Source organism: Nicotiana tabacum, chromosome 4 (assembly GCF_000715075.1).
Source record: "Nicotiana tabacum cultivar K326 chromosome 4, ASM71507v2, whole genome shotgun sequence".
NCBI lineage: Eukaryota > Viridiplantae > Streptophyta > Magnoliopsida > Solanales > Solanaceae > Nicotiana > Nicotiana tabacum.
The window spans coordinates 44,057,684-44,129,772 of record NC_134083.1 but is presented as its reverse complement, the minus strand read 5'-3'; the positions used below and the strand labels follow the sequence as shown (position 1 = coordinate 44,129,772).

Genomic DNA, 72,089 nt, shown 5'->3' with positions numbered 1-72,089 from the left:
CTTAAGGACTGGGTACGGGCCCTGGCTTCGACTTCTACGTACGCAGAGCGCTTATGGCGCGATTTATCAAAGGGCCGATGGGAGGCCAAAAATCATGGTAATCTCCTTTCTCGCATCATCGATAGTTCGAATTGTTTTCCATACACTTAAATCAATTTTCTTGTGTATATTTCTGGGCAAGGATGATGTTTTGAGACCCCTACCTCGCGAGGAGGAAACGGCCCCGGTTTCTAAACCGGCGAAGGACAATAAGAGAAAAAAGGCCTCTACTTCCGAAAATCCAAAACTGAAGGCTCGTAAGTCGAGGAAGAATACCATCCATGTAACCTTAGAATCAGTTCGTCGTCTAAGGGATAAAGACGAAGAAGAAGAAGAAGAAAAAGACGATGGGTCTGTACTGGTGGCCCGAGTGAAGAAAACTATCGATGCCCCACAAACAGCCGGATCGATGGTGGTTTACAAGGCTCCGCCTCGAACTGAGGGTATATCGAAGAAAGATTCGGGCAAAGTCCCCGAGCCGTTGGAGATCGAGGATATCTCCCATCAAAGTCAACGTATGGTGGATATTAGGGTGGGCATAATACCGGCCGAATCGTGAATTTCGGTTATTCGGTTTTGGTTTAATCGGTTATTCGGTCGGTACACGTTTTTTAAATTATTAAATTTCAGTTTTTCAGTACGGTTTACGGTTTTGGTGTTTCGATTTTCGGTTAAACCGAAAAATCGAATTTTTGGGTATTAGTTGAAAAAAATAGGTTTGAACATATGGGTTCATTTGAGAGTCCAAAACTTATTACCCATCTAAAGGCTGAAGCCCAATAGTCCAATACCCATTTAAAGCCCACCCAATTTACCCAAACCTAAGACTTAGTCTTACTGATACGTTCCCAAACTTAAATCAAAAATTAGATTTAGGGTTCCTCTAGTCCTCTCATCTCTGTGCGACTGCTGCCTTCCTCTTCAACTCGACTGTGACATCTTCTTCCTCAGCTGGTCGCTCATCCTTCTTCCTTAGGTTAGTGCGACTTCTTCTGAGTTCTGAGTTCCTTTTCAGTTTTCTTCCTCTGTTCCTCAGCTCATTCGTTAAAGTCAGCATATAACTTTCTTCTATTGATCCCTTTCTATGCTACGTTATTTTGTTAAATAGGAACATGGACTTGACGGGTTTTATTAATCTCTGAGCAATTTTCTGTTTCTTTTCTGGAGTGTTAATGCAATGAGTCCAGTTGTGTTAAACTGTTTTGGACTATTTTACCAGTTGCCACTGTTGAACTGTGCGGTATTTTGCTACTTCGGTAGCTGCTGTGTTCTGTTTGAACTTGAAAGGTTAGCTTGTTTGTGAAATCGAGTGATTCGTATATTGCTAGCTTGTTTGGACTTGAAAGGTTAATTGTTATATTGTGAAATCCTGCTAGTGGATACTACCATAAGTTAATTGTTATTTTGTTCATGTTGCTAGTGGACTTAAAAGGTCAATAGTTATTTTGTTCATGTTTGGATGCTACAACGTTATGCCCACTGACCACTGACTAGTGGCTCAAGATGCAAAAACCACTGGAAGATTATGTCAATGTTATGCCCACTGCCCACTACCCAAATTTTATATTATGCAAAAATCACTAGAAGTTTATAACCACTGCCCAGTTTTTATATTATGCAAAAAATACTGAAAGTTTATGACTATTGGAAGTAAATCCAAGATATAAAAATCTTGAACCGTTAATAACCGAAAAACTAAACCAGAAATAACTGAACCGAACTTTGAAAAAACTGCACCGAACCGTAAATACTTTGGTTTGATTTGGTTATTAATATTACAAAAACAAAAATCGATAAACCGAACCGTACTTTCATAATATTCCGACCGACGCCCACCCCTAGTGGATATGTCTGAAGGGGTCATCCCTAAATCTCGTCGAACCAAAGAGAACGCCCCAAGCGACTCACTTGGGGTAGTAGTAATCAAAGACTCACCCATTTTTCCTGCTTTTTCCGAAGGGGCGATTCGGGAAGCCCAAGCTTTGGGGGCCCTCGAGGTAGATGGATCTCATGAGGGAGATGACCCTTTTTGTGATTTGTTCACCGATGTTGAGGACGTTGCCGACACTAGTGATGCATCGTATCTTTTCCTCGGAGTGCAACAGGCTTTGAATCGGGTAAGCCTTAACTTACTTCGTTGGTATTGCCTTTATGCTTGTTTTTCTTTTCTAACTTCATTTCTTCTTTCTTTGTAAGCCGCAACAGTCAATCGAGAAGTATGTTCTCGGTCTCGAACTGAGCTGCGTCGATACGAGGCCGACCTTCAACGGGTCACGGAGGAGAGGAACACCCTTAAACTCCTCTTAGGGTAAAGGGGAGAGGAAATCAAAGACCTCCGAGCTGAGTTGGCCAAGGCTCACCAAGATCATATCGATCTGTCCGAGTAGGTAATGATACTATTAAAAGCCTATGGGCTCGATACCGGAACGATGGCTAATTTTTCGGTCTCACAGCTGCAGTAGAAACTTGAGATGATTAAGAAACTTCGTGAGGAGGTCGATGTGATAAAGGCGGAGTCCTTGAAGTGGAAAGAAAGTATGGACCGCCGCTATGCTGCAGAGAAAGAGGCTGCTCGAGCCCAATTATCATCGGCTGAAAACCAATTTCAAAGTATGAAGGAGAAAAGCTTGGTTCAGGCAAGAAGAATAGAGGAGCTCGAGGCTAGGTTGGCCTCTGAACTTGCCAAGTCAGAATCTGACGCCGAAAAGGCAAAGTCCGATGCGGATGTATTCGTGGCCGTCTATCGGGCTGATGCTGAAGCTGCTCAGGTACAAGCAAGAGAGGTAGCCGAGACTGCCAACACTTGAGTGAGTACTTGCTCGAACTAAAAATAAGGTATCATGTAGGCTTTAGCAGTCGAGTGAGTGATTGCTCGAAGTACTGTAGCCCGTAGGCTTAATGGTCTAGTGAGCATTTGCTCGAACTCGAAACTGTAGCTCGTAGGCTTAGTAGTCGAGTGAGTGCTTGCTCGAACTCGAAGTGATTTAGCCCGTAAGCTTTATTAATCGAGTGAATGATTCGAACTCGAAGTAATATATCATGTAGGCTTTAATGATTGAATGAGTGATTTCTCGAACTCAAAATATGAGTAGCCCGTAGGCTTAGTAGTCGAGTGAGTGTTTGCTCGAACTCGAAGTAAGAGTAGCCCATAGGCTTAGTAGTCGAGTGCGTGTTTGCTCGAACTCGAAGTAAAAGTAGCCCGTAGGCTTAGTAGTCGAGTGAGTGATTGCTCGAACTCGAAGTAAGAGTAGCCCGTAGGCGTAGTAGTCGAGTGAGTGATTGCTCGAACTCGAAATAAGAGTAGCACGTAGGTTTAGTAGTCGAGTGAGTGATTGCTCGAACTCAAAATAAGAGTAGCCCGTAGGCTTAGTAGTCGAGTGAGTGCTTGCTCAAACTCGACATAAGAGTAGCCCGTAGGCTTAGTAGTCGAGTGGGTGTTTGCTCGAACTTGAAGTAAGAGTAGCTCGTAGGCTTAGTAGTCGAGTGAGTGATTGCTCGAACTCGAAGTATCATAGCCCGTAGGCTTAATGGTTTGCTCGAACTAGAAGTAAGAGTAGCATGTAGGCTTAGTAGTCGAGTGAGTGATTGCTCGAACTCGAAATAAGAGTAGCACGTAGGCGTAGTAGTCGAGTGAGTGATTGCTTGAACTCGAAATAAGAGTAGCCCGTAGGCTTAGTAGTCGAGTGAGTGCTTGCTCGAACTCGAAATAAGAGTAGTCTGTAGATTTAGTAGTCGAGTGAGTGCTTGCTCGAACTCGAAATAAGAGTAGCCCATAGGCTTAATGGTTGAGTGAGTGATTTCTCGAACTCAAAATAAGAGTAGCCCGTAGGCTTAGTAGTCAAGTGAGTGCTTGCTCGAAGTCGAAATAAGAGTAGCCCGTAGGCTTGGTGGTTGAGTGAGTGATTTCTTGAACTCAAAATAAGAGTAGCATGTAGGCTTAGTAGTAGAGTGAGTGTTTGCTCGAACTTGAAGTAAGAGTAGCCCTTGGGCTTCGTAGATAGTCCCTGAGTGAGAATGATTGCTTGAACTCAAGTCGGTGTAGCCCTCAGGCTTTATAGTCGAGTGAGTGTTGTTCGAACTCGTTGATTTTTCGGTTGGCAGTCCCCGATTCATGGGGTAATGGTCGGCCCTTAAGCTTGTTTGCATAATAGATCTCGAAATAGAGGAATTTTTCTAAGACATTGGTAAAGAAGAAATTTTTCTTTGTAAGTCATTATACATGTGTTCATGTTTTGTGTTAGGGCTCGGCCCAATTACATGGGTATGGCTCGTTTGACCATTTGGCCCTTACAATTTTTCATGTCGAGACCCTGTTGCCATGAAATGACATAGTGACTTCCTTTGCACCATTATTGATAATCATCGTTGATATATTCAATGACAATGGTATGCCCCCCAATATTTGAGGTTGATTGTAAGGAGGCCTCGAATACTGTTGAATTGTTCATAGTTAGCACGATCAATGGTTACCTCATTAAAAAACCTTGCCGAAAAACCCATTCAGGACAAAACCGGTCTAAGGAAAAAAGAGTGCAACACGTGCTTTCAGACCTAAGGCTTCGTGTTGAATAATCAATCTTTTCTCCTGATCGAATTCATTAATCCTTGTCTTTGGTCGAACGCCTGCAAGGGTTAGTTTCGGAATATAATTGAACATGAGGGTCGTACCTTAGCAGTAGTATCGTTTTAGCCATTTATCACACCGAGCTTGTAGGATTTCCATTATACGGTTGGTATCGGTCTTTGATCGACCTCTGTTCTCGGTTGGCAGCTCGATTATGCACATCGTCCCAAATAATAGTTGGGTATTCGATCAGGTTATGCTTCAGCCGCCGTGAAGCCATCAAGCTTTGTTCGTTTAGACCTTGAGTGAAAGCTTGAACATCTCAATCGTCGGTGATTGGTGGTAGATCCATTCGTTCCATTTGGAAACGAGATACGAATTCCCTTAGCATCTCGTTATTCTTTTGTCTTACCTTGAATAGGTCTGACTTCCTGGTCTCGATCTTTATGGCCCCAACATGTGCTTTTACGAAAGAATCTGCAAGCAAAGCAAAAGAATCGATAGAGTTAGACGGTAAATTATGGTACCATATCATTGCTCCCTTTGTCAGGGTTTCTCCGAATGTTTTCAATAATACAGATTTGATCTCATCGTCCTCTAGATCGTTCTCTTTGATGGCACATGTGTAAGAGGTGACATGTTCGTTGGGACCGATCGTTCCATTATAATTAGGAATCTCGGGCATGCGGAATTTCTTTGGGATCGGTTTAGGAGCCGCACTCCAGGGGAAAGGCTTTTGTGTAATTTTTTTGGAATCTAAGCCCTTCAATATAGGCGGTGCCCCTGAGATATGTTCAACCCTTGAGTTATATATTTCCACCTTTTTGTCGTTTGCTTCGATCCTTCTTTCTTCTGATTCTATTCGTTTGGTCAGTTCTTCGAACATCTTAGCAATTTCGGGACTAGTCCCTGACTCTTACTCATTTGACCTTACTATAGCTGGTGTCGTTCTGTGGGCGACTTCTTGGGGTGGATTGGGCTCCATCCTGTTCGGTACCTGGGTTTGAATCTGTACCTGAGCTATCGCTACCTGTTGAGTTTGCAACATTTCGAAAATCATACGCAAGCTGATTCTGTTTTCCTCAACGTTATGGGTTTCTCGAGCTGCAGATCGAGTACCACACTGAAAGTTATTTTCAGGTTTAGAACGTTGGTTTGTCCCAATGGCCATATGCGAATTGACGTATAATGGTACTTCCACTCGAGCCCCAATGGCGTCGATAAGCGACCTTTCGGTCCTGAGCGTTAAGTTGTTGTTCTCACCTTGAAAGCCAACTTCGTTGTCGATATGTAAGGGCATTTAATTGAAAAACTCGTCGTTGTTAATCCAAAATTAAAGATACTTCCAAAAACAAGCGCAAATCAGTGTGTTTTTGCAGATTCGTATCAAATAATCACTATTATCCTTAGACCCACGGTGGGCGCCAAGCTGTTTACCCGAAAAACGGATAGAGTTGAATTTGTACGTAGTTCTAAGGATATGTGATATAATCTTGACACAAATCGTAAGAATAAATAGAAATATCGAGTGGTGACTGTAGAGAATGAAAAATAAACAAGGCTAGAAAGAAGATGATTTAAGGATTGAGCAAGATCAGTCAATCTATAAAGCTAAAAAGGATAATTCTTCAATATGAGAGTATATGATATTTGAGTTAACATGTAAGAAAAACTTGGTCTTTACAGAAATAATAACTAACCACTTTATAGTTGAGGGTTCCTACTTTAGATACAATTAAAAATACATAATGGGAGACCCATGATAAATCATCGTTTCCATAATTCCTGCCAAGATTCTCTCTCCTAGTGCGGTTGCAACGACTCTTGTCTATGAGCTCGATATTGTCCCGAGCTCGATATCGACTCGAGCTTTCGATCTTGACTTGAGTTCGATTCTGATTCGGAGCCTTGTATTGATTCGGGGGCAGTGTTGGTCGGTCTCTGCCTCGTAAGCTCGATAACTTCATCATAGTTCGATTTGGATTTGAGCTCGATAATCATATCGAGCTCGACATTGATCGGTGCATAGGGCTCGAAGCTTGATGACCTGACTTCGGACCTCAACCTGATCTTCGATCCAATGCATTACCATTTCAACTAGTTCGTACGAAAGATTAACCGGTTTTTACCGTATACAAAATATATACTTGTTTTTTATTAGAATGTTTTATCATTTAAAGTTAAAAGAGTATATGCTTGTCTTAAATGAAAATTTGATTTTTTTAAAACTTTTTTTCCCCACAAAACAACAAGAGCTATAACCTAAAAACACTAATATTAGGGTAGAAACGGCAGGAATTGTTATAAATATATTATATTATGGATATTCATTTAGTACTGCGTTATAAATAAGCTTCCTGAAGAAGCTTATCCATATGAGACTCCGCTGTAAATATGTTTATATATTTAGTACTCTATTGGAAATAAACCTCATGAAGAAGCTTATCCTTTCGGTACTCCGTTATGGATAAATATTACCTCTGGTGTAAGATTATCTATATCTGGTACAGTAGCAGCTTACACAACAACTTGCGGTAGTAGCTTACACAACAGCTTGCAGTAGCCGCTTACACAGCAGCTTGCAGTAGCAGCTTACAAGCAGCTTGCGGTAGCAGCTTGCACAACAGCTTGCAGTAGCAGCTTGCACAGCAGCTTGCAGTAGCAGCTTGCACAACAGCTTGCAGTAGCAGCTTCCTTTCTTCTATAAATAGAGGAGAATTGAGTTTATTATGTACATAAGTTTGAAATTGAATAATATATCAGTTTCTCTCTATACTTGACTTTACTTTATAGTCTTTATTTCATAACACGTTATCAACACGAGGCTTTGCCATCTCGAGCAAATACTTTGAAAGTATCAGAGTGTTCATCTCCGATGTAAGGCGACGCTTTTACGTCCGTGGTTAGATCTTGTTCATTCTGAGCATCATAAGGCAGATTATATCCTTGAGGTGGTGAGTTTTTTTTCTTAACAATAGTGATGTAGATATCATTTACGTCTTAAGTAGCCAAATTTGTGTAAAGTAATTTGAGTCTTATGCTTATATTCGGTTTAATATCTTTATAATCAATTACTTGGTTATGTGCTACGTATACAATACCTATTTTGGTTTTTGTTTTCATCCTAATTATCTTAATAAATGATTATAAAGTGGATAACATTGTTAGATTCACTTAAATTCCAGCAGAGTTTGCAAGAAATATACAACCATCAGAAGTAGTTGTGTTTCGTATATCTCATTTTAACTAAATTTTATTAACCACAAAAAGTGGTATATGCCTATGTCCACCAGAAGTAATGATTTAGGCTTGATGTGGTTACAATAAAGATAAGTTAGAGAAGATTTCTCTATATTACATACATACCTCGATTTGCTCTTGAAGTAGTAAATATATTAAAAGAGGTCAGACAACATCACAATTTAATATGGTTATTGCACGTTCAGATAATTATGTTACATCTCCCGAAAGAATAAAACTTTTGATAATATTAATCTATTCTTTGAAGTGAATGTGACAATATTAATAAAGCTTGTAATTATGAACGCGCTTTTAATGTAAATATAATACGATTCACCTCCAGAAGAGGTAATATGATTAATAGAATATATACTCAATATTTCGTATTTTAAATTTGCTCATGAAGTAGTAAAACAATTAAATCTTTTTCCTAAAGCAGAAAAATATTATGAAATTGTGTCTTTCTGTGCTTAAACAAAATAATGAGCTATTCAAAGTTATTTTTAAGCACATTTTCATTCCCTTGAGTGAATAAAGAAATAACAAAAGAGTTAGAATAACATAGGATATAAATATTATTTCTGTGGCATAAAGATCATTGCCGCACGTGCTTGTTGTACGTAAAACATCTTGGATAATTTTATTAAGTATCATTCTAATGTAAAAGTATTCTTGTAGACTGCTTTCTATTACAACCACATTAATATATTATGGTTGGTTATTGAGTTTCCCGAAGGAAATAACAACTTGTGTATCTTTCCTTAAATGATGCTATGACTATGTGGTTGTCACATTGATATAAAATATTCAGATATTAATGGTATTTCTCCTTGAAAGAGATATTTGTCAAAAAGTTAGTGGTAGAAATATTAAAATTCTTAATTTTCGTCATTTATAAATTTAGAATTGGCTTTATATTATTCATTTGATTATGATTTTTTCTCGTGACACTATAAGTGTCTGAGCAATATTTGGTAGTACAAAATTTATCAAAAGCTCCTGAAGAGCTAACTGTTTATCTAGAAGATACATGACACAAGAAGTGTCTGAATAATATTTGATTGTGGACAATAAATTGAAGGCTACCAGAGAGCTTATTTATCATTATTATGGTCAAAACATATATTATGATAAACCCGAAGTTTACTAATACAAATGACAAACATACTGAGACTACAAATGATTGAAAGATTAAAAATCTTTATGTTTCCACAATCATAGGGGGTAAATATGTATGTGAGAAGTTACCCGCCTTATTCTTCAATTTGTACTACATCACGTAGCAGTCACAGTAAACCAAAAATTTTTACTGATGCAAAAGTAGCTACAGTAAATTAGAAATTTACTGATACAAAAGTAGCCACAATAAATTAGAAGTTTACTGATATAAAAATTTATGCCATAGTAAACCAAAAGTTTACTAAAAGATAGCACATGCCATAATAAACTAATTTTTTTTGTTTGCCATCTGGTTTAAATACGATGAGCTAATTGAAAACTCTGATAAGCATATATTGAAGAACTAGAAGATTCTTCAAGAATTCTCTTGTGTTGCTTGTTCTTATAATAATATAATTATAATAGCTAAAGTTAGGACTAAGACCCCTAATTCTGAAATATATAAAAGGTGAATATGGGCTCATTCACCTATCATGTAAACCACTTATAGATGCATATATGAGATGGTTACATGTGCAATTATTGTCAACCTGCAATATGGCATTTGAAATTGATTTTCTCAATTAAGAGCATAATTTTCAGATTATGAAATCAAGACAGTTCATCTTGATAACACTAATTTATATCCAAATTGGTTTAACTTTGAATACCTCATATTAATGGCTAAACTATTGCTTATGATAACAAAGCTTCATGTGTTGGTCTAAGATTTTCTAAATTGCACACATCATCACTTGTATGTATCAGACCAATAATATATGATAAGTCCTCCCCTCACAATTGGTTTGGGATCAGAAACCAAATATTTTTACTATCTAATAGCTTTTGATGTGTGGTATGTGATTAATTTCTCTACCACAAAGCACATAGATAAGTTTCCCAAAGAAGATTTGTGATATATGTTAGTTTTTCTAACATTGGGGGGGGGGGTGGAATAAGCAGCTGAAAAATATGTTATATGAATCGAATTATCATCAGTATGATCCTCACTCAGAAGATAATTCAAGTCAAATGCAAGAAGCATTTGTTGATCCAAAATAAAATACCATATTGCAGTTGCAAATGCTCCTATTAAAATTAAAGTCCACGAAGGATACAATTTACTGTACGCATGAAGCGTGGTAGACCAATCGGTTCCAAAGGTAACAATCCTTGAAAATGATAGGAGCAAATGATCATAATAATGAGGAAATAAGCTCTAGAAGAGCCCGCAACATAACATTTTATGAAACTCCAGAATAATGAAACTCCCTGAAAAAAAAGAAAGTTATGAGATCTCAACAAGTTATATCGCTTGCGAACCGATACGAAATGATAGTCGACGATATATTTGATACAATATAGTGCACAATATTACAAAAGATTGTGAGGATCGGACATGCAGTCCAGACACCTTAAGATGTCATGCCATTTAAATGTAAGTCACAACCTATATGACTCATTTGATTAAATATCTATAAAGATCCCTAAAGGATTTAAATTGCATTAAGCATATAGTTCAAAGTCTCTAGACATGTACTCGATCAAGTTACAAAGGTATTTGTACGGTTTAAATCAATCTGGGCGTATGTGATATAATCGCCTCACTGAATTGATGAATGAATGTTATGTAAATGATGGCATTTGTCCATGTATTTTTACAAAGAAAACAACATCACAATTTGTTATACTTGTTGTTTATGTTAATGACATAAATCTCATAGGAACTCCAGAAGAGCTCTAAAGGAAAAAACTATGTCTTAGTCTGCAAATTGAATATTTAGCAGACGAGGTCTTTATCCATTAATCTGTCTATACAGAAAATGTTTTAAAACGCTATACATGGACAAAGCACACCCATTAAGTACACCAAATAGGTGTTCGATCACGTGAAGTAAATAAGGATCCGTTCCGACCTCTAGAATAGTATGAGGAACTCTTTGGCCCTGAAATACTCTATCTCATTGCAATTGGTGCACTTATGTATCTTGCTAATGCTAGCAAAGATGATGCAGATTATATTGGTTGTGCAGATGTAGGTTATTTATCCGATCCCCATAAAGTACGTTCTCAGATCGGGTATGTGTTTACAAGTGGAGGTACCGTCATATCATGGCGCTTTACAAAACAATCTATTGCTGCTACTTCTTCAAATCATGCTGAGATAATAGTTATTCATGAAGCAAGTAGGGAATGCGTATGATTGAGATATGTGATTCATTTTATTCGAGAAAAATATGGGTTGGAATATGATAAAAAAAACACAATATTATACGAAGACAATGCTATATGCATAGCCCAATTAAAACGAAGATTTATAAAAGGAGATAGAACGGAGCACATTTTACTAAAATTATTCTACACACATGATCTTCGGAAAAATGGTGACATCGATGTGCCAACAAATCCGTTCAAGTGACAATCCAGCAGATTTGTTCACTTTGTCAACTTCAACTTTTGAGAATATGGTATACAAGATTGGAATGCGGAGACTCAAATATTTGGAACAAGATTTTCATTAGGGGGAGTGAAATACGCGTTGTACTTTTTTTTTTTCTTACTAAGGTTTTTCCCATGGGGTTTTCTTATAAGGTTTTTAATAAGGCAGCTAGAATTGCGTATTACTAAATATCTGTACTTTTTTTCCTTCACTAGTATTTTTTTCACTAGATTTTTCCTAGTAAGGTTTTAACGAGACACAATATCTTTTAATGAACATCCAAGGGAGGAGTGTTATAAATATATTATATTATGGATATTCATTTAGTACTCCGTTGTAAATAAATTTTCCGATGAAGCTTATCCATATGGGACTCCGCCATAAATATATTTATCTATTTAGTACTCTGTTAAAAATAAGCCTCCTGAAGAAGCTTATCCTTTCGGTACTCCGTTATGGATAAATATTATCTCTGGTAGAAGATTATCTATATCTGGTACAGTAGCAGTTTACAAGCAACTTACACAACAACTTACAGTAGCAACTTACACAACAACTTACATAGCAGCTTACAAAGCAACTTGGAGTAGCAACTTACACAACAGCTTTCTTTCTTCAGAATTCAGTTGATCATGTACGTAAGTTTGAAATTGAATAATATATCAGTTTCTCTCTATACTTTTATTTACTTTACGGTCTTTATTTAATAACAAGAACATAAATTTCTTACACTGATTTAATTTATTATAACAAATTATTTATTATTTATTATAAGTTAATAATTAATAATATCAAATAAAGTTACATGTAATTATTTTTTTACACGACCTGATTGTGTTAAGAAAAATAAGACTCTGACTATATAAAACTAAACTCATTTTTACTTTAAGTAGTTTTCCAAAATCATGGCCAGAACAGGCGCTATAAAAAGCTCAATTTCAACAACGGTGCGAAGAGTGAGCCGCCGGAACTGAGAGCAGTAGGAGAAAATGGGAAAGAAAACGAAGAAACCAGGGAAAGGCAAGGAGAAAACAGAGAGGAAAACAGCAAAAGCAGAAGAGAAAAAAGCCCGCAGAGAAACCAAAAAACTCTCCCCTGAAGACGACATAGATGCTATTCTGGTACAGTATCTCCTTCTTATCCTCACTCCTCACAAATAAACGCTTTTTTATACTAATTTAGAGTATTGGAAAATACACAGCTGAGCATACAAAAAGAGGAAGCTAAGAAGAAGGAAATTCACGTTGAAGAGAACGTTCCTGCACCTTCTCCTCGATCCAACTGTTCGGTAAAATACAAGATTGTCACTTTTGGTTATTTATGCGTTTAACGTAGTTCTACAATATCATTGATGTTAGTGTATTAGTGAACTTTCTGTATAACTCTGTTTTTGTTTAATTGGTTTTTGCAGTTGAGTATTAATCCATTGAAGGAGACTGAATTAGTTCTCTACGGTGGTGAATTCTACAATGGCAGCAAGGTAAGGCGTTGGTAGTTACTATTTGATACGTTTCATATGTGTTTGTCTACTTAATGCTGCAAGTTTAAGAATCACTATACTTTCCAGATAGCTTTGTAGTGATCAATAATAATTTTGATGATGAGCCACTTATTCATAAAAATGTGGCGCCACTAAATAGACTCTCTGTGTGTTAGTTTTTTTTTGGCCCATTCGCTCTTTCAAGGGTCCGTTTAACTGCTTTTTGGAGCTGAATTGGATATAATAATTCCTAAAGGGGAAAAAAGTTCGGCCATTTGCAAAATTAAATGAAAAGTACTATAGGGTTGTAGGTTGTCAATGTTAAATGATGAAAGAATAAACTTCTTTGTCAAATATCACTTTGTTTGACTCTCGCAAATCCAAAAGGGAAAACTAGTTTAGGGAAAAGGGAGTAATTTATTAACGGTTAGCATTAAGTTCCCTTTTGTTTTATGTGTTATATTTTTTAACTGAGGAATTAGAATTTATGGAATTGGCTAAATGCAGACATTTGTATATGGCGATCTTTACCGGTATGATGTGGAAAAGCAAGAGTGGAAGTTGATTTCAAGTCCTAACAGTCCGCCTCCTCGCAGTGCACACCAAACAGTTGCTTGGAAGAATTATCTTTATATTTTTGGTAAAAGATCCAAAGTCTGTGTAATGAGCATGCAATTTAGCATACACAATTTTGTGCATCTTAATATATGCATTTGAGTTCATATCCTTTTCCACTTCCCTGGTGATTATTGTGATAATTGCTGTTATCTTATTAGGTGGTGAATTTACGTCTCCCAATCAAGAGCGTTTCCATCATTACAAGGTATAATCCATTATTTATCCTTGTAATGTCATGCTTGTCTTTTAGTCCAAAATTTACGATGTAAGTATATCCTTTTATATCATTTGTGATGCAGGACTTTTGGGTGTTGGACTTGAAAACAAACCAATGGGAGCAACTGAATTATAAAGGTTGTCCTAGTCCACGTTCAGGTCATCGCATGGTACATTCAGCTTTCTTTGAAATAATTTAATTCTTCAGCTTTCTTTGAAATAACTTTAATTCTTTAGCTTTCTTTGAAATAACTTAATTCTTGATGAGCAGCTCACTTTTGCTTATAGTGTGAAAAGAAAATAAGAGGATGTATTTTATCAAAAACCATTATTTTGATATGTAGAACAATGATCAATTAGATTCAATACTTGATTTTGGTTTCCTTTTGGAATTTATTTGGCCTTGCAAAGGTCCTTATGATTCAAACTTGGCTTATTTGCAGATTTTGTACAAGCACAAGATTATAGTTTTTGGAGGCTTCTATGACACTCTTAGAGAAGTGAGGTGGTTATTTTTGCTATTTATTGAAGAGTTGCAAGATACTGAAATTAATACGAGAAGCTTCTAATGATCTGTAAACCAATATTTCTTTTTAGATTTATTGTGCTTAGGAATTAGTGATTATTATCAGTCCTCCTAGTTGCTTTGTGAATGACTTGCGGTCCTCCTCATACTTAAATCAGCTTACTGAAGTTGTGAAGTTTACTTGTATATTGTTTGCAAAAAGAGTTCTTTCTACCTATTATTAGTGCTATGTATTCATGTCAACATGCTCCCCTGATAAGTACTGCCAAATTCTTCTGCAGCCACCGAACCTCCACTTACTTGAGGTATGGTGGCACCTGGACCTCCATGCCTTGCGGAGAATGGAGAGGCAAAGCCCAATTAGTGGCCGCTTATGTAGGGCAGAACTTGTTGAAAGTTTCAGACAAGGTTTCACATGTGTCCTGTGGATTCATGTATCCCCAAACATCACAGAATATTCTCCAGTGATTCATTTATTTTTTATTTTTTTCAAGCTCTAGTGGTTCATTTATCACTTAGTTCTTTCTTTCTTTTCGCAACTAGCTCATTTGCATATGTCCTGCTAAATCATAATAAATGCATCTCAATGAGGCTCTAACCTAGTCGGACATAAAGTGATCGTTTGGCTTGATTTCTAAAATTTACAAAACCTTTACTTGTTGCAGGTATTACAATGATCTGCATGTATTTGATCTTGATCAGTATAAGGTGCAGTACATGATAAACATTTCTGCATTTTTTCTGGTTTATTTGTTCAACAAGTTCTAAATTCTAATTGCTAATCGCTTCGATATTCGCGCTGCAGTGGCAAGAGATAAAACCTACACCTGGATGCATGTGGCCCAGTGCTCGAAGTGGCTTCCAGTTTTTTGTTTATCAAGATGAGGTGAATGATCAGTAACAGCTTGAGTAATCCTTGCTCCACCACAAGTTGCTCTACCTATCTTCTTTATTTGAGGTGTTTGGGATGAATGTATAATATGCTGCCACTCTGACTACTAACTAGTGGGGATTATTATCTGTCCTATTCTGCTGTCTGTTGAACTCCTGCCTGCTGCCACTTCCCCAGTCCCCTGGTGCAAAACTTAGATATTGGCTCTGAACAAGTATTACTGACTGTTATTCAAGATTGTAGGTTCCACTGTAAAACTTCCCACTTGGTATGGGTAAACGTGATTCTTTATAAGTCCTCAAATTTCTTGCTGTTTATAGTAGTTTCTTTTCTTGGTAACTAGTTTATATTATGTTCTTCTTTGTTAGTGGTTAATGTACTTCTATGCAGCCCAAAGATATTTTTGGTCTACTTGCCATAACTCATCCGAATTCAATCAGATAAGATCTTCAGGAGTGAGTAAATATGTTGAAAATGTTATGCCTTGGCCCTTCTTAATGTTGTTTGAAGAAGGAAGGATAAGAGGAAGGTTGGCAAAATTATTTGCTTTTGCTTGTGGCACAAAAGCTACAAAATGAATGAGAAGTTTGTTTATGTGATCAAGATATATGTATACGTCTCAAGTTTGTTAAGAGATATTTTTTCTCTTCTATTCCTTTTTGGTTCCTTCTATTAGACAAGGTAAGTGCTTCAGGTGGAAAATTAAGTCGCATTTTCCATTCTTTCAGCTTGCCGTCCTCTCTGTTCAGCAAGTTAGTTCCTTTCTTTCTTTTTCTATACCCTTGAGGTGGAGCTATTTACACTCTTGGCCCGATGTAGGCCATTAAATAAATCTGGTAAATCTCATGTATCTTTGAAGTTCTACTTAAGAATAACCGTTGGCTTCTCTATTTTCTTGAATTCATTAATTGGTTACAAGTCCATCCGGTTTTGCAATGATACTCTTTTAGTTGCATGACTTATATTTTGCATTGTATGATCTATTTCCTTTTGGCATTCTATGGAAACTTTTCAGTGCTTCAGTTTGTGTCTCATATTATATGCTTCTGTGGGGAAAATCACATTAATTGGTTCCTAAGTCCATCTTTTACAAATTCCAGATTTATCTATATGGCGGTTATTCAAAAGAAGTTTCATCTGATAAAAGTGGCTCAGAGAAGGGAATCGTTCACTCAGACATGTGGTCCCTTGATCCTAAGACTTGGGAATGGAACAAGGTTTATATCTTACTGTTCTCTCCTCCTCCTCCTCTCCCTGGTATTCACAGACTTTATTGGTGGAAAGATAGAAGTAATGTACTTTCACCTCTCTCCCACTTTCTCTTCCCCTTCAAATTAGTTAGTGCAGCTCTCTATGTAGCAGATGGGTTTGAACCATTTGACTGGATAATTATGTTTGACAACAATAATCATAATTATGCTAAAGATGTCCTCAACCCTCTAGTATATTAAACTAAATATTAGAAACACACCTCAGTTCTAAATACTGTCAGACCATGGAATTAAATCACATATAAGATTTTAATGTTATCGCCTTTTCAACAATCAAAAAACTTTTGTGGCCTTTCTCGAAAAAGATTATAACACTATCGAGCTTGGATAGGCATGTGCTGTTCTGAATGTACTTCCTAGCCAAATGACTGCAATGATTGCAGATGTCCAGACTTCAAAGTTTGTTGCCGTTGCGACGAGAAATGAAATCAGTTTATTTTCTGAGAAAGATACCAAATATTTCTTTAATTATCTTTGGAGCAGGAAACTTGTGAGAATGCACGGGAAAAAAATCTCAAAAGAAAAACAAAATAGAAAAAAGGAAAAAAGAAAAAGATGAGCATTGTTGCTGCACGGGAACACTGAAATGGCTGTTGCATTTATATCTCCATCTAAATATGGATGGGAGTGGGATAATACCTTGCTTCTTTTACAAACTAGAGCACAAGTGTAGAAGCATAATCTGAAAGATAATCTCTGAAATTCTGAGTTTAGTTTATGTTTGTTACTGTTTTCTTAGTTACATACTGACAAGTTGAAAGAGTTTTCGTATTGTATTTTGCGAATATTTTCCCATCTTAAGAACTTGTCTTTTTCTTAAATTTGTCTTGTTGCATGTAAGGTCAAAAAAGGCGGCATGCCTCCTGGTCCTCGTGCTGGTTTCTCTATGTGCATCCATAAAAAGCGGGCTATACTATTTGGAGGTGTCGTGGATATGGAAATGGAAGGTTGTTTTCCTTTGTATAAGCATATCTTGTAGCCTTTTGTTTTCACATTCATTTACTCTTTTAACTTTTAAAAGGACAACTTTTGGAAATAAAGGAAAAAATGCAATATAGATGTCAAAGAAATGCAAACAAACATCTGACTCGATGTTCTATCCAGGTGATGTTATGATGAGCTTGTTTCTGAATGAACTCTATGGCTTCCAATTAGACACTCATCGATGGTAAATGCCTATTCCACTCTCCTCTGTTTTTTTCTTGAGATGAATGCTCTGTTTACTTTGGTTTTAGCCACCTCAAGTGACAGTTAGAAATATCTTCTTAACAGAAGTTCCTTCAAGTCAGCGTGTTGCACATAGCTTTGTCTTTCACATTCTTTCTGTATCATCTTTCCTCCTTGGCCAGTAAAGTGCGATGTTATTTTCTTTTGGAGGTTAATATTTATTCTGCTTACAGGTATCCATTGGAGCTGCGGAAGGAGAAATCTACAAAACATAAGGTACTAGCAGTATTAGCTTTTTGAATCGTCTTTCTCTACCTGCTTAAACTACTGTTCAGGGTCACCATACTCCTCATGCACACCCTCTTGAAGCTTTGTTATACATGTGGTTTGCAACTTTTTAGTTCATTTACAATTTGTTATAAAGTTACTGTTCGCCTGCCAGAAATTTCATTTCCTTTTGTTCTTTTGGGTCTAATAATTTCGTCATCACCAACGAAATTAGGGAGGACAGCCGGAGGTGCTGATAAAAACTACAATGCAAGTAACTCTTACACAGAACCTATCTTAAAAACTTGTGCCCTTACATCACAAAGAGGGTTGTAAAGCTCCTCTATCTTGAAGAGCAATGTAAAAAACAAAGTAGTGCCTTGTACTGTGAAGATGTTCTAAATGAAGAATACTGAGCCAAAATGAAGCCCGGAGTCCAAAGGTATATGCATGACAGATGACACTTAATCAGCCCTGTTCCTGTATGGGGCGTAGGTTTGGTCTTGGCTGTTGTATGCGAATATTTTAGTAACTAGATACTTAATCACAATTTCGTTGACGCCCTTGTCAAGATAAAATCTGTGGATAATGAAGGGGCATGCCTTAGCATCTTAGTGCCTGTACCGAAGCTGTGGAAGCATCCAGCTTCTGCTGCACGCACCAAGCACTGACCAATTTTTGGATTTTGTTTGTTCCCTTGTCTTAGGTTGACACTGTCTAGCTTTCTTTTATTTATGCATCTCAACTTTTGTATCTATGCATCTTTTTGATGCTTTTGGTAATATAACGCCTTACTTCATCGAAAAAAGGGTTTAACCGACTGATCCGATAAACCAAAGCATCCTGGCCAACCAACTAACCATTGAGAATGGAACAAATAGGGGAGATTAAATTCTTCTCTCTTGTCTTTCAACCCTTGCTCTTGCCTCGGCTTCGCCTTCCACCTTATTAAGCTTTGGACTTCTACCTTCACTAACCCATGGGACGGGACTGACCTTGAATGAGTCTTTAACAACACTAAATCACATCATATTGCATGAGTAATTTCAGAATAAATCATATTGCATAAATCCTCATCTTATTTTGGGTCCAACCTAGATTCGAACTAAGGAAAAAAGCGGCCATATTATAATTCGGTAAGTTTGGGTTTTGGGGCGGACCAAGTTACTCTAGTTCTATGAGGTTCTCTGCTGCTATTGTTCAGCCGGCAAATCTGTTGAGTAACATCTCCCCATGTCGAACATGCTCCACCTGCTAAGAGCTGACCTTTGGTTTGCACTAGAGGTGTAACTGAGCTGGGCTATCACGCAAGCCACTCATGCCTGGCTCTACACTTTCAAGTCTAAGTGAAGCAACTAGCAAATTGGCCTGAGCCTGAGCCTGTTGATGTCTGACTTGTTAGGCTTGCTAGCCTAACTGAGCCTGTCCAAATTTCTTTCCCTATTCAAACTTAAGTACAGCCTCTCTGTACTTTTTGTCCTTTTGTCCTTATGTTTTTTTTTGAGCCGAGGGTCTTTCGGAAACAGCCTCTCTACTCCTTCGGGGTAGGGGTAAGGCCTGCGTACACACTACCCTCCCCAAACCCCATTAGTGAGATTTTACTGGGTTGTTGTTGTTGTTGTTGTTGTTGTTGTTGTTGTTATTCAAACTTAAGTACAATGTAACCCTTGGCACAAAATACGAAGAGCCACCTCCACTTTCGCCCTTTTCTTCTCCCCCATTAGCCAAAGTTACATACTCATGCCTCTTTCCTTGAGGTGAGTCTCTGACTGCCTCTGCCCTCCAGGTATTCATTCTTTTTCATCTTGGACTGTCATTAAAATATCTTCCTTTTACAAATCGATGCAGCAGCATCTGTTTCAATTTGTCAAAGCCACTTCTCAGCACATGCTAAGTTTTGCATTTGCAAGTGCTGGGTCAAAGTATCTTTTATTTGAAGACAAAGAAGAAAATTTTACAAGGTCAATTTATTTTTATTTTTTAGAGTGAATTTAAATGGGGAAACATGGCCAGTGAGGATTCATGTAGCCGAACCCAACTTGTTTGGCATTGAGGCATAGCTGTTGTGGTAGAGTGACTAAGCATCTAATGGTGATTTTTCAAGTTCTAACTAAAAGAACAGTTATTTTATGTTAGGGAACACAAGAAGCAATTTGTGATTTTTATAATAATTTTGTATTATAGCTGTTCTGTCTCATTGGGGTTTCGGTGTGCTTATGTTTTTGGTTTTCGTTTTGTCTTCCGTTACTCTGCTTCTCAAAATCTACACCCTAGAAAATAGACTCCATTTTAGTTCATTGACATTGTTTGGCTTCTGTTTCTTTCATTCTTATAAATACCGATGCTCTGATTCGAGTTTGCTTGACATTATGGAGCATACTGTTGTGCTTGTCGTTTCGAGCATACCGAGCAAACCTGAGTCCTATAGGATGAGGTTCCAGCTGAGCCCAGGCTCCTGAATTTGAAGCCAGTTGAGCTCAAGCTGGTCTTCAGTTGCCCGCTAAATGTATTGAACGGAGCCGAGTTAACCTAGTAGCGCCGCTCAGCTTATTTACATTCCTAGTGAGAATAAATGAGTTTCACTAAGCCGCCAGGTGGCTAATATTTTCTGGAGAGGGGCTTTAGTTGGTTGCATGTGAGTAAGACATGTTTAGTTTTAATCTTACTGTAGCTAATTCACATACAATTTTTTTTTACCTTTAGAGGCGTTCTCATCTCTTGTCCCTCTGAAATAAATGTGCTTCTCTCTTTTTGTGTATTCTGAAGCATGTACGTTATTGTATCTCCTAAAAATTGAATTTGATTGATAAAGACAGTGTTTTGTTGGATCTGCTTGCAGAAAAAGGAAATTTTAGATGAGCAAGCTGACAGCATGGATCTTGATAGTAAGACAAGTGCAATGGAAGTTGATGCGAATGATGAAGATGAGAACCTGGATTATGACGAAGATGCCAGCACAGAAGGCAATATCAATAAAATGTCTTCGAACATGAAAAGGAATGTGATTATTGATGATGGCAATGTAGCTGCTAGATCTGAGGATAAGCCGGTCATTTCTAGCTCTAAATCTTCAGCCGTGCAACATTCAGCTTCATCAGATGTCAGTTGTGCTGAATAACATAATATCTCAATCATGTATATGCATTTGCAAGTTGCCGTATGATGAACGTTCATCTTTCAGGTGGTAAAGCCCTGTGGACGTATCAATTCATGCATGGCTGTGGCAAAAGATACCTTATATATCTACGGGGGCATGATGGAAATTAGAGATCAAGAACTTACTCTTGATGACTTGTATATTCTTAATCTCAGTAAACTTGATGAATGGAAATGCCTTATTCCGGTTAGTTAATATTTTTCAGTTGTTGTTTACTGTCTCTTTCTGTTTAGCTTATCTATGAGTCTATCTTGCTTCCCTCTCCCCTCTCCCCTCTCCCTAGTTGATCCATAATTATTTGGTTTCTTAGGATGTAAAATCTTCACAGTTGATTAATTTTTCTATTATCATCCTCAAAAGGACAGATTATCTCTTATATGTTGTTTTGAAAAGTTCAAGCGGCTGATCATCTTCACATATCATGATGCATCATCCTTATATATTTAGACTTGCTTTGCCTTTTGAAAATGATTCCTCTTTGGCTATCCAATATGACGCACTTCAGTAAGACATTAGCTTACTCAAGATAAGAGCATGGTTCATCAACCAGGTTCTGCTGGAGCTCGTAAACATTATGTTGCACCTTACCCCATTAAATAATAGACAACTACTTGTGTGTAAACAAAGTGGAACAACTACTTTTGTGAAGATAATATTCCACTGAACTATTTCATTGATTCCTATAGCCCTCGTGCAGCAAATTATATTGCCGATCCTTTGATGGTATTTTTTTCTAAATTATTTTAATTGGAAGTAAAATAGTCACTTTAACATGTAAAAGACAGTGAAAGTGCTACCGTATTGCGGACTTGTGTTTGCTTTTCTGTGTAACTTGGACTTATCTTTAGATTTTCTGCCTAGGCATCTGAGTCTGAGTGGGTTGAAGCGTCAGATAATGAAGACGATGAGGATGAAGATGACAGTGAAAACGAAGAATGTGAGAGTGGTCATGATAGCGATGAGGACAGTGATGAAGAAGATGATGCTGAGGTCTCTTTCTTTTACTGAATGCATTAAGCAGACTAGATTTTCATCAAATGTCCTATGCCATTCTGCAAATTGTTTGGAAGACGAACTGTGTTGTAATGCTGATCTATTTAAAGGCTAGGAATGGTGCATCAACATCACTTGAAACTGGAGATGCCGTTGCCATAATCAGAGGTGAAGGAAAAACACTGAGAAGGAAGGAGAAACGAGCCAGAATTGAGCAAATCAGAGCCAGTCTTGGCCTCTCTGATGCTCAAAGAACACCAATGGTACCCTATTCTTCTAAATCTATTTCTGGTTGAGCATTAAATTGATAATTTGAATGACTAGTTATTGATTTATACACTACATTTAGCTCGGACATTTTTCTCTACTCTTCAAATTTACTCGCCCTTTTTATTTGTGAAGCCAGGGGAGTCTCTGAGGGAGTTCTACAAAAGAACAAATATGTATTGGCAAATGGCAGCATATGAACACACACAACATACAGGAAAGGTCAGTTTTGCGTGTCGATTATTTGGGAAAAATACACAATGGATAAAGTATAGAACTTGTTGTAGACCATTATTCTCCTTGTTCTTTTGTTATGGGTTTATCCATTTTTCTACGCATACCATTTTATAGCTCCACCATAATGAGGGTTAAACTTGACACTCCATAAGGGTTAAGATATGGGAATTGCAAGGCATCATTCTTTTGGTTGCAATAGTTGTGAAAAATTGGGCACGAATTGGCGCATATAGTAGGAGAATGGTCGGAAAAATGCAGACAGGAAAAATGAATTTTGTTCCTTCACCTCCTATTGTTCTTCCTTAGGGCATGGAAATCTTGACTTGAAATGGAATAGCAGGAAAAGGACCATTTCAAGTTATGCTTTGGTTTTCTAACTAGTTATGGTGTTTCCATTCTGGTTGATGCCAAGTAACAGTGCGGATGATGTGCCCATGTCTGAATTTGAATAGTCTTTGGTGGAGATGCAGCATACTTTTCACATTTTGTCCTGTTTCTACGATGCATTTCTTTCGTCACAAGCAGCAGTCTCACATCCAAAACAATGTGTTGTCTCCTTGATTGCGATTCTCATCCCTAGTTGCCTTCTCAGAATATCTCTTCTCCTGCTTTTAAGGAGTTTGCACAATTAGTCTTGAGGAAATACAGCTATGCGATTATCGTCCGCCTAATGGAGGAGAAATTTGCTGACCTGCGACCTGGTTTCCCAGATTATTTTTCTTCTAAAGTCAGTCTTGTTCAACTTGAGTTGTCAGCCCCTTCGTTTTGAATATATTTCTTTCTCCCGTCTCTGCCTTTTGCATTGCGTTCTTGTCATAAATCCTGATCAACACTCATTTTGAACAAGTTGTCAATTTGGCAAAGTTGGACGATGGTTGCACAAGCTTTAAGAACTAGGAACAGTAACTGATGTTGATCCCTTTTCCTTGTAATAGAACTACGCTAAAGGAGTTGAGTGGAAAAAGGAGTTGTCCAAATTCATACACAGGAAATATTACTTTATATGAGGTGTGTACCTTCGTGTTAAATTGCATGGAGCTTCATTTGAAATATATTGAATTGGGAGGAAATTCAAAAGAGTCGAGTTAATTATGTACCATTTCTGAAATTGAGAAGCAAGGATCAGATTGGCATTGCTTTATTGCTGTATATGATTGAGCGGAATGGCCTAGTAGAACAACCCTTTGCTGGAGACCATGATGATAATAATGTGGAGCGAGATAGAGAGAGGTTGATCACTGAACAAGAATATAGTGTGCCGGGGAGGTCCACTGTGAGGGGATTATACATGAGTTGGACTGCTGGAATGAAAAGGCAATGTAGTATCAGTTGGCTTTGAGAATATCGAACACTTTCCTGATAACTTATAGTATTATCATTATATTTATATCTACTGTATTTCCAATTCATATTTTGACCCTGTATATAGCAAGATATCTGTGTCTGAGCTCTAGCGTTGTTCTCTTGTCACTGTAGGAGCTGCGTAAAGATGGTTTTGATCTTGCTGAATCTCGGTACAAGGAGCTCAAACCAATCCTCGATGAGGTAAGCTTGAAAATAATACATTAATTCTGTTGTATGCTGACATATCATAAGCAATCAATGTTTAACATGACTTCCGATGGGGACAAACTGCAGTTGGCCATTCTGGAGGTGGAGCAGAAGGCGGAAGAGGAAGAAGGACCAGAAAAGAGTAGTGCAAAGACGAGAGGAAACAAGAAAAATAAAAATGTTGCATCTAGGTAGTCGGTAGTCGGGATCTTAAATTTTTTCGTCTCCCAATCTGGTAAAGGGCCTAAAAGAAAATCATTGAAATGCCAGTGTAGATTATTTCATTGAAATGCGGTTGCAGGAAAATGGTGTATTCTTTTTTTCCCTAAAGATGAGCCAATATGTATAATTTAAGCAACGGATTTCCATCCTCAACAATTTAACTTATTTAGACCAAACGTCGTTGTTTTTATGTTTCCTCCTTTGCAGTTTTGCCAGTTGCATGAACTGGAGTTGCGGGATATACATTGAACAAAGATTAAAAATGGAGTTGTATCTTTTAACAAGCCTGAATACTATGTAAAGATGCATTTGTCCCATTCATGATAGTAGTTTATCTTCTACAATGGAAAAAAAAAGAATGATAAAGAACTTATGTTCACGTAATGCCTGAAATTTGCTATAAAAGTATTTTGATTGATTTTATTTTTTTTTAGTGGTAAAGGTAATAAATGATTATTGAACCTGACTTCATAAAGACTTAAAAAATAGTATTGGAAATTAGTGATGTCGTCTTTGTGTGTCGCTCATTCGCTTTTGTCCACAATTTACATTGTGACGTCAACATGACAAATTGACAATTGGTTCCTAAAATCAGAGGTGCAGGTGAGATTATAGTTTGAAAGTCATTCCTTCTCAGTCCTGAATTTTATCTCCACAGTATTAATTAAAAGAATTTTATAACTAAAAGGAATATGAGAAAATGGATATGAATGTTAAGATGAATATGTACTCATAAAAAAAGTTAAACAGGATTAGAAATAATCACATCTGATTAAGAAAAGGACGAGGTAAACCTACATCTTATGGATGGAAGTTAGAAAATTTACAATCAATTGAACTTGAATGTGAACTAAACTACCAATAAAACAAAATGTAATCAAAATATTCATATAGGCGTTTTTGGGGTTTTTTCCGAATCCATATAGGTGATATTAATTAGTTGGAATTAAGAATTAATTGTTGAAACTTTTTCAGCTAATTCAATGTTTGTCAGAAGTGAATTCAACTCATTTTTGTGGTGTCAATTTTGAAGATAAAAAAATAGTTGAAGAGTAATAAAATATATATCTTCTATTATAATACAAAAAATAAAAATAAAATAATATGCTAATAAAGATTTCTATGAACAATGCAATAATAATAAATATTGAATAATATAATAAAGAAAAATACAAAACAAAAAAGTTATTCGATGCCTATATAATTCCCTTTAATTTAATAGAGATTTTATTCATTAAAATCCAGATAATATTATTGAGAACAATAAAATAAAAAAATATTTCAAGAGTAATAAAATATATATCTTCTATTATATTATAAACATAAAGTAGCAAATAAATGTTTTAAACAGAATAATATTTTAATCAAAATTTCTATTAACAATGCGATGATACTAAATATTGGATAATATAATAAATAAAAATATAGAGCAAAAAAGTTATTCGATGCATATATAAGTCCCTTTAATTTAATAGAGATTTTATTCATTAAAATTCTAACAATATTATTAAGAACAATAGAATAAAATATTATTTTAAGAGTAATAAAATATGTATTTTCTATTATTTTACAAAAGTTAAGTAACACTGTAGCAAACAAAAATATCAAACAAAGTAATTTGCTAATAAAAATTTCTATTAACGATGTAATAATACTAATTATTGGATAATATAATAAAGACAAATACATCAAAAAAGTTATTCGATATAATTTCCTTTAATTTAATAGAGATTTTATTTATTGAAATTCAGATACTATTGTTGAGAACAACAGAATAAAATTTAAAATAAAAAAAATATTTCAACAGTAATAAAATATATATCTTCTCTTATATTACAAAAATAAAGCGAGCAAACAAAAATATTAAACACAATAATATGCTAATAAAAATTTCTATTTACAATGTAATAATACTAAATATTGGATAATATAATAAAGAAAAATATAGACAGAAAAATTATTCAATGACTATATAAGTCTTTTTAATTTAATAGAGATTTTATCATTGAGTATATCGTATTGACAAATAAGATGACAATTAAAATTTATTCAAGCACGATAATTTAATATGTTCAAACAAGTCCGATCATAATTTAATTTAATTAATATTGACCGCACATTACGCGAGTAGGACTACTAGTTTGAAGATAAAAAGAGGGAGTGAATTTGGATACGTTATTGAAATGATTAGCTACCTCATATGATCTTGTTTGAAATTGATACATTTTTCACATTAACAATCTAAAATGCCGCATATAACCACGGTATGAGTCTATGCTCACCTAATATCCACTCTGAAACCATAGCAGTCTCTCAAAAGATGGACCCATCTTCACCTTTGTATTTATTTATTTAGCTATTGAATTGTTTCATAATTTAATTACTTAAACCATTTAAGCATCGACCACGCCATAATTACATGTTTGTATATTACTAATGTTTTTTCTACTTTATGCAAGAAATTATTTCTTTTTGTCTCACCTATATTTCAATCGTCATGCGAATTAACCAAAAATTTGGACCCAGCAACGTGTTTTAATATTATTATATTATAATATTTTTGTAAAATGATTTTAAACTCAATATTCCTGTCCAAGAAGTAGTGTCTATATTACTAATAATGTTCAAACTTTAGCAAGCTAAGATTTTGTTTTTAAGCTTCATGTCCCCATAAAGATATGTCCAATCCAGGACAAAGCACGCTTTGCCATCTATGATCTATCCTTGTATTTTAAGCTATTGTTTTTTTTATTAAAAGTGCAAAAAGCCTGCTAATTATGACTACTGAATTAGAATCTCCCTAGTTACGAGAGAATTTAGAAAAAAGTTTTTGAACACAGTGAGGAATCGCAAATTCTTCAATTATTAAGAACTGTGGGGGATTATACTCTTTAAATGTAATTGGGGCAATATACTGTAAGATACTGAGAATAAAAAAAATCACAGTAAGTAGTTTTATACTGTAAGATAGAAACTCTCCACACGACTCTACCCTTAATCCGAGTTTTTGGATTTGAACAATGAGAATAAAAAAAATTATAGGAAGTAATCTTCTCTTTTTAATAGACCTTACGCGGCGTGAATTCGAATTGATCGAAGCCTCAATGCGAATGCGAGTACTAAACACCGGGCGAGAAATTTTTTTTAAAAAAAAGATAAAGTACTTTTATGTTTTTCTCAAAAACTAATGCAATGTTTCCCAAAACATTTTCTCAAAAACTAAATCAAATCACACAACAGCTTTAGTTTTCCAAAACCTAAGCCGGAAGTAAATCTGAAGAGCAGTTTCGTAAACATCATCATATCACTCGTTTATATATAGATATTTACGTAATAATTCATGTTTGACCTTTAAATATTAAAAAATACATGATATGATGGGATAAAATCTGATTAAAATACAATGTTAATTAATAATAATAATAGCTTTTATTTTGTTTTGCCTGAGAAAAATAGTAAAATGACACTAGCTTACTCTCCAGTACAATCTTTAACGTACATTAATCATTATAGTCTTGCCGACTTGGTGAATTTGGACTTTTGAGGACATCAAAATGTGGAATTGTACCTAACCTTGGGAAAAAACAATTAGAATGTACACAAACTGCAGGACATGAACTTTAAATTCTATACTTTTTACTAAAATAATGTGTGTTTTATTCTCACAGTATGTGCGATATCTGTACTAAAGTCTTGATTAATCTAAATATGCGCCCCATAAGTCCTGTTATAGGGAAAACATTCTCTAACATATTTTTTTTCGCTTCGAAAGCGTGAATCCGAAATCTTTTATTAAGGGTAGATGAATCCTATTTATTCCACCACAATCGGGGGCGAATCCGGCCTTTTCACACATGGTTCATTTAAACTCATAACTTTCGACACGAAGTATAAATTTTATATGTAAAAATCACTAAAACTACAACAGATAGTAGATATAAATGCATCACTTTTAAAACTATTATGAGTTCAATACTAAAAATATAAAAATTTAACCTATAAAATTTAACTCTAAATCTAGACTTGTTTATATGGGGTACACATTTTCTTGTGAAATCAAATCCAATATAAAAAATAGATGGCCGTTGATAAGTTTCATATGGTGAAAGTCCAAACCTATTTCCTTTTGGGATAAGCTCCTTTTTGACCTTTATTATAGGTCTAAGAACGTCAAACAAAGTCCAAATTAGTTCTCATAACGTGTCTGCCACTGTCTAAATTGCCTTTACATGTTACTAGTGGGTTTTAAAAAGTGCCAATAGTCATTATATCCTTGTCTAAGCTCCTCCAAGTATGAAAACAACCGTTTGAATTTCTGTCTAGAGGCTTGGGATGGAATTTTAGATTTAATTTCACTCATTGTTTTTGATCGAATTACATACACATTTACAAATATAATAAATTAACATAATTATACTTATAGTAAAATCACATTCATTCAATTATTTTGAATTTACTGACTTTAAATTTGATTTACCCATACAATGACCACATGAAAAGAAACACAAAATACGAAATTTTTTAAGATGCGGAGGAAGAAAGTTTTATAGCGCAATATCGATCTAGTTTGAGTTAAACCCCCCAAAAAAGCAACCAAAAATAAAAGAAAAAGATGCATTGAACTCGTAAAAATTTTGTGCATGTCTTGTCATAGCAACTTTTAGATGTCAAGACAAATTTGGACGAAGAATGAAAGTAAAGGTCGCACTTGATATTAACCTGCTTTTTGGCTGTAATTAATGGGTTCGTTCAAATCTAATAATTTTATTTTAAATTCTGTATTAACATTATGAATTTCACAAGATACGTATAAATCTTATTGAAAATATAGTTATTAGCATTTAAAGTTATTATAAAATTCAAAACTCATAAAATTCAGATCCCGTATTTGCTTTTGAATTAATTTTTTTTATTTTTTCTTTTAATATCTGGTTTTCCAAACATTGACATTAAAAAAATAATTATTCACCCTTATTTATTCTACCTTTATAATCAAGAAGTGAAAGTTCAAGCTAATGTGTTGGATACCATGAGCACTGAGTATTGCCTTTACAAATTAATTAGTGTAGTAAAGTTCTAGCTAAATATATAGTCAACAGTGCGCAAACTTTAGCTCTACTCTATTTTGGTCTTTTCTTTTGAGTACTTAATTTCTAGCTAGTGCTGTTTAAAGGCAACTTTTTTTTCTTTATATTTTTTACTACTAACTCCCTTCAAATGATTAAATGACTGCCTAACTTCACTTATAAGAAAGTCTTTAATCAATAACAACAACAACAACGACGACCCAGTAAAATCTCACTAATGGGTATGGGGAGGGTAGTGTGTACGCAGACCTTACCCCTACCCCGAAGGAGTAGAAAGACTGTTTTCGAAATACCCTCGCCTAAAAAAAAATAAAAAGACAAAATGACAAAAAGACAAAAAGGAGACAATATTAGTATCACAACAACAATCATAGGATAAATAGGAACATCGTAAAATCCAGAAGAAAGATGCAAAGCAAAGGGAGACAATATTAGTAAATATTAGTATCACCACAACAATCATAAGAAAAATAGGAATACCATGAAATCTAAAAGAAAGATGTAAAGCAAAAGCGATAGCTAGTAAATAGGACATGCATTGAAAAGCGAAATAGTAAGCCACAACATTGCCACTAGCTATCTTAGACAAAAACCCTACATGGCTAGTCCCACAATGGTACGAAGTAAGGCACAACTCAACTACCTCCTAACCTACAACCCTAATGCTCGACCTCCACATCTTCCTATCAAGTAACATGTCCTCGGAAATCTGGAGCCTCGCCATATCCTGCCTGATCACCTCTCCCCAATACTTCTTAGGTCGACCTCTACCTCTTTTCGTACCTTCCACAATCAGCTGCTCACACCTCCGTACCGGAGCATCTGGGCTTCTCCTCTGAACATATCCGAACCATCTAAGCCTCGCTTCTCGCATATTTTCTATCCCATTTTTTTTTGAGTGACAGAAGGCCACTTTTCAGAATATCCGTGTAACCATTCTAAAAATTTTAAAAGTGGAAAAGAAATTAAAAGAAGTTTCTTTTCTTAATTGGTGTTAATCTCGGGGGTGTGTGTGTGTGTGTGGGGGGGGGGGGTTATACCTACTCTAAAGAGTCTTTGTTACTCCCTAAAATCTGGAATAATTTTAATTTGCAGGTAGAGAAAGGATATTATTATGAATTTTAGATTTGTTCAAAGATTGAATAGAGATTTTTCTTAATATTTTGAAGGGAATAAAATCTTTGAAACAAGATTACAGAGTGGAGTTTGATGTAATGTAGTGAATTGAAAATCTCGTTGGGACATACTATGAAGTAGCACATAATTTGTGGGTTTGGCCTATAAAACAAAAAGGCATTTTGTTTGGTGGAGAAAATGAACCTGTGAATTCATGAGTTGGTCATTATATATATTTGACTATTTTATCTGTCCTTTTTGCCGTCAATCAGTCCATTAGTTCATGATGTGATACCAAACTAACTTGCCTAACCTTTTCAATATTCTTCGTTTCATTATACTACTAGCCTATCATATTCATTTTTCAAAACATTTTTTGTTCAATTAATAATATTAATCGTTTTGATAAATTATATTTATTTCATATATATATATATATATATATATATATATATATATATATATATAAAGAATCTTATTATAAATTTTTTATTATCAAAAATAATCACCTTTTGTGGTAAGATTTCTATTGAATGATTTGATAGTTTAATAAATATTTATATAATTAAGGCTACTAAATATCTTTGTTAACGAGTGTACAAATAAATAATTAATATGACTGAGGTAGTATGCTTTTGGAAAATGAGGACAGATATTAGAATAAAACTTGCATTTTTTTTATGGTGGGGTGGGGGAAAAGGGGGGGGGGGAGATGTGCTTGGATTAAGTAAAGGAATGCTTAAAAACATATGTAGGAAAATCATTATACCTTTCTCGTTAATCGTTATGCAAATTGTGATAATTCACCTACTAGTCAAAGATCTTTCTTGGCTTTGAATTCAGTGCGTATACTCAGATTAGATTTATAATTACTAGTAGCATTTTATCCATAAAATCATGTAAACTATAAAGACAACAGTCAACAAGACTACAAGTTGATCCCGTGCAAATTAAGCTCTAATAAAGACTACAATTTGACATTTCTTTGTTCTTAATTTAACAAACACCAGAACTCAACAAAATTAGCGCATGCCTTCATTTCCAAGGGAGATGATTGATAGCGTAAAAAAACTTTTATATAGGTAAATAATTGCACATGTAACTGTCTATAACAAATTACATTAGCGAGTTGGAAAAATGAGGTAATTGACATGTTAAAACAGTCAAACTTGTTTTTAAAACATTTTTCTTCGACCCATGATCTATCAGAAACAACCCCTCTATCTCACATAAGGTAGGAGTAACGTTTGCTTACATCCCAACCTCTCCAGACCACACTTATAGAATCACACTAGGTATGTTATTCACATGTTAAAATACATTGGCGATATAAATTTTTCATACATGTTAAAATACATTGGCGATTTAAATTTTTCTTACACTTGTCGCTGCATATAAGAACTATGGAGGGGCGGTGTACCATAATAATCAGAGGCGAACCCAGGATTTGAATATTGCGGGTGCACTTTTTGATTCAACCAAAATTTAGTTTGTATATAGGGTGTCATATACTAATATATTATTATTTTCTAAAGACATATACATGTATACATAAAATTTTGCTGAACTTTACGGGTGTCGGTGACCCCGGTCCGCCCACGATAATAATCATACTAACCCACTAAAAACAACCTTAAAAGACATGAATTTTATTACTTTTTGTTCTATAATATAATGACCACATAACAATTAACAAAATCTGTACCCGTCAGCCCGCATGACTCAAATTATCTCATATATTAAAATACCCATACTGTTTCATTCCTTAAATTACTACAATCTCACACTAAATTACAATTCTTTTCCTCTCATCTTCTCCCTTATAAACATTCAACTGGTGAACAATTTCAAAGAGTAGAATTGGCAAAGAAACAAAAAACAAAACCAAAGTGAGAAAAAGATATGGGGAGAGAGCTCTGTTCAACTGGTTCTTTCACTAGACTTAGAAAATCTTTGAACAAAATGGAGATGAAAGTAAACGAAGCAATTTCAAAGAGTAGAATTGGCAAATACTTCAAGTTGGAAGCTAGAAAAAGTTCTTTTACTAAAGAGTTTCGTGCTGGTACGGCCACGTTTCTTACAATGGCTTACATCATCACCGTCAACGCCAGCGTTTTAACGGATTCCGGCGGCACTTGCTCCGTTTCCGACTGCACTTTTCCGGCGAACCAAACACGTGCAACCCCAGACTGCATGTTGAAACCAAATGAAGGTTATGAAAAGTGTATTTCCAAAATGAGAAGTGATCTTATTGTTGCTACTGCTTTAGCTTCTATGATTGGGTCATTTGCTATGGGTTTATTAGCTAATCTTCCTTTGGGCTTGGCCCCAGGTATGGGCCCAAATGCTTATTTAGCTTATAATTTAGTGGGATTTCATGGGTCAGGAAAAATGTCATATCAAACTGTTATGGCAATTTTCTTAGTTGAAGGTTGTGCTTTTCTTGCTATAGCTGTATTTGGGCTTCGTGGGAGAATAGCCCGGTTTATTCCTCAGCCCGTTAGGCTAGCTTGTGCGGCTGGTATTGGGCTTTTTATTGCATTTGTGGGCCTACAAGCCCATCAAGGAGTGGGCCTCGTCGGCCCAGATCCATCTACTCTATTGACCCTCACTGCTTGCTCTAGTACAAATCCGGTGACCGGAGAATGCACCGGCGGGAAAATGCAAAGCCCAACTTTCTGGTTAAGTTCAGTTGGGTTTATAATAATGTGTTATGGACTAATGAAGGAAATTAAAGGTAGTATGATATATGGTATTTTATTTGTGACATTAGTTTCTTGGTTTAGGAATACTGCTGTTACAATTTTTCCTAACACACCAACAGGTAACTCAAGTTATGAGTACTTTAAAAAAGTTGTAGATTTTCATAAAATTGAGTCCACAGCTGGAGCCATTAATTTTAGCCATTTTAATAATGGTGAAGTATGGGTGGCGTTATTAACATTGTTATACATAGATGTACTAGCTACAACAGGTACATTATATACAATGGCTGAAATTGGTGGATTTGTTAATGAAGAAGGAGAATTTGAAGGTGAATATATAGCATATATGGTAGATGCAGGATCAACAATAGTTGCATCAACTCTAGGAGTTTCACCTATAGCCACATTTGTAGAATCATCAGCTGGGATTAAAGAAGGTGGAAGGACGGGACTAACGGCTATTATCGTTGGATTTTATTTCCTTTTGTCTTTGTTTTTTACACCTTTGATTGCTAGTGTACCACCTTGGGCTATAGGTCCATCTTTGGTAATGGTTGGTGTGTTGATGATGAAAGTTGTTAAGGATATTGATTGGAATAATATTAAGGATGCAGTGCCTGCATTTGTGACTATGGTTTTAATGCCTTTGACATACTCAATTTCCAATGGTATTATTGGTGGAATTGGAGTGTACATTGCGTTAAGTTTGTATGATAGTATGGTTTGTTGGGTCAAGTGGTTGATGAGAATGAGGAAGATGGTGGTGAAGGAGCAAAATCAAGTGTCAGCTGCCACTGCAGATCAGAATATTGAAATTGTTTGATATTTTGATAGTTCGTCAATGTAATTTAGTAGTTCATTTGGATTGGAAGTAGATTTTGTTTTATTTCATGTAGTGATAGCAGATGCACAGGCCACCGTGAAAGATCACCTTTTCAATTTAAAAAAATTTTCCAGTTGGAAAATAGGCAAGATGTGATAGATTGATCTTTCAAGGGCGCCTGTGCATCTTAGGCTTTGTGGTATTCAGCTATTCTGTGTCAAGTATCAAGATTTTGATAATTTTCTGTGTTCATCTCTCTCCCTCCTGCAGTGTAACTTTCTGATCATTGGACACAGTTTGTTGCTTTTTTCTTATTGTTGGCGAAGAGTCTAAATACTGTTTTTCTGTTGTTTAGTTATAGGATAGGTCACTCTGCCTATGTGTTTCATAGAAAAGAAACTACATAAAATCGGGAAAAAAAAAAAGAAATAGACAAATTTACAAATGTTAATTGAAAAATAGCCACGGTTTCAAGAGTAATCGAAATTTAGCAATTTTTTTTAGATAAAGATAAAATATGAACAAAATTACCCTTAAAAATTTAAAAAATTCCAACATAATATGCTGGAGTTCAAATTTTCTACGCATGAAATTTCAACATAATGCGCTGGAATTTCATAATATGCTAATGCTGGAAGTTTATACGCAGGAGTTACATAATCCAACATTTTATACTGGAATTTCCTGTACGCTGACGCTCCATAATCTAGTGTATTATGCTGTAACTTTCCATGTTTCGGCAAAACAGTGACTATTTTCAATGACTTGGCAGAAACTAGATATTTTAAAAAAAATGGCTAGCCTATGCTATTTTAACCATAAAACCTAAAGAGGGAGCACGCTTCCTTGAAATGGCAGAAACTAGATATTTTAAAAAAAATGGCTAGCCTATGCTATTTTAACCATAAAACCTAAAGAGGGAGCACGCTTCCTTGAAATAACATAGATTATGAATTTTCTCTTCGAAGAATTACAATGCTCAGTGAACGGTTAGGAGTTCCTGAGTCCGAGTTGGCCAATCTCATTATAGAGATGCTGCTCAACATATGTCTTGTAATTAGACAGAGATCTCGCAAATGAAAACTTTCTTAGCTTTGGCGAGGAAACAATCAGTGAGGATCCCTTGACATATTTCCTCCTACGCGTCTCAATGGCCGCGATATGGATGGCCTCAGATATGAAAATTTTCAAACATACATGCTAATAGACTCGAAAGAGTAGAGTTTCAAAATAATCCAAACGTCCAAATGATAATTTGTGATGAGTACTAACATCATAGTTGCAAATACACTGCAACTTCAAAATGATGAGTAGTAATCAAGTTATGACCCAGCCAGGCAACAACTGAATGCTGTTCAAAAACCATAAATAAGAATCTGGGCATAGCTCCTGTTTCATTCCTCTTGTAACTGCTCTAGATAATTGGCTCCAAGTAGTTCTTTTGGCATCTTACTTTTACAATTTACGTACAGCAAATATACATTCAAGCTGATTTTCAAGTTCAAAAAGACAATCATCTCCACGATTCAGGCCATAAGCTGCAGCAAAAAATTTCCATCCATTTGTCAAAACATCAACACCTGATCTGCGATGATAGAGGATTGGCCAGATTTTTTTATCCGGTCCTCGTAGAAAAATAATCCACCTTTCCAGCTTTGCCTTTTTCATTAAATATTTTCGCCAGGATTCTGGTAATTCCTGCACAGGCATAAACGGGGCCTAAATTCAAGGAGATAAAACGGATATACATATTGGGAAACAAAGAGAACTTCAGCCAAGTACAAGAACTAATTTGCAGCGTAGAGCGCACTAGATTCTCCAAAGACTAGGCAATATGCCTGAAATTACACTAGAAAAGAACGAACACAGTGGTCAGGTTACTACAAAACTGGAACTCACAAACAGCAATGCAATGTAACTGCTGCTTCACATGGTTTTCAGGTGATGAAAGGGCTGGAACTATCAAAGATCAATGTAATGTAGGTGTTGTTTCATATAAACTTTGATGCTCCTATATGACATCTTCCTCTTTTTTAACACTATAAATCAAAGAAGCACAATCTATTTTTTCCAAAGAGAAATCTAACAAAATGTTTGCACTGACTGCACATTTGTAAGAGTTGAAATCAGCCATTTGCTGACAAAAAAGGATTATAAAGAGAACTGTCCATTATTTACCAATTGATTCAGTTATTTCAAGAAAATCATACCTCAACATGATTCAAGGACATTTATAATCACAAAATATACTCATTAACTTTAGATTTAAAGAAATTCTGCCATCATTGGCATCTCCTGCTTCATAGACGCTAAGCTTGAAACATAGCTATACTTGATCAAAGTAATAATAATAAGTTACTATATGTCCAGTGTGATTTTAAGATGCTTACTTTAAACATTGAAAAAGAGAAAAGTTTAATCTAAATCCAGCATATGGGCTTGCAGTCATCATTTTATTATTTATGTATTTTTCTTTTTCAATATTTGAGTTACAAAGTAATCATCACTTCTCTTCGATCTTCATGAATTTGTAAAAACATTTTATGGTGTTTAAGCCAAAGTTGTCCTGACAAAGACATATATTTCCTCTATAACATCTTATCAAATGCAAAACTTTGATGAAAAGAATGTCAAAATGCATGCATCTTCAGCGGTAAATTCAAGAGACTGTACAAATTTAAGCAGTATATATGCCAATATTGAGAAATATTCACAGAGAATGCATCAGACAATAGGATTACTGCAATTCAGCAAGATGGAGAAACAAATGATACTTAAACAAGCTGTTACCAGAAAATCTCTACCATCGACCTCCAGCAAACATGAATAGCTGACTGCCGTAAGAGATGGCATGTCTCCTGAATCAGCAGGCTCACTTTTGATGACTTTTTCATTACCATTTGCTGGCTCCTTTCCTGAATCTTGTACATCACAACAGAAAGCAGGAAGAAGATGCTCAAAGGCAGTCAAAGCACAGCACAAACATGCAAATGGCAATTTGCAGTTATGAAAAAGGAAATCAAAGTTCAAATAAGTTGTAAAAATATATAAGAATGAAATAAAAATCATACCACTTATTGCTCTAGCAGGATAATATGCTTTTGCTGCTGTCTCCTCAAATTCTTTCTTGACTAGTCTTGTTTCCCTAGCTTCATGTGGCAAAAACATTTACCATGTAAAAATCCAATAAAGTCGATATAAGGATGTATACTAGCCGATCAAGCACCAGCCAGGGTTGACTAGAGGTAATCAGGCACGGTGAAGCTAGGGAAAAGGAAATCAAAGTTCAAATAAGTTGTAAAACTATATAAGAATGAAATAAAAAGCATACCACTTATTGCTCTAGCAGGATAATATGCTTTTGCTGCTGTCTCCTCAAATTCTTTCTTGACTAGTCTTGTTTCCCTTGCTTCATGTGGCAAAAACATTTACCATGTAAAAATCCAATAAAGTCACAATATAAGGATATATACTAGCCGATCAAACACCAGCCAGGGTTGACTAGAGGTAATCAGGCACGGTGCTGAGCTTCATACAGCTCAAAATTTCTGGCTCAACTTCAGGTCCATCAGGAAACGAAAAAAGCTCAAGGTTGAGAAGTTTGACCACGCCTAAATTAAAACCAGCAATTTTGTGCCAAAACTTCTAATTCCTATTCCCAATTTAACCAATCCAGCTAGGAAAGGCGAGAATGATTGTTTAGGGGGAGCGAGTCATATCTATCTCCCTAATGAATGACCGAAATTTTGATTGAATCCCTTTTTATACACAGGGCCAATTGCTTCATCATTGTACTGGTCTTAAAGTTAACCCTATCGCATTGGAGCCACTATTGAGTTGATTCGAAGCTCATGCAAAGCCTCGGTGATTACATTCAGGGGTGCTACTGAGAATAAAGCTTCTCAAGAAGTGGATAACAACAAGAGAAAACGAAAATTTTAGGAACCTTAGTACCAACTCAATTGTTCCTTAGCCTAAAGACTCCCACTTTTGACCTATATCATTTTCTCCTACAATCCAGGCTAAGAAAGAGTGGCACAAAAGATGCACTTCGGATATGTGATTGAATTCTATAAAGGGTAAGGGTTTTGTTCTACTTTGGAAGCAGCAAGATGGTCAGGATGGGCTTAAGGAAGGTGGATGTGAGCTGGCAAGGGAGAGTAGCGTAGCCTCAGGCAGTGGCATAGCCACCTTATGCCAAGGGTGGTCAAGCGCACACCCTTCACCGAAAAATTATACTGCGTATATAAGTTAAAGACTACTTTATATGGTTATATATAATATTAGACATAGTTGAGTAAGGTAGTCCAGTAGTTCAGGGCGTCCAAAGTGACGTGTTGTTCACGGGTTCAAAGTTTTGCGCATTTTGTTTGCCAAAACTGAACGGAGATCACCATTTCTGGTCTATTTGATTCTATTTCAATCTAAAAAAAATTCTAATAAAATAACTCATAAAACTTAAAATTTGTGTAGAAATAAACAAGTAATCTTAAAAGTAATTTTTTAACTAAAAGTTATTTCTTAAATAAATTTTATAATTTAAAAGTCAAGCTCTACATAAATTTCTTCAACAAAAGCTCTCTACAAACTACAAATTCCCTCGACTCTCTTTACTTTGATTTTATGCTTACTTTTATTAGTAAAATTTCTAGTGTTGTCTTTTTGTTATTTTTATTTCGGAAAAGGGCGAAAAATGCCCTTAAACTATTAGAAATAGATCAATAATGCCCCCCGTTTACCTTTTGGCACAAAAAAGTCCTTACCGTTTGGAACAAAAATGCCCTTGCCACCTAATTGCTAGTGACTGCCATTGCCGCCGCTGAAAGCTTTGAAGGTCCACTAAATAAATTGCTACAGATTTTTTGTTTCTTATTCAAATATCATATTCATTATCTAAACCTAAAGCAAAATCAGCAAAAAATCCACCATGCCTCCACCTCTGTTCATCTTAATCCCTCAGTCCAAAATTTACCACATTCACCTTCACCAATCACCATAAAAAGGAAAACAACCGGCTACCTCCCATTTCTCTCGAGGGACCAAGACTACTCCCAAATATTTCGCTTCTCCATCATTTATTAGACCAACTCTCACCATCTCCATCATCTATAATTATTTTAAGGGAGCAGAGATACCACTGCTACCCGACAGCATTTTTCTTTCACACCCCTATCGGAAGTTCTCACCAGAAAAGGATTAAAGTGGAGCGACTTTTGTTGAGGTTTTCAGTTTGGTATCTTTCATGTGCAATCATTTTTTTTGTTGTTGATTAAGGCTCAGAGTTGTAGATGACCGATGTGCAGGTGAATCGATGGCAGAGGGCTGGCGTTGCAGTGGAGTTCCATCGGTGGCTTCTTTTGGATGGTTGTTGGAAGATAGGTCACTGCTATGTCTAAAAGATGGTGGTGTTAGAGTTGTTCAAGGAGGAAATAGGTGATTGGAAGGTTCTGGTTTTTGAGGCTGTCTGACGTGGTGCTCCATTAGGTGGGAAGGGTATTTTTGCTCCAATTGATTAACGGTAAGGGCTTTTTTGTGCCAAAAAGTAAACGGAGGGCATTATTGATCTATTTCTAATAGTTCAAGGGCATTTTTGGCCCTTTTCCGTTTTTATTTTGGTGTATAAAACTATAATTCTATTAATTGTTTTTTATTGTTTAGCTAAATGTTGCGTAGTTTGATTATAAAATTTTGGTATACTATTCGTCGACAAAAAAAATCTATTGACTTGTTTAAAGTTTGAACACCCTTGTTGAAATTTCTGGCTATGCCACTGGCCTCGGGGGGGGGGGGGGGGGGCTTGTAAGGGGCATATATGATAGGAAAGGCTCTTATCTTGTGGGATGGGAGGAGTAAGGACCATTTAAAGACCATGGAGGACATCATTAGCACAATCAATAAAAAGGAATCAAAATAAGTTAGGTCATATATTGAAACTCTTAAGTGTGAGTCCAAAAATTCCGAATAGAATAATTAATTATACCCTTTCCAAAAGACACCAGAAATCCAGTATGGCAACAACTATGCCTCAGCTCCAACAAGTTGGTGTCGGCTATATAAATCCTCACTAACCATGTTACCAATTTAGATTCATCTCAAGCCAAACAAGAAATCAACACCAAAACAAATTTCAATCACAATTTCAAGTTGGAGAAGAGAGAAAACTTTAAGATGGTAGTTAACAACATTCAAAAGAACTCTACCATTTTGAATTACACGAAATAAGAAGTTTTTTAATTCTTGAGATGCAAATCTTAGGAAATAATCATTAAGAATATTTACACAATATTCTTAATGATTCTTTTGACTTTCAACAAGACCACCAAACTCAAAGTGGGTTTGCTTACCGCTTAGTTTGAAAACAAGATATATAAAAAATCATCCGGAATAGCGAACAAATCATCAGAAAGAAAAGGGTGGTGTAAGTCTTTGCCTTGAAAATCATCAGTGATTGGACACCCTAAACCAAAGGTGCTTCTTACACCAAAAAGAGGTACTGGGATGAAATCATCGACTTAGATTTAATTGACAATTGAAGAGTAACCAAAAAATATTTTGGACTAATAACAAGAAAAACGCTATAAGAATAGCCAGTATAGAGGCGGAGCCAGATGGAATGGACCAAAAAGAAACTTGGCGTTATCAGAGCAATTACCAAGAAGAAACATAGTGCCTCTTGAAAGATTAACAAAAAAGCCTGATGCTACTAAAACAGTCATTGGAAAGAGGAGTTTTGCAGCAGGAACAGTCACCAAAAGAAGGTAAGAATAGTACAACTGAAAGAAAAGAAAATTCTGGCTGAATCGATAATGTGAAGCGCTGATAGGTGAAAACTACTTAAGTCTCTACCAAGATCGTGGAGGCTCTGTTACCAAGTAAAGAGAAAAAATTTCGATGAGATTGGATGTCAACATATAAGAGAAGCAAGTTTTCTGGGGAATTCCAAATTGCTGTGACAATACCATTAAGGATATTTCACCCAATATTCTTAAATATTCTCCCCATGTTCAAGAAAAACGAATTTACAAGTTCAAATATAATTAGAATTACAAAATACCTAGCAGTTGCTTCGAACGAAGGAATTAATTATGAAATAGATACTGCTTAGCGTGAACGTAGTGTGGAAGCCAAATCTTTGATGATGTCAAATATGGAGGGTAGAAACAACATTTTCACGGAAAAGGTTTACGAGGAAAAACATGAGAAAGTTAGATGGATAGGACAACGAGATGAATACCAGTGAAGGGTTTATAGTGATGAGTACTGGGAGAAGAGAGGATTAGTTTTTGAAGCTGACGAGTAAAGAACAAAATTTAGGGTCTTCCAACACATACACTAAGGACAGTAATGTAATTTGGTATACAATTAATCACCACAAAGAACAAAAGGCTCCGCTGTGCTCACGAGCCTATAAGTTGATCTTTATGGAATCTAAGCTCGACTTGAGACTGCATTTCAGACCAGCTCAAGACTGAGGACAAGCTCAACATAGTGTGAGCAAAACCGAGCTATAGCTGAGCCTTTGCTGCCTCAACTCAGATAGACATATCCCTAACATGTATATTGATGCAACACAACAAAAACAAAAAGATTCCTAACAATTTGAGGCGATCAGAAGCCTACCGAACTGAGATGCATCATTGGATTTCTCTCTAGTAATTTGATTAATGCCTGTGCAGCGACCATCTTTGTTGTCAGATTGCAACATCATATGACAGTCTAATATATTCATCAGGTGGGTGAGGAAAACAAATCGGAGTCAATTAAATTATATGAAGGATAATAAGACATTGATAAAATGAAATGGGCAAAGGCAACTAACTAGTGTCAGTACTCATCCAATGATTTTGGTATTTGGTGACATTTGATACGTCATCATTTTTGTTGACATTTGCAGCAGGTTTCAAGAATGAAGAAGAGATAATACCACTTGGACAATCATTTTGATCTTTTTGACTCAAAAGTGGAATATCTTCCGCTGGTACCATATCAGTTCCCGTGATTTCAGCCTCAAACTTTGGCAACAATTCTTCTGAATTTAAGTAGTCAGCAACAACTACTAAATTTGGTTCTGTTTGTGATCTTAAATTGGTTTCAACATGATTAGAATTTCCATCGTCAGCTTTTAAAAGACTGCTAGTTCCTTCTGCAAGAGGTTTGCTTGCTGGCATTTCAAAACTTGACAGATGTAAGCACAACCTGTCGTCTCCTTGATGATATTGAGCATCTCTATCAACCATACAAAACGATTCGTCCACGTATACAGCTGGATATACTAATTGTCCCTTCCCAGTGTCAGCATCAATGTTCGTTGCAAACTTTGTAATATGTGCCTTGCATGTGACCTTTTCGGACTCTGATACAGCAGATATTTTACTCCTTTTGTTGACTGGATTTATATCAGTTGTCTGAAGCAGCTTAACCTGGGAAGTTTTTTCTGGATAAGTCCTTGTTTTTCTTTTCCCTTTGCAGAAGTCACTGTAGAACTTGATCTTTTGACAACCACTTTTATCATATATTTGAACAATGAAGTACTGACCCTCAACATAGTAGAAAACCAAGAAATCGCCCAGATTCAGACCATGTTCAGATGAAAATTTAGGCCATCCCTGTCGGATAGCAAGTGAACCTTTATGGTCACATACTGTTACCCTCCATCTCTGTCCACTCGAGTCCTCCAGATAAGTTTCCTGATCAGTCAGGTGTGAAACTGATCGAGCAAACATGGGGGGAAAGTACTGAAAAGAATTTGCAAAAGTTAAAACTAAGAAATAACACAAAATCGACACATAACTCAAATGCTAGGATAAAGAAACAGGTTTATGACCATATCCTTAGAAGTCTTTTGAGTACTGTATGGTACATTTGCTTATAAAACAAATGCCAAGGCGTCTTGATAGCAATGCACACCTTTTATTTGATCAACATAAAGTAGAAGACATTAAAGAAGAAGTTATAGTAACCGATGCATTTTTGCCAGATATTTTCTAAAGAAAATAAAACCATGCAAATTGGTTTGTTAACCGCATTATTACCAGAGACCAAATTGCAGTAAACTACAAATAAAGCTTCACAAATATGCAAATACCTAGATACCACAGTTAAATATATTCCTGTAAGAAGCTTCAAGGCTTAATCAATGATTTATGATCTACCCACTAAAAACTTGAGAGGTACTTAAGGAAGATTTGAATCATCATTCCAGAAATGATGTTAACTTTAAACAATTTACACATTTTTCAAGTAACTAAAAGAATATACAGATCACATGATGCGTGAATGGATAGGTTTGACAAAGCTCCGCAAAGTGCATACTGTGGGAGAGGAAGAAAGTCCACGAGAACACCTATTGCAGGTCCCAATTACTAAAGTTGCTCATAAGCAGTTGTCTCTCTAAAATTTATGGAGCATTTCATTTTTGTGTTAAGGTCTTTGAAAACGGGAAAGTTGCCTTCTTAATCCTTCCAGCAGAGTGACTTTAAAGCAATATAACATATAATCTTTTTTTTTCGTTTAGGGAAGTTAAGGAGGCACTGAATACTCATTTTAGAAGCAATAGCTTGTGAAAATTGAAGAATTCTTTCCAGGATTTTCTTGTTTTTTAAGAGCAGGTAATCCTTTGAAAATATGATGTTTCAGAACTCAAAGGTGTTTGGCATGAGTTCTAAAACTTAAACAGGCCTTTTGGGCTCTACTGCAAAAATTGACAAATGCAGATCATGATCATTATCAAGTGCATAGATACGTACTGAAAGATAACTAATATTAGGAAATTCAAGTGGTTAAAGAAAATTCTTAGACATTCTATATGATGATGGTGGAAAGGAAGATCAGATAGATACTATGCACTCAGTTTATTTGAATGAATCGGTAGATATAGCACCGAACTCTACCATAACTAAAGAAGAAATCAAGCCTATTATATATCTAATTCAATAGCAGATTAGTTGGATTAGCTCACTTCTCTATAGGTTACATATGCATTCTGCAAGGTCTTCCAAAATGGCAAAAATGCAAAACATCTGAATTATATTAAAAGTAGCAGCAAATATTTACTAGACATAATTGAAATCTACTTCTCCTTATTCCGCATCACTAGGTTAGGAACAACCATGAAGGGATGAGTTTATGGAAAAGAATTCTGGCCAAGTAGTGCTATTTATGTAGTGTCCTTTAATAAATTTGTAGTTATATCTAAGGATTTTGGAATCATGAGAATGCTAAATGGGATAGACGTCTTCTTTTCTGAAATGGAGGATAGACGTCTTCTAAACAACAACAACAACAAACCCAGTGTATTCCCATAAATGGGGTCCGGGGAGGGGGGAGGGGGGGTTAAGTGTGTACGCAGACCTTATAGAGGTAGAGAGACTGTTTCCAATAGACCCTCAGCTCAAGGAACAGTGGAGATAAAGCAACAAGTAGCAAACAATAGTAACAACAATGTTTTATGGTAACAACGCGAATGACACAACATATAATAGTAACGAACCATGAAGAGCATAGAAGTCTTCTGCTATCTTAGAAAGAAACAAAATCTATACAAAACTATGGAGGACCTAGGACCATAAACGCAAAGATAAAGTTGTTTCGATATTTTCAAGAAGTAGGTCAAAAACCTGTTTCTCAAATCCAAAAAGTTAGTAGCCACCACTTTCAGTACTAATTTTAATCAGTTTTCTCACGAAGTTCCATAGCAGAAGTATCATAAAATTTCCTTTTCAAGAGATATTTCATCTTTTCATTAATTTGCATTCATTGCACAACTTAGGGTGTGGTCTATAAGAAAAATAAGGTATATCTCAGTGAAGATTATGGGAAGAGGATCAAACTAAGCTACCAGAGTAAACTGTATCATAAAATGATCATTAATAGTAGGTAACAACCTCCTCATGGTAAGTCATTTACCTGGAGCACATATAGCGATCATGAGGGCACATAATAGCTGTTGTGGTGTTATTCCAGAAGCTGTAACTTATATTCGATATAGTCCTGCATTTATTTATTCATATGTTTATTTTGATAAGCAATATATTCCTGCAGACTTTTGCTTGTGTTCTCTCAAAATTAAACTTGCTATGGTAGAGATCCTTTAGTTGGTAAAGATTTTGCGTCTCTATTCCCTCAAAGTTGTTTATCCTTAGCTGAGGAGAAAATTGAAACTCTAATGCAAGTTATGGTTCATTTCTGCCTGCATATCCTTCCGATCATTTTGGGTGTAAGAACTTGTTTCTCTTTTCTTCTGAGTTCCATTGATTCGATCATTCTGAATACAGTGTGCAAGAGTTCTGCCAGTTATGCTGGATCTTGGGTATGTCAATGTTGAGGACTTACAGGTCACATAATTATTACTTCAGCTATTCCTCCTTTAGTTGGTAATAGTTGGTACAGATCCTACACCTCCTGCATTGGCGTGTTCTCTCAAAATTAAGCTTGCGATGGTAGAGATCCTTTAGTTGGTATAAATTTTGCGTTCTCTCAAATTTTTTAATGTGGTAGACTTACACAGCTCATATATTATCAGTTCAACCGTCCCTCCTTTATTAGGTACAGATTCTACGCCTCGTGCATTGGCATCTTCTCATTATTTCTACAATTTTCATGGTTCCTAACTGAGTTCTTCTTCCATTTGATTGTCAAATATCAGATCACTTATTCACTATCGTCTTAAAGTTGTTATAGAGCGAATACCAATCTCATATTTCAGTGGAGCATTCACTTGAAATTTTATCAGTTAAGTTGTACTTCATTAATCTGTTAATTTCAGAATGGAAAGGTTCAAATCTTATCCCAAATGAAATTTAGTCAGAAGCTCTGAACATAAGCAAGACCTTGTTTTCATTAAAATAAGTTAACCACTTTTCCGGTGTTTATTGGTCCTAATAATCCTGTAGTTTGCTAACTATGTCAAAGTTTATCATTTCTGGAACTGTTTATCGCCTCGTTCAGTTTCGATCCAAAGGGATATTCTTTAGCTTTGACTTTCTGAGTTAAAAGGAATCTGCTAAAATCCCTCTTTAGAATCAAGTAAGAATCTGATTTTACGATCTCAAAGGGCATGTAAGGATGAGGTTCAATACCATAACTGTTTTCTGTGCAGCGTATTGCTTTAAATACGCTGATATGCTATTTTAATTTTTTAGGAGTGTTTGGAAGGCCTTCCATATGAGGAAAAGAAAAGATCTAGAGGCGTTTCACGTTAGTCAAAACACCCAGAAAGAAGCTCCAGTAAAAAATATATTTTCAGCCACGTTTGCAGAAGTAGAATTAATGTATAGATTCAGGATGATTATGAGGAGTTAAATTTAGTATATGACAAGAAGGATTGAAGATACAAGGGGATGAATAAACTGAAACACTACATGGACATGTCCAGAATATCAGAATCTTGAGAAGATTTAACTGAAAGGACCCCGTAAGTCTTCAATTAAGGAAATGACTTTCATTTTCGTTTACCTTTATTTTCTTCTCGTAAGATTGAAATTAAGAAAATGACCTCCATTGACCAAGAAGGAGGTTGATTAGTGATCATGGATAAATAACCAAGAAGGAGGTTGAAAATGACCTACATCGACCAAGAAGGAGGTTGATTAGCGACCACGAGTTGATAAACAACCAAGAAGGAGGTTAATTATCGACAATAGGGGTGATAATCCACCAAGAATTAATTGATAATCGACTGGCAAGAAAGTTGGATTAGTGATCATGGGTTGATGAAGGACCAAGAAGGAGGTTGATTATCGACAATAGGGTGATAATCGACCAAGAAGGTAGTTGATAAGAACGACTACTGGTTGATTTAATTGAAACTAATCCAAACATGGAAAGACAAAAGAACAAAACAAAAATCGACATTTTTTCTTCCTTTTTTTTTTGTTCTTTAATCTAAATAAAGGGTCATCCACCAATTAAAAATAACTTGAGTTCATTTACCTCATTTAAAACTTAGAAAAGGTCTTTTAATTAATAACTTGATGCCTGCTAGTTAGCTAGGTGTTGTAGCCTTGTTTCTTCCATTGAAAGATTGACGATTGACGGATTGAGTTCCTAAGACATCTTGGGATACAGCGGAAAATAGTATAGAGTACAATCATGAACCTAAAGGGTACGCTAAAGTTCATATTTGGGAAATGCTTTTTCAGTCCTTTAATCTTTCACAAATTTTAACTACATTGATGAGAAAAAACTAATAGTAAAAATAAAGATTAGTCTTCAAAATATTAAGCAAAAGGATGTCATAAAAAAATAGACATATAACTTCAAGAATGACTGGAAATTGCAAATATGGTTATCAAAACCAACAGTACATTTAGAACGAGTACTTTAAACTAAGTTAAGAAAGTAAGCAAACAAAGAAAAAATCACATTCTACCAGAATTTTGCGGAAACTTTTGTCGATCATCACTTTAAAGAAAGAAGAAACCCTCTTTCCATGAAACAAGAGGCTGTTTTGCTTGCACTCATCAGATGCTTCCTTCTCGCATCCCATCTCCTCCCAGTACAGAGTATGTCTCCCCAGAAACTTTTAACTCCTATATAGTATATGAAACTCACGAAAATATCAGCTAAAACTTTAAGTTTAGAAGAAAAAAATGGGAGAAAGGGTGGACCAAGGCATAGTAAGATGTCAAAAGTATGTTCATGCCAACTAAAGCCAGAAGAATGATGTAACAGTATCTAGGCAATTTATTAAAATTCAAATAGATGGTCCATTTCCCTTTTGCAAATTCTTTCGACTACTTTGTATTCTCAAGAACAGATCAACTAACTTTGTTGTCCAAATCTTGATATGTATAAAGCTGCAAAAGCTCAAAAGAAAAACAAAAAAGAATGAAAAGTCAAGTTTTTTTTTTTTTTTATGATGGTGGTGTACGGGCCAGCTTCTGCGCACCTCAGCTATTACACCTGGTATTTGCCATCTCTCACCAGGACAAATACTAAGTAACTATGTCTACCTTGTACAGATACGAAGAAATCACCTAGTAATTTTTAATACTATAATTAATGAAGTAACATTTTGTCTTCCAGAGATGGTAATGTAGGCATGACCCTTCAATTTCTAGGGTTGCGCTTCAGCGAAATCGGATACATGCACGTTATGAGGTCAAGTCCTATATGCTAACAATCAAAGCAGAAACAATAAATGTAGCCGATCGATGTGTTAATGCAGCCATGACCCTTCCATGTTTAAGTTAGCTCATCACTCAAATCAGCTATTATCATATTTCTACATAACCCAATCATGGCTACTATCTGGTTGAGAGCAGCTAAAAATCAAAGAAGAAAAATGAAGAAACTTCTAGACTGAGAAAAAGTAGAAAACGGAAACAACGAAGAAACGTACCGTCTGAAAACAGAGGAAACAGCAGGGTGAGAGTAAGCTGAATCGATTCTCTACCGTTTCTCACTTTTGTTCAAGTTGAAGAGCTTCCTTTTCGCACTGTCCAAAAAATAGCCTTCTGTTGCTTTTATCCATCTTACTGTAGAAACTTTGAGTGCGGAATTAACTATATAGCGGAGAATCTGTGCTAGGATTGTGTCACGCTCAATACACGTGCTCATTATTTTTTTTTAAATAGATTATTTTAAGATTAAAAATAAAGCTAAAATCACGTTTGTTGATGAACTTCTAAAGTTCTATGAAACACTAGAAATTAACTTTTTTTTTTTTTTAAATCCCTCCCAAATTAGTAGAATCTATAGTGTTTTCATACTTTCCACTCGAACTCGGGACCTAATAGTCGTAGGCAAAAGTGATTTTACCAACTTAGCAAGCCTCACTTATCACTAGAAATTAACTTAATTATTCATATGTAGAACAATTTGGACTACTTCAAGAAGTCGTTTGGTTGTTCCAGCATAAGTTAGAAAGAGGGATTGAAAAAAGTAATCTCAGCATTCACCATTACTAATATGGCATTTGGTTGGATGTATAATAATAATTTTTTTATTTATTATTTTACGGTTTTGGTTGATGATATTAAATAATAATCACAATCAAGTTATGCAATAATTTATGAATTATTTTATGGAAGATAAAATGTGGTAGGTGTATTAGCAATTACGGTGTTTTTAAAAGTACTAAAAACCCATATTAGACATTTCGGCTCGGTATTCTTGGTATTTGGTTTCTTAAAATATTTACCGATATCATACCTAATTAAATTCGGTATGATTCGACTTTTGTCCTTTCGATTTCGATTTATTCAGTCTGGTAGCTTCAGTTTGTTCGACTCGAATATTAAGGAGTGCATAAAGCCATAAACTGTAATATTCTTAAGTAAGGTACTCACATATACAAAAATAAAAATATTATAACATAGTGGGGGGGGGGGGATGGAAATCAAAAATACTAAACCAAGATGGGAGAAAGGTTAAAACGTAAGTGGGTAATCAAAGAAAAGAGGGAAAGACAAGTATAGTGGGGAAAAAAAAGTGGTAAAGGTTAAAGAGAACTATAAAAATAACGGAAAGTAAAATTTAGAACTTTAATATTTATGTTATAATTAATAATATGTGTATTATTTAGTATATATTTCGATACTATATCGGTATTTCGGTATTTTATTTTTAAATATCGAATATCATACCTAATGCCATTATTTTTTTTAAATTTAAACCAAATACTATACCAAATACCAAAATTTTCGTTCCCGATATGATAATTCGTATTTACTAAATTACGCACCGTCCTATCTCCTGCATACAAAAATGGGTTCGTGAGATTGAAACAGAAAGATAAAGAGTTGTCGTCGGTCTTGAAAGTATTAAGAAAAATGAGTGATTTCATTCTTGATAATGCTAATATGGAGGAGTATGAAATTTTGAGGCTTATGGTTGAATTGTTTGAGATTTTATCATAGGTAGGCTATAGATATGTATGATTTCACGGGAAAATTGAGTGGATATGATGATAAAATGTGAGATAAAGAAAAGATGGAAAGGGTTTGAGTTTCTTTTGCTGGGAGGAAAAACTAGAATTCGCGTTCGACTTAAATATGACTTATAATTCGCATTTGGCAAATGCTTTGCATTAATAAACATTTTACACCCCCAAATTTACTTTAAAAATAAAACTCCTTCTCCAACTTATATTAATAAGCAATTTCCCCTTATATCTTAATTGACATTTTTAATGTCCATTTTACCCTCTAGAATATTAACTTTTATTCCTTTCTTCTTCTTTAGTAATATAATAATTTTTAAATTTATATTATGGACTTACATATGAAACAAAAGATATTATTTTAGAAAAATAAGTAAATAATAATTATTAAGAATATGAGTTAATGACGTTTGATAATGAAATAAATGAACATAATAAGAAATTTTAGAATAAGAAAATTGGTCATATCAGAAAAAAATAAAATAATGAACACTCAAAAATCTATTTACACAGTTGATAGAAAAATAAAGTGAAAAGTTAAAGATATACTTAAGTTTGGTAATACAAAAAAAAATTATTAAAAGTTGATGCAGAGTATATAACAAATTCCTAGGATTATTTATTTGTAAAAATTATCAATTCATTTGGTATTCTTTCTTGCTTTTGAAGTAATTTCAATATTAACTGAGCGTGTTTCACGTATCAAAATATATTTAAAAAAATTTAAACTTATGCATTTACTTTTGATTACAACAATATCATACCCAATATTATCTCACACCGTGGAGTTTGGAAGGGTAGTGTGTACGCAGACCTTACCCCTACCTTGTGAAGGTAGAGAAGCTATTTTCAATAGGCCATCGGCTCAGGAAAGCATAATCACCACATTAGTGAAAAGATAGGCAAAAAAGGATAACACCAAAAAATCATGTAAAAGCAGCATAAATACAATACGATAATAAGATGATCAAAATGAAAGAAAAACAACGGGTAGTCATAGAAACCTGCTACCAACAGAATGCGAGAGTGCGTACTAATACTACCGGTATGAACAATATAGATCACCTACCCTACTACCCTAATCCTCGACCTCCACACCTTCCTATCAAGGGTCATATCTTCGGTCAGCTAAAGCTATGTCATGTCTTGCCTAATCACCTCTCCCCACTTCTTCTTCGGTCTACCTCTACCTCTCTGTAGGCCCTCCAATGTCAATATCTCACACCTTCTCACCCAGGCGTCTGTGCTCCTCCTCTTCACATGTCGAAACCACCTAAGTCTCGTTTCCCGCATCTTGTCCTCAATAGGGGTCACACCATTTGTCGCGAATAACCTCATTCTTAATCCTATCTATCATAGTGTGCCCGCACATCCATCTCAACATCCTTATCTATGATACTTTCATCTTCTGGAAATGGACGATCTTGACTGGCCAACACTCAGCCCCATACAACATAGTCGGTTTGACCACCATTTTGTAGAACTTACCTTTAAGTTTTGGTGGCACCTTCTTGTCATGCAAAACACTGGAAGTGAGTCTCCATTTCATCAATCCCGCCCCAATACAATGTGTGAAATCTTCATCAATCTCCCTATCCCCCTGTATAATAGATCCAAGGTACTTAAAACATTCTCTCCAAGGGATGACTTGCTAGTACAACCTCACCTCTCCTTTCCCTCCATAAGTCTCACCACTGAACTTACACTCTAAGTATTCTGTCTTGGTCCTGCTTAGCTTGAAACCTTTAGACTCCAAGGACTGCCTCCACACCTCTAACCTCGTGTTCACACAACCTCGCATCTCGTCAATCAATACAATATTATCTGCAAATAACATGCACCACGACACCTCCCCTTGGATGTGACGCGTCAGAACATCATTGCCAGGGCGAACAAAAAAGGGTCGAGTGCCGACCCCTGGTGCAACCCCATCATGACCGAAAAATGGTTCGAGTCCCCTCCCACCGTCCTCACTCGGGTCTTTGTTTCATCATACATGTCCTTAGTCACCCTAATGTAGGCAATAAGTACACCTCAAATATCTCCACAAAATCTCCCTCGGGACTTTATCGTACGCCTTTCTAAGTTAATAAATACCATATCCATGTCCCTCTTCCTCTCCCTATACTGCTCCATCAATCTCCTAACAATGTGAATGGCCTCTGTAGTCGAGCGCTCCGGTATAAATCTGAACTGGTTCTCGAAAATAGACACACTCCTCCTCACCCTTAGCTCTACCACCGTCTCCCAGATTTTCATAGTATGGCTAAGGAGCTTGATACTCTGATAGTTATTGCAATTTTGGATATCACCCTTGTTCTTGTATAAAGGAACCATCGTGCTCCACTTCCATTCCTAGGTCATCTTATTCGTTCTAAAAATAATATTAAATAACCTAGCGAGACAATCCAAGCCCTCCTTGCTTGTACTCTTCCAAAACTCCATCGGAATTTCATCTGGCCCTATCGCTTTGCTCCTGCTCATCTTACGCATAACTTCCTCAACCTCCTTAACTCTATTCTGCCTCAATACCCAAAGTCGCAAAGACTCCCAGAGAGTTCCAAATACCCAGTACAATGTTCTTGTCCCCCTCCTCATTCAAGAGACTACGAAAGTAGGTATGACATCTCTGACGGATAAACCCCTCACCCAATAAAACTCTACCTTCTTCGTTCTTGATGCACTTCACTTAGTCCAAGTCACGAGCCTTCCTTTATCGCACCTTGGCTAGCCTGAACAATCTCTTATCCCCACCTCGGCCCTCTAGTTCTTCATACAAACGACCAAAAGATACAGTCATGGCCGCCGTAACTGCTAACTTCGCCTCCTTCTTAGCTAACTCATATTGCTCCCTATTCGCATTTCTCTCCTCCTCGCATACACTTTTCACTAGCTTTAGATATGACACTTACTTTTGATTATGATTTAAAACTATATACCATTGTACTCCGTATCGAACTTTGTCTAATTAACGCTAAATATGAGATAATTTTTAAAAAAGTAACAGTATGAAATATGAATAGCCCCAACGTATAATGAATAGTAAATTTAAAAATATTGGTATAATAATATGATAATTTTATACCTTTTTTCCAATATCAATCCCGATGGAGTTTTGGAAGAGTGCATGCAAGGCAGGCTTGAAGTGGCTCACTAGGTTATTTAATGTCATTTATAGAATGAAGAAGATGCCCAAAGAGTGGAGGTGGAGCACGATGGTTCCTGTATACAAGGACAAGAGTGATATCCAAAATTGCAATAACTATCGGGGTATCAAACTGCTTAGCCATACTATGAAAGTCTGAGAGAGAGTGGGAGGGCTAAGGGTGAGGAGGAGTGTGTCTATTTCTGAGAATCAGTTTGGGTTTATGCTGGGGCGTTCGACTACGAAAGCCATCCACCTTGTTTGGAGATTGATGGAGCAATACAGGGAGAGAAAAAAAGGAATTGCATATGGTATTCATCAACTTAGAAAAGGCATACGATAAAGTTCCGAGAGAGGTTTTGTGGAGATGTTTGGAGGCTAGAGATGTACCTGTTGCCTACGTTAGGTTGATTAAGGACATGTATGATGGAGTAAAAACCCGAGTGAGGATGGTGGGTGGGGACACAGACCATTTTCCGGTTATGATGGGGTTGCATCAGGGGTTGGCACTCAGCCCTTTTTTGTTTGCTTTGGTGATGGACGTACTGATACGCCACATCCAAGGGGAGGTGTCGTGGTGCATGATATTGTATAGATTGACAAGACACAAGACGGTGTGAACGCACAATTAGAGGTATGGAGGCAGACCCTGGAATCTAAAGATTTCAATTTGAGCAGGACTAAGATAGAATACTTGGAGTGTAAGTTCAATGGCGAGACTCAAGGAGGGGAAGGGGAACTGAGGCTGGACTCGCAGGTCATCCCTAGGAGAGGGAGTTTTAAGTACCTTGGGTCTATTATTCAGGGGGGTGGGAAGATTGTTGAAGGTGTCACACATCGTATTGGGGCTGGATGGATGAAATGAAGATTCGCTTCCGGTGTTTTGTGTGACAAGAAGGTGCCACCGAAACTTAAGGGTAAGTTTTACAAAGTAGTGGTCAAACCAACGATGTTATATGGGGCGGAGTGTTGGCCAGTCAAGATCGCTCATGTCCAAAAGATAAAGGTGACAGAGATGAGGATGTTGAGATGGATGTGCGGACACACCAGGTTAGATAGGATTAGAAATGAGGTTATTCGCGACAAGATGGGTGTGGCCCCCTGTTGAGGACAAGATGCGAAAAAGTACAACTTAGGTGGTTTGGTCATATGAGGAGGAGGAGCACAGACGCCCCGGTGAGGAGGTGTGAGAGATTGACATTGGAGGGCCTACAGAGAGGTAGAGATAAGGCCAATGAAGAGGTGTAGAGAGGTGATTAGGCAAGACATAACGCAGATTCAGCTGACCGAGGACATAACCCTTGATAGGAAAGTATGGAGGTCGAGGATTAGGGTAGTAGAGTAGGTAATCTAGAGTGTTCAGAACAATAGTATTGAGACACAGTCTCGCTTTATGTTGGTAGTGGGTTTTTATGACTAACCGTTATTTTCTTTCATTGTTGATCACCTTACTATCTTGTTGTTTTTATTCTGCTTTTATATAACTTTTTGGTACTGGCCCTTCTTGTCTATATTTTCATCAATATGGTGCTTATGCTTTCCTAAGCCGAGGGTTTATTGGAAAGTGCCTCTCTATCTTTACAAGGTAGGGGTAAGGTCTGCGTACACACTACCCTCCCCAGAACTCACGGTGTGGAATAATATTGGGTATGTTATTGTTGTATTAAAAACATTCAATATTGATCGTTGTTGATACAATGGTCAAATTAAAGCATTTAATTTCATGATTAACTCAGATATTATTTCTATTTTTTATAGATGTCACTAAGTAATAATTTTTATTGTTAATAATTCCAAAAAGAATGTTTTAAAAGATCGTAATTAAAGAAATAACTATGTTAATTTCAAATATCGATGGATCTGGGGCAAATAAACTATGAATAGGTCTAGTTCATAAAAAGAAAAGGAAAAACCATGTGTATCATGTTTTAAAATTTAAAACAGAATAATATAGCAACAATGAAACTGTCTAACAGCAATAAACCATTTAATCACATAAAACAACAGGGGCTATATGAATAATCACATCTTTCTAGTTTTGAATTGGATTGGGCAAAAAATATATAGGATTTATCTAAATCCTTTTACATAGTCAACATATGACATAAAAATTAAATGTAATATTAAGGGTGTATGAATAATTTAGAATTACCAAAAGCTGAACTGAGATCTAATGGAGATTATTACTTAAACTTTAACTTCCCAATGCGCGCGGCTTATGGAAAGCCAAATGATTTTATGAATATTTGTAGTGATATAATTAATTTTGCATGTGATTTAATTTATTTATTCATTCAGCAATTGTATCCAAAAGCCTATCCATTATATGCACTGACCAACGGTTGGCAAAATTGAACTCAAAGTCCAGTTTATCGTTTAAACACAAAAGATAATAATATTTATTTAGATCTTGATCTTTTTGATTAAATTATACTGCTTGTTAAATACAGGGATTTAATGTATTAATTTATCCTTAAAGTAAGTAATTTTATGCGTAACAATATGTTCATTATTAATCATTCTATAGCAAATCATATAGGGATAATACATAAAATACTCCCTGAACTTGTTCAGATAAATGAGTTTCTTACTCAACCTTAACGGGTGTTCCAATACCACCCTATATTTGTTAGAACTGATTTTTTGTGCACCCTTGTAAGCCATCTCCCAGTAATTCTATGTTGTGTAGTATACACACGCCATATGGTGATGCCACGTATTTAAATGAAGACTTAAGAGAGTATTATTAGTTTGACTATAATTAATTATTTTAACCATTTTTTACATTTAAAAATGACATCGTTTGTAGTCAAATATTTATCCAACCTATTTTCCTTATCAGTTCATTTCACCCACCCCGTAAAAAATTTTCAAGTCGACGAAAAAACCCTAATCTCAAATCCGTCTGAAATTCATTCTTTCTGACTAAAATTGAAGGGATAAGATGAATGTTTCTTTGATTAAACCTAGTTAGAACCTCAAATTGTCGTTTTATTTTACTGATATTTTGGGTTTTGACGAGTTGTTGGATTTGTTCGAGTTGCAAGGAAAGGGGTTCGGTCACTGTTACCAGTCGTTGATTCTACAATCTTTCTTCGATTTGAATTTTGGACAGAACATATGCTTTTTAAAGGTTAGTGTTGTTCGTCGCCTTTATGCTGTTTTGAGCTCTAGGGTTTTCTTCGTCACTACTACAGTAATAGTGCTGAGTATGTTGTTGCATATAGTTTGATTTGGTAAATACTGGTCTGATATAGTTATATATCTACTTTGTGTTGGGTTTAAAATGTCTTTTGAATTAGTCACAGTAAGATTCTTTCTTGGATGAAAAGTCTACATGGATAAGCTAAACTCCTTTACGGAGGTCAAGAGCTGTACACAAAGACAACTCCATCAGATGAGAGGAAAAAAGGTCATCCAGACAAGGTCAAGAGCTGCACAGTTAAGTCAAGGAAGTTTCACTATACAATCCTCACAACCTAGGAAATCTTAGGAATATTTTCTCTACTTTGGCAGTCTATTAGCAGCTGTGAGTGCAATGTTTTGTATTAGCAGCTATGACTGCAATATTTTGTATTAGCAGTTGTGACTGCAATATTTTGTATTGATAAATGTGACTGCAATATTTTGAGTTAGCAGTTGTGAGTGGTGCAATTATGCAATCTTTAGTATTTGCAGGTGTGACTGCAATATTTAGTATTGTATGACTAATGAATGGTGTTATTAAGGAGCAGTGACTGCATTTTAACCGTGATTATTGACTGCACTTATGCTATCTTTCTATTAGGAGTTGGCCCAAGTTGCCCGAGTAGACAGTTCTACGTCAGACCATCAGAAGGACCTTTTCTCACCAGTTCTTGGCCGAAATCACAACTCCAAATTGCGAGTTGTGACATCCTCCTACACTCATAATGTCATCGTCCCCGATGACACATCATGGCTTAAGACATCCCTGAGTCTGCCTCCTCAGGTATGCCCATTCAAGCTCCCTTTGTCCTGTGGGTTGGACTTCCTCGAAGTCCTTTCTCAAAAGGAGTCATGCCCCATGCACTTCTCCCCCAAGTATCTTCCAAGCGTGCCTCTGCACTTTACCTCCTTTCGGTGTTCACTTGGAAAGTGCCTCCGCACTCGCACCCTCTGGTGTCTCACTTTGTGATTGACTCACACTAGTCAATCACACCATGACCCTCACGACCTTCATGTCCGTCTGAAGCTTTTCCTTCACAGGTAAACACATCAACGTGCTGTCGTGGCGCGACTCTCGCATCTTCGTCGCTCACTTAGCCTTACAACGCCCTCTGGCATAGCTCCTGTAGCCTTTCGCTCCCGTAGCTTTTCCTTGCCCTCAGTACCTTGAAGATGTGTTGGCTTCCGGACTCACAACTTCGCCCTTATGCCTCTTGCATAGGCAGGATCCTCCCACACTCAATGTGGAGGATACATCTTAGCACTGTCGTCTCACTTGGCATTCAGCCAGCTCTTGGGATGACTCTTGGTGAGTACTAAGTTCTCAAAGTCATAGCATCACCGCATTCCCTAACAAAGCTCTTTGTTTTCTAACTGTCACTTCCTCAACAAGTACCCGATACTCCCGGTAGTACTTCAATACTCGCCCTATAGACAGGTACTCTCTTGGTCCTGCTAGCACGGCTTCCCGGTTCGGTGTGCCTCGTACTTGGACTCTCAACGGTCCCCGATCATTCGGCGTACCCCTTTTCAGAATGATGACATCTTCCAACTTGGAAATTCGCCCAATTCCAAAGCTTCGCTATACCCTCGAATTCGTCTCCTCACCTTGGCAATGCCCTCAGGTAGTCCAAAAGTCTATCCCATAGGGAAGACACTCAACTGATGCGTCGCACGCATCCTTGGCAAGATCTCTGCTATGATCATGCCCAAATTTTATAGTCCATGGCTCCCACTGTTTTGCAATATGGTTGCACGACCTGGCAAACATGGCCTTCTCTTGACCATCCGAATCATCGGCATATTACCACATTCAGTAGCACCCTAGACTTTTGAAAGAAAGTGGAATCACCCATTTCTTTCGGCTCTGATACCAGTTGTCACAGGGTCAATTTGGGCAAATTTTTCGCGCCCGATTGACACTGCGTGGCAGCAACCTGACACTCAAGTTACTCAGCCTTTCCCAACACTTAGCCAACTTTTCATCAAGTTTGGCCTTACACAAGATTCGGCAGCAACATAAAGAGAACACAATCAAGTACGGAAAAATCCCAACCTTTGTATTAATCACAAAATATACAAAGGACCTCTCTTTGCTATGAACACAATCCATTCACAGCCCACTTCGTCCGGCCAAGATCATAAATAGATCTTGTCATACTAAGACCTGCCAACGCCCCGGCCTTAGCCCACTTTCGGAAATACTTAGAAACCCTCACGTTTCTCTCTTGTTTTCCACTTTGCTATGAACACAAGTCGTTCATAGCTACTAAGACCTGCCTACGCCCAGCCTTACCTAAATTTTGAAAACACTTAGAAACACTCATGTTTCTCTCTTGTTTTCCCACTTTGCAAAGATCACAAGCCGATCTTTGCTCACTAAGACCTGCACAAAGCCTAGCCTTAGCCCTCGTTTTGGAAACACTTAGAAACACTCACGTTTTCCTCTTGTTTCCCACTTTGCAAAAATCACAAGCCAATCTTTGCTCACTAAGACCTGCACAAAGCCTAGCCTTAGCCCCTGTTTTAGAAATACTTAGAAACCCTCACGTTTCCCTCTTGTTTCCTATGTTGCACAGATCACAAGTCGATCTTGCAAACTAAGACTTGCTCAATGCCTAGCCTTAGCCCATTTTTGGAAATACTTAGGAACACTCACGTTTCCCTCTTGTTTCCTACTTTGCACAGATCACTAGTCGATCTTGCAAACTAAGACCTGCTCAACGCCTAGCCTGAGCCCACATTTTGAAACATTTAGAAAGACTCACCTTCCTAACTTGTTTCCCTTTCTTTGCTATGAACACAAGTAGTTCATAGCCCACTTAGTCAAGATCACAGGTCGATCTTGACACACTAAGACCTGCCCATGCCCAGTCTTAGTTCCACTTCGTCTTGGAGACCCTATTCTTCACTGAAGACCCTTTCCTTCTGCTCGGAGACCTCCTTTTTCTCTGGAAGGATCACATATTGAACTCCTTTGTAAGTTTTATCCACAACCTGCTGTTGTAACGACTCGACTTGTCGTTTTAAGAATTTACGCCCCGTTCAGTGACTTAAGGTCTCGAGAAGTTTCACAATATGTATTATGACCCGCGTGTGTGGTCGAGTTTGGTTTTCGGAAGATTCGTAATTTAATTTAAAGAAAAATTCTTATTTTGAAGCTTAAATGGAAAGAATTGACCGAAGAGTTTACTTTTGAGCAAACGACTCTGGAATAGAATTTTGATGATGTCAATAGCTCTGTACGGTAATTTTGGACTTAGGAGCGTGTCCAGAAAATTATTTGGAAGTCCGTAGGGCAATTCGACGCATTTTGGCAAAAGTTAAAAAATAGAAGATTTTGAAAAATCCTATCGAATGATAAATTTTTGATAACGAGGTCGGATTTTGATTCCGAAAGTGGGAATAGCTCCATTACGTCAATTATGACTTGTGTGCAAAATTTGAAGTCATTCCGGATTAATTTGATACATTTCGGCGCAAAATATAGAAGTTGAAAGATTTAAAAACTTATAATTTGCTTCAACGCGCGATTCGTAATTTTGGTGTTGTGTGATGTAATTTGAAACCCCGAGTAGGTCCGTGTTGTGTTACGACACTTATTGGTAAATTCGGACGAGGTCCCGAGTAGCTCAGATGAGTTTCGGACGAGGTTCAGATCGAATTTGGACTTGTTGAAAATGCTGGGATTTCTGCTGTTTCTGGGCAGACCTGTCGGGATCGCACCTGCGGAAATTTGGTGATTTTCCCCTCACAAGATTAACAGAGACTTACCTCAATTTTGCTCCAATTTAATTCACTAGAAGGCCTTTTCCACGATTATCTAACTATGTCGGGCTCGAATCTAGCCAAAATAATTCGATACTATCATTAAAATTTATAGGAATCAATTCTATAAGAAAATACTGCATTTTTTAATGAAAATCCGAAATTAATTCAAAAATTGTCCGTGGGGCCCACGTCTCGGAATCCGGCAAAAGTTACGAAATATGAATGCCCACTCAACCACGAATCTACCCATACCAAAATCATTAAATTTCAATAACAATTCGGCCCTCAAATCTTCAAATTTATCCAAGAGGGTTTTCAAACTTTTCCAACTCAATTCACCAATTAAATGATAAAAATAGTGATGAACTCGGGTAATTTAACCAATATTGAATTAAGAACACTTACCCCGTTATTTTCTCTGAAAATCTCCCAAAAATCGTCCAAATCCGAACTCCAAATCGTTAAAAATGGAAAATTTCTCTCTGTCCAGTTATTTCTTTTACGCGATCGCGAACTTCCTCATGCGATCGCGAAGCACAATTTTTACACTGCCAAAATTAACTCTACGCGATCGCGGAAAGTCCCACGTGATCGTGAAGCACTGACTCCGCAAACCTACGCGATCACGAACCTTCTCACGCGATCGCGAAGCATTAAGTGCGTGGCCCAACTCCTCTCAAGTTTCCCCTATGCGATAGCAAATAATGCCACGTGATTGCGATGCACAGACTGGCCCAACCTACGCGATCGCGGACGTGCCCACGCAATCGCATAAAACAATTTTCCAGCTGCCCAAATTAAGCTTACGCGATCACAACCTCATTCACGCGATCGCGTAGAACAAAGTCACCTCTGCCCAAATTACCCTACGTGATCGCAGACGAACCTACGCGATCGCGTATAAGGAAAATCAGAAGAAAATACCAGCAGCTATCAACTATCTCTAAAAGGCCAAAAATGATCTGTTAGCCATCCGAAACTCACCCGAACCCCTTGGGACCTCAACCAAACATACCAACAAGTCCCAAAATATCATACAAATTTAGTCAAACCCTCAAATCACATCAAACAACGCTAAAACCATGAATCATCCTCCAATTCAAGCTTAATGAAACTTAAAATTTCCAACTTCTACATTCGGTATCGAAACCTATCAAATCAATTCCGATTGACCTCAACTTTTGCACACAAGTCATAAATGACATACAGAGCTATAAATATTTTCGGAACTGGATTCCGACCCCGATATAAAAAGTCAACTCCCCGGTCAAACTTCCAAACTTAAATTCTTATTTTAGCCATTTCAAGCCTAATTTAACTACGGACTTCCAAATAAAATTTCAAACACGCTCCTAAGTCCAAAACCATCATACGGAGTTATCGGAACCGTCAAATCTCGATTCTGGGGTCATTTTCTCAAAATGTTGACCGAAGTCAAACTTAGTATTTTAAGGCCAACTTAAGGAACCAGTATTTTGATTTCAACCCGAACACTTCCAAATCCCGAACCAACCTTCCCCGCAAGTCATAATTTATTAAAAGCACATACAAGGAGTTTTATTTAGGGGAACAAGGTACTAAAAGTCAAAATAACTTGTTGGGTCATTACAATTTCTCCATCCCTCCAACGCCAAAAATCACATGCTCTAGCACCCTATCATAAATAACAATAAAATTGATATTTTAGAATTCTATTTCTTGATATCTTAACTTATTTAATCTTGAAAATTAAATCAACTTATCCCATAGCATGGACAAGCCCAATACCTTCTACTAGGATTCCTAGGGGTCCAAGAAGTCAACAATGACAACAAATATCTATGATTACATCACACTTTTTCAGTAGATACATGATTGTCCTCTTCCGTATAAAGCCTACTCAACCTTTTCGAAGCCATTATATACAAAAACTGCAGTTCAAAACACAAGAAAAATAGGAAAATGTTAAGTAGAAACAGACGAAATTTAACTCAAATAACCAAAAATTAACTACATTTGCTTTCAAAAATCGAATCTTGAACATCAGTTATGACTGATTTGGTAGTAAAATTAAATTAGGGTTACTGAGGTTGGTATGGTGGAAGAAGAAATAAGGTGGGTCGGTATTAAATGAGAGGAAAGAGGAATATATTACCGTAGGGGGTTGTAATTAGTGGTGACAATTTTTGTTTTGTTTTCACGATTAAATCATAGCAATAAACGCGCCCCTTTGTAGTTAGACACAATGCGCCTGAGAGATGGCTTACAAGGGTATAGAAAAAATCAGTCCTACAAAGTATAGGATGGTATTGGGACATCCGTAAAGGTTGTGTATGAAACTCATTTATCGGGACAAGTTCGGAATGCATTTTATATATTATATCAATCATATATTGTTAATCACGGCCGCATAATAATTCTTTCATTATTATTCACAACATAAAAGATCCTCACATTATAATCCCCGCACAATTAGCATAAGAATCACATAACCCCTAATAGTCCAAATAAACCTACCTTTCTAGTAAGTGACTTGGACTATAATTTATTATTTAGCTCAAATTTACCTAATTTATCTGACTCATTGATTGACTTAACCCTTTTAATGTGCCAAGATTTAACACTAACCTGACAGCCATATATGCAAACAATGACGTGAACTAAAAACACTAGCAAGTACTAATCGTTAAGGTAATAAAATAGTACTCAAATAAAGTATCATTTTTTGGTAATTAAAGATTTTTTATTACTATGTATCAAATATGTACAAAGTTCAAAACTGAAAAACTGAAGAAACTCCGAGCTATTGCCTGCAAGTTGGACATGAAGCCCCAACTGCAAGGATCATCTTGTCTTCCTCACTATATATATATATATATCTCTTACGCCCATGGATATCTATTAAGCTCTCTCAATCTACATTTTATCTTAGTTTTCTTGTTGCCTCTCTGAAAGATGTCCTGAACTAATGATCTAAGTATTCTCTCTACATGCTGAGACTTAGTCTTGAATATTCTTGAGTCCCTCTCTATCCATATGTAGTAGATGCATCCTGCTAATATCATTCTATATACTTATGCCTTCGGTGTTTTTCCCTTCATTTCGTTTATTGCCCATTCCACTTCTTCATCTCATGTTATTACTGATCTATGAATCCCGTGCCATTTCAATAATATTTCCCAAACCTCTCTAGTCACCTTGCATTCAAAAAATATATGTTACATGATTTCATTTTCTTCCTTACAGAACTCAGATGTTTGATCAATCATCGATCCTCAACCTGCTACCTTGTCTTTGGTATGTAGCCTTGATTGTAGTGCTAGTTGTAGTATAAAACCCCACCTAGGTACATCATAGTTGTTACAAGTTAGTTTTCTCCATGGCATTTTAGGATCTTCTCTCAACTGATGGTACATCACTTTTATGGAGTATGAATTCATTTTCAGTAGGTCAGTGATGCACAAGCCAGCCTTTGACAGATATGTTTTAGCTTTTAGTATCTTGTTTAGAACCCAGGAATCTTGGTTGACTTGAACTTCCCAAATATTTCTTCCTTTCCCATAGCATATATGGACCCACCTTACCCACATATTATCTTTCTTTGTGCATAGGTTTCACATTAGTTTAATCACAACAGCCTTGTTCCAGGTCTCTAGATGCAGTACATTAAATCCTCATGTTGTTCTTGGCCAACATACTTTCTTCCATGCTAGTAGTGCTCTTCTTGATATCTCAGTTGTGCCTGTCCATAGAAAACTTCTACATGTTGCTTCTATCACCTTAACAATTTTCTCTGGTAGCACAAATATTTGTGACCAGAAGACTTGAATTGAGAAGAGTACATTCTTTATCAACTGAAATCGTCCAACATATGACAGGAATTTTGTAGTCCATTAAGTAATCCTACCTATCATCTTCTCTAGTAGTGGTTGGCATAGTACTATTGAAATTTGTTTATAGCTCAACGGGACTCTAAGATATTTGATTGACAATTCCCCTTTGGCAAATTCAGATACTGCTAGTATCTCCTCTTGCATTTCTCTACTGACACCTCCAATGTAAATGAAACTTTTATCTTTATTTGCTATCATACCAGAACACCTTGAGAATTCATTGAAACAATCCATGAGCAGTCGTATTGATCTCATATCTCCTCTGCTGAAAATGAGCAAATCATCAACAAAGCTCAATTGTATAATCTGCATCTTTGCACATTTTGGGTGAAAATTATAATCTGAATTTCTCTGTAGATTTTTGAGTTTCCTAGTTAGGTACTCCATATCAATCACAAACAAGAAGGGGGACATTGGGTTCCCCTATCTTAGACCCTTCTTGGCTGGAAATGGTGCACAAGGTTTTCATTTATAATGATCGAGTAAGATACAGTTTTAACACATGTCATTATCCACTTTATGAAAATTCCTGGGAAGTTTAGAGCACTGAGTACTTGTTCCAGGAAAGGCCATTATAATGAGTCGTATGCCTTCTGCATGTCTACTTTCACCATACACCTGGAGAAACTCCTTTCCTGCTATATCCCTTAACTAGCTCGTGGCTAATTATAAAGTTATCAGAGATCACTGACAAAGGCTGCTTGATTTTGATCAACTAGGTAGTTCATATCTCCTTGTAGCGTCTTGGTTAAGATCTTTGATATCAGTTTATACACTATAATGCAACAAGAAATGGGTCTGAATTGTTTGACAGTAGATGGGTTCTTAACCTTTGGTATTAGAGTGACTATGGTGTAATTAATAGGTAGATACATTTTTCTGATATCAAAGAATTGTATCACTGCCTGTGTTATCTCCTTTCCTATTGTATTCCAAGATTTCTTGAAAAATACAGCATAGAATTCCTCACATCCTGGAGCCTTGTTGTCATCTATGTCATTGAGTGCATTCTTTACATCCAATTTTGATACTGGTTCAATCAGTTTTAACTATATTTCTCTGGTCAAGCAGTGGCCATCTTTCATGACTTGTGGATTGATTGCAGGTAGTGCAGTAGCAGCTTCTCCTAGGAGCTGTTTGTAGTACCCATGAATTTGCTCTTGTATATCATTTTCCCCTTCTATCAGATTACCTCGATCATCCACCAGGGTTCTGATCTTATTTGGTGCCATTCTGCTTTTCATGGTTGCAAAGAAGTAGGATGTATTGTCGTCCCCTAGTTGCAGCCACTGATTCCTGGATTTAATTGTTGTCTGTAGCTCTTTATCTTGTCCCCTATTCCTGAGTATTGCGTTGTGTTGATCTTTTTGATCTCCTGCTTGACCTTCTTCAGTTTGCCCCATATATTCTCCATGCGATCTCCCTTGTTGATACTATTCCATCATTTCTCCATACTTTGTTGAAACTCTGCATGCTCCGCAATGAAGTTAAAAAAACTGAATGGTTTATAACTTTTGATTTGTTGCTTTGTTAATTGGATTGTCAATGGAGCATGGTCTGAGAAATATGAAGCCATGATTACTATATCTAGTAGTGGGTAAGCAAGCATCAATTCTGCATTCCCCACCCCTCTATCTATCCTGCTACTTACTGTATTGTTCAACCAAGTGAATTGTGCCCCAATACTTCTTTGTTCAGCCATATTGCAGTCTTGGATAAACTCTTTAAAGTGAACAATCTCATTTTCATGTGCTGGAGCCCCATTGATTCTATCTTCTTCTGTCAACACAGCATTAAAATATCCCATTGCAACCCATGATCCATATTGCACAGTATATAGTTGTCTTAATTCATGCCATAAAAGTTTCCTATCACCTACTGTATGTAGACCATATATATATGTAAAGCTAAATTTCATGTTTGTGTCCTATACGCATACATGTCCATGTATTAGCTATGTATGTGTATAGTCTACTATAAACTTAACTTTGTTTGTATCACATAGAATTCAAATCGTTCTGTTTGTGCCTGTGCTATAATTATGGCACCAACCCCACTAGGGGTCTATTTTATTTATAGTTCTCTTAGCATTCTCCTCTACTAATCTTTGCTCCACTATTGCAATAATGCCTACATTATTTACTTTTAAAAACTCCTTTAACTCCTTCTGCTTATACAACTTATTCAATCCTCTAACGTTCCATGTGATTAATTTTATCGTATAATGGAAGGTTATTGATGTATCTCCCCTCTGCTCACACTACACTGTCCCACTTCTATTGCTAAGTTTGGTTGTGCAATCAGCTACTGGTCACTTGCTTCAAGTGGATCAAATCCATTTTTGGTTTACATATTTTCATTCAGACTCATTATTGCTTGACTCTTGCCTGCTGATTTCCCCCTCACTTCTATCCATCCTTCATTCATATTTTAGGCACCTGCCTTCATACTCGTATGCTTTCTTGTTTCTTCATTTGGTTTCTTTGTTGCTTCCATTATTCCTTTCTTTTTCTCATCTTGTGTTACCCTTTTTGCTTGCCATTCCTGCCTGAATTTGGGGACATTCCTCCTAACTTGATTGGGCTTCTTATTTGCTTATTCATACTTCTCCTTCTCCTGGCATGTGTGCCTCAGTTGTCGACAAGTATTGCAGTATACTGGTCTCCAATCATAGGTCACTTCCTATTTATAACTCCTTCCAGTTGGATCCCTTACTACTATCTTATCCAGGAGTTCTTTTGTGATATCTACCTCTATGAGCTCTCTTGCGTAGGAAATCCTATCAATTCTGGTAGTGCAATCGTCTGCATAGATAGGAACACCAAGACTGCTAGCAATTCTGCTTAAGGACTTGACACCCAAACAATTCATTGGTAGGTTAGGGAATCTTACCCACAATGGCAGTGTCCTCAACATTTCTTTCTTGAAATTAAAATTCGTTGTCCATTCCCTCACAATTATTGGCTTGTTGTTAATGGTATTTGGGGCCGATGACATAACTCTATTCCGGTCCTCCATACTGTGGAAATGGATGAGAAAGTAGCTATCATTGTGATAATATACCCTTGATTTCTCTGCTATCTTCCATTGACTTGCTATGAATCTTTCCACTGCCACATTTGTGGGGGAGTCACCCACAACATAGAATATGGATGCCCTCATCCATTTTTCTGTCTCTGCATCAACCTCCTCTTTTTCCAGTTTCACAATTTTGATTCTGTCTTGAATTGTAGGTGCGATGTAGCTCAAATTCATTCCTCTGGATGCATATTTGTTGCTTTCAAATAAATTAACCCACGATTGTTTATCCCTTTCCTCATGACCCAGTTCTAATCGTTGTTGCGCACCTTGGGTCCCCACTTCTAGGGTTTTCCCTTTTTTCTCATCATTTGGTTTCATTGCTCTTGTTTCAAGTCCTGCCCCCTTTGCGTTACCTCCATCCCCAATTCTGGAGTTTTGGCTATGGAATTTCGACTCGGCAGTTCTGGCCATGGAGTTACCTGTTGAATCACTTGGTCCCTTAGTGTGTCACTGGGCAAATTGAGTAGCAGATCTTCCCGAGGAGGTGGTGTAGGCTTCTAGGCAGCCACCAATTTTGCTGGGCCTGTATTGATTTGAGAACTCATTTCTTCCCCACACCCTCCTTGTGCCCTACCTCGTTTTGCTCAACAAATCGTCGATTCACTTTGGTCATCTTCACATTCGATAGTTCGATCATGTTCACAACCTTCCTCGTCCGTCCCCTAGCCATTCCGGCAAGGGCGTACACTAGTATTCACCACCATCATGCGCCTCGAGAGAGCAGAGAGAGAGAAAACTTTATAAATAATAGTAATCTATACTATATTAAAAGCACGAAGACCCTTAGCGAAATGTCGTTCGTCTTTTTTACCCTTCTAAAACAGAGTTTACGCTGGACAAAATAGTCATTTAGTTATTTTTCCTATATCTAAAAATATTCATTAATTTATTTTCTTAGTATATATGAATAGTCATTTGATTTTTTCCTAATCATAAATTCTTTCCTTTTTTGAATTGTATAGCAAGCACTTCCATAAAAAGAGCTTATTCATGCTCGGATTGACTTTTTAATCATGATATTAATTACTTTTTGAGTTGTATTTAACTCTCTATTTCATGTTTAAGATTTGAAGGATTTCAAATTTGAGTTAATTTACAGACTTTTTAGAGGTTGTTTGGACCTTTGCAATTCATAAAAAAAAAAACAATTAGTTAGAAATTCAATCTATGTCTAATTAGTTCACTATTATTTTTCTTACATTTTATAATTAACAATACTAATTTATTGCCAACTTAAATTGCTTGTTTTTAAATTATTATCAATATTTAATTTTTTCCTAATATTAAGGAGTTTTAAATCAACTAAGATTATATATATATATATATATATATATATATATATATATATTCTTATTTTATTTGTTATGCATCTAAACTATAATGCTTTTCTTATTTCATTGGTAAACTTAAGTCCTATTTCACGTACAATTCTTGTTTCATGAGGTGCAAAGCATTTAAAAAAGGGGAGAAGAGAATACAGATGAATAGGAAACTCATATTTCAGGTAGGTAAAAAGTCATAATATTTAATACTTTAAGTTCTATTTGGATTTTGCCACTTCAATTGCAATAAGACAATAAACACATAAAATTGAATATTAATTTAAGTAGTTGAACTTACCGAAGTTGCCTTACATATATAAAACCAATTGAAATGATAGAATAACCATTAAATAATACTTAACACTTATATGATTAAATAAGAAAACATATATAAACATTGTAGTTATGTATATAATAAAGGAATCCTAAAATAAAGCACACTCATATACAAATTAAAAATAGGGAAAGATCGCATATGTATAGGAAAATACACAATCATTATTTTTAAAAACTTACCTATTTTAACTTTTCTTTTATGATAACTCAAACAAAATTTTCAGTTTAAAATTTATGTAACTTCTTTTAAAAAAAATTTATACTCATTAACACGAGATACACGCGCAACGTACCATAAAGACTAGTTAATAATAAAGTATCATTCCCTTGAGAATACATGAAATTATCAGATAAAGTGATTGTAGTATTAATGTTTGGTAACAATTGCACCCACCAAAACGGAAAGTGATTATTGCAAATATAATCCATTTTTGAATCCGAAGTCAAATCTGAAAAGAGCTTAAACCTAGCTTTAACTAATTTAATTATTAAAGTATCTAAGTTCAACCATCGACAAAAGTTAATTGAATTATTATTACTAACTGAAGAATTAAAATTGGAATACGAATAAAACTATTTGCTATTGAAAATAACTAAAGTAGAATTCATGGAATAAAAAGTCTAGGGTAATAATTTCCCCAATTATCAAAATGTTTTATCTTTCACCTCCTCTTTAATCTCCAAAGGTTAGAGGTAGTTTCCTCTGTTTTCCATATTTTCTTATCCCGTCTTGACTTTAGATATTGTGGCTAGATTTAAATACAATATCTGGCTTTGTAAATCATGGATTTTTCCCCATAACTTTTTCTTTCTTTTGGGGGGTTAAGAAATAAATCCAAAATTTGGGCTAAGATTTCTTTATTTTCCCATTGGAATTGGGTTCTAAATATGGAACAAAAAATTAAGTCCTGGAAGTTAGCGTGTTCTTGGTATGGTCGCATCAATTTTGGTGTAGTCACCAAGATTTTTCAAGTATATATAATGTTGAAATAATAAAATAATTGAGCACTAAGATTTTGCTATGCCCCGTCAAGTTAATGCGGTCACTAACTTGCTCGGTAAAATCTTAATAACGTAGTAATAACTAATAACATTGCTTAGAAGGGTCCAAATTAGGAATTATATGGACTGTTAGGAAATTAAATTTCAAGAATTGGAATTTTTTTAAATATCATATCATGAATAAAACTCCCCATAGATTGACAATTGCTTCTTTTAAAATGAGTCATAATTCAGTTGATGGATATACTCTGCTCTTAACTTTAATTTTCAACTTCTTTTTGACTAATACCGCATTTCTAGCTTTCGTTGGGTTTCAAAGAGATTATTCTTTCACAATACATTATCTATTTTAAGGATCATTTTTTTTCGCTTTTATTATTTAAACAAAATATATTAATTTACATGAGATATATACATATACATTTTCAAACTAGTACATACTCCATCTGTTTCAATTTAAATGATACACTTTCCTTATTAGTTTGTTCCAAAAAGAACGACATATTTCTATATTTGAAAACAGTTTAACTTTAAACTTTTTATTTTATCCACTTTACCCTTAATGAGAAGTTTTTATAGCCACAAACGTCATGGTCCCATAAAATTTTTGCCCCTTAAGCTTTTAGGACAATATATTTCAAAAGTCTTTTTTTTTCTTTAAACTTTATGACAAGTCAAACTAAATCATGCAAATTGAAACGGATGGAATATTAAATTTTAAGTACTTAGATGAACACGTTACACGTACATAGTCCACTTCTCAAGTAGGCAGGGCTAATGTGATTGTGTGAAGGGGATGGATAGATTATACAGGGAAGAGGCCTTGTATTTGTTATTTTTTAACGGACATGGAAAAAACTAAAGCGATAATTAAAATGGGACGGAGGGAGTAGTATATGATGGTTTTGAATTTTGATGAAATTTGCCAAGATTCAAGAGCATGCATATGACTAAAAATTCCACGAATAGTTAATAAGGTAGTTTGGGTTTGGTTGATCTGCTAACAAGTCAAATACAATTAAAATAGACAAGTAGTCTACATTCTCTAATATTGAATTCAAACTTTGACCTTCTCGAGGAGACATGAGGCAAGGTCTAACAAGAGTTCTACGTCTCCTTCATTGCCTGTGGTTGAATTTTTAGTGATTCCTATTCCATTAGGCGTTGGTGGTTCACTTGTTTTTTCCATCCATTAATTCTACTACTACTTAGGTGAATTTGATTAATTATACCAAAATCTTATCTCCATTATTTTACCATTAGACCCTAACTTAATAAGTTTTAAAAAATAGAAAATATGTATTCACTTCGTTCCAAAATAAGGAGTATCATTTTAGCCAAATCAATTTGGACCAAAATAGGTATCATTTTAGAAAATCATTTTAAAAAAAAAAAAAAATCAAAATCTATCTTACTCCAATTAATGATCTAAAAGGTCTAATGTGAGATAAAAGGTAATTTGAAGAGAATACAAATGATAGTTGAGTCAAATAACCATGATGATTAATGCTACTAAACGAGCTTCTTAATCAGTGAGTCAAAACTTTAAAGGACACTAAATGGAAGAGAAAAAATAATGTAATAAGTGGAATGACGTATTCACTTGTTGTAACGACCCGACCGATTGTTTTGCTTTCTAGAATTCCGTTCCCTCTAAATAAGACTCCCCCCGTATGTGCTTTTACTATTTTATAACTTGCGAGGATGATTATTTCGAGTTTGAAAAGATTTGGGTTGAAATCGGAACACTTAGTAGGCGTTTGGACATAAGAATTGTAAAATTCGAAAAAATGATGAAAACTTTTCAAGTGAAAATGGTATTTGAAATTTAAAGTTATGTTTGGACATAAATTTCAGTTTGGGTTGTTTTTGAAGTTTTGTGAGTGATTTGAGTGAAAATTTTGAAAAACAGCTTTTTTGAATTTTTAAAATTTTCGAAAATTTTCAAAATGCATCTTCAAGTGAAAATTGGAAATTTTATGAACAAACGCTGATTTCGAAAAAAAGTGAATTTTTTTTGAAAAAAACTTCCATCAAATTTTATGTCCAAACGAGCTCTTAGTTCCTTATTATTGGCTTAAAAGGGTTAAGTTTGACTTGGGTCAGCATTTATAGTAAACGATCTCGGAACCTGGATTTGACGGTCCCGATAGGTTCGTATTGATGATTTTGGACTTGGGCGTATGTTCGGATCGGGTTTTGGATGACCTGGAGCATTTCAGCGCCTAAAGTTGAAAGTTGGTGTATTGAAGGTTTTAAAGTTCTTTAAATTTGATTTGAAGTAGGTTTTGGTGTTATCGAGGTCCGTTTAGGATTTCGAGTATGAGAATAGTTTCGTATGGTGATTTAAGACTTGCACGCAAAATTTAGTGTCATTCCGAGTAGTTTAAGTATGGTTCGGTGCGTTTGGAGTGAGTTGGAAGAACTTAAAGTTCATAAGTTCATTTGATTTGAT

General features: G+C 36.0%; 4 protein-coding genes across 15 annotated transcripts; 2 read left to right on the top strand and 2 right to left on the bottom strand.

Annotated features, from left to right (window-relative positions):
- Positions 1 to 12,332: 12,332 nt before the first annotated feature.
- Positions 12,333 to 24,481, top strand: LOC107819320 (uncharacterized). Its single transcript, XM_075251751.1, has 20 exons — positions 12,333 to 12,562; positions 12,643 to 12,729; positions 12,853 to 12,921; positions 13,429 to 13,561; positions 13,698 to 13,744; positions 13,839 to 13,925; positions 14,199 to 14,260; positions 14,947 to 14,989; positions 15,087 to 15,167; positions 16,274 to 16,390; positions 17,286 to 17,391; positions 17,549 to 17,612; positions 17,845 to 17,887; positions 20,718 to 20,978; positions 21,060 to 21,221; positions 21,897 to 22,025; positions 22,139 to 22,291; positions 22,431 to 22,517; positions 24,009 to 24,077; positions 24,171 to 24,481. Exons 1-20 carry the CDS (start codon positions 12,431 to 12,433, stop codon positions 24,276 to 24,278), a joined length of 2,040 nt encoding a protein of 679 aa, XP_075107852.1. The 5' UTR covers positions 12,333 to 12,430; the 3' UTR covers positions 24,279 to 24,481.
- A 7,716-nt stretch (positions 24,482 to 32,197) lies between these two features.
- On the top strand, positions 32,198 to 34,331 carry LOC107785254 (adenine/guanine permease AZG2-like). The gene has a single exon (XM_016606516.2). It carries the CDS (start codon positions 32,411 to 32,413, stop codon positions 34,034 to 34,036), a length of 1,626 nt encoding a protein of 541 aa, XP_016462002.1. The 5' UTR covers positions 32,198 to 32,410; the 3' UTR covers positions 34,037 to 34,331.
- Positions 34,332 to 35,242: 911 nt separating this feature from the next.
- On the bottom strand, positions 35,243 to 48,518 carry LOC107785253 (uncharacterized). Of its 12 annotated transcripts, none has more exons than XM_016606506.2 (8): positions 48,378 to 48,518; positions 47,406 to 47,565; positions 41,856 to 42,771; positions 41,657 to 41,752; positions 37,368 to 37,445; positions 37,108 to 37,185; positions 36,827 to 36,957; positions 35,243 to 35,734 (listed from the first exon to the last, which is right to left on the bottom strand). In XM_016606506.2, the coding sequence occupies exons 2-8, from the start codon at positions 47,520 to 47,522 to the stop codon at positions 35,492 to 35,494; spliced, it is 1,659 nt and encodes a 552-aa protein (XP_016461992.2). In that variant the 5' UTR covers positions 47,523 to 47,565; positions 48,378 to 48,518; the 3' UTR covers positions 35,243 to 35,491. The 12 variants fall into 12 exon arrangements, with proteins under 12 accessions (XP_016461992.2, XP_016461993.2, XP_016461995.2 ...); XM_016606507.2 differs by having other exon boundaries at positions 36,827 to 36,951; XM_016606509.2 differs by having other exon boundaries at positions 41,657 to 41,704.
- Positions 48,519 to 61,896: 13,378 nt separating this feature from the next.
- Positions 61,897 to 64,280, bottom strand: LOC142179890 (uncharacterized). The gene is made up of 4 exons (XM_075250779.1): positions 63,942 to 64,280; positions 63,699 to 63,854; positions 62,568 to 62,628; positions 61,897 to 61,931 (listed from the first exon to the last, which is right to left on the bottom strand). Exons 1-4 carry the CDS (start codon positions 64,278 to 64,280, stop codon positions 61,897 to 61,899), a joined length of 591 nt encoding a protein of 196 aa, XP_075106880.1.
- Positions 64,281 to 72,089: the final 7,809 nt, after the last annotated feature.

What these genes read in the sequence shown, in the direction of transcription:
- LOC107819320 (XM_075251751.1), top strand. Translation starts at nt 12,431, where the DNA reads ATGGGAAAGAAAACGAAGAAACCAGGGAAAGGCAAGGAGAAAACAGAG. An exon ending in TTTTTGTTTATCAAGATGAG is followed by an intron (nt 15,168 to 16,273) that starts GTGAATGATCAG and finishes TACAAATTCCAG; the next exon opens with ATTTATCTATATGGCGGTTA. An exon ending in AATGGAAATGCCTTATTCCG is followed by an intron (nt 21,222 to 21,896) that starts GTTAGTTAATAT and finishes TTTTCTGCCTAG; the next exon opens with GCATCTGAGTCTGAGTGGGT.
- LOC107785254 (XM_016606516.2), top strand. Translation starts at nt 32,411, where the DNA reads ATGGGGAGAGAGCTCTGTTCAACTGGTTCTTTCACTAGACTTAGAAAA.
- LOC107785253 (XM_016606506.2), bottom strand. Translation starts at nt 47,522, where the DNA reads ATGGGATGCGAGAAGGAAGCATCTGATGAGTGCAAGCAAAACAGCCTC. An exon ending in TTGGATGAGTACTGACACTA is followed by an intron (nt 41,753 to 41,855) that starts GTTAGTTGCCTT and finishes TGAATATATTAG; the next exon opens with ACTGTCATATGATGTTGCAA. An exon ending in TCGATGGTAGAGATTTTCTG is followed by an intron (nt 35,735 to 36,826) that starts GTAACAGCTTGT and finishes ATGCCTGTGCAG; the next exon opens with GAATTACCAGAATCCTGGCG.
- LOC142179890 (XM_075250779.1), bottom strand. Translation starts at nt 64,280, where the DNA reads ATGGAGTACCTAACTAGGAAACTCAAAAATCTACAGAGAAATTCAGAT. An exon ending in CACTACTAGCATGGAAGAAA is followed by an intron (nt 62,629 to 63,698) that starts GTATGTTGGCCA and finishes TATGGCTGTCAG; the next exon opens with GTTAGTGTTAAATCTTGGCA. An exon ending in CAATGAGTCAGATAAATTAG is followed by an intron (nt 61,932 to 62,567) that starts GTAAATTTGAGC and finishes TTTGAACTGCAG; the next exon opens with TTTTTGTATATAATGGCTTC.